The following is a 72089-nucleotide window of genomic DNA, read 5'->3' as shown; positions in this document are numbered from 1 at the left end:
ATACCAGAAGCATCTTATTGGGTATTATGAGAACCGGCTGCTGGATTAGGCAGATCTTATATGAGAAGACAGGATACCCTGGAGAAGATGCTGATGCTAGGGAGAGTGGAGGGCAAAAGGAAGAGGGGCCAACCAAGGGCAAGGTGGATGGATGATATTCTAGAGGTGACGGACTCATCCCTGGGGGAGCTGGGGGTGTTGACGACCGACAGGAAGCTCTGGCATGGGCTGGTCCATGAAGTCACGAAGAGTCGGAAGCAACTAAACAAATAAACAACAACAGCAGTAAGCAACAGAAGCAAATTATTTACTTACTATACATAGTGCAATGGAAAAAATGCCAATTTACAACAGGATGTAATGCGTTTTTAAAATGAAATTGTTATACGGAAAAAACATTAACATTAACAATGTCAGATATGCAGATGATACCACTTTGATAGCTGAAAGCGAAGAGGAACTCAGGAGCCTTATGATGAAGGTGAAAGAAGAAAGTGCAAAAGCTGGCTTGCAGCTAAACCTCAAAAAAACCAAGATTATGGCAACCAGCTTGATTGATAACTGGCAAATAGAGGGAGAAAATGTAGAAGCAGTGAAAGACTTTGTATTTCTAGGTGCAAAGATTACTGCAGATGCTGACTGCAGTCAGGAAATCAGAAGACGTTTAATCCTTGGGAGAAGAGCAATTACCAATCTCGATAAAATAGTTAAGAGCAGAGACATCAGACTGACAACAAAGGTCCACATAGTTAAAGCAATGGTATTCCCAGTAGTAACATATGGCTGTGAGAGCTGGACCATAAGGAAGGCTGAGAGAAGGAAGATCGATGCTTTTGAACCGTGGTGTTGGAGGAAAATTCTGAGAGTGCCTTGGACTGCAAGAAGATCAAACCAGTCCATCCTCCAGGAAATCAAGCCAGACTGCTCACTTGAGGGAATGATATTAAAGGCCAAACTGAAATACTTTGGCCACATAATGAGAAGACAGGACACCCTGGAGAAGTGCTGATGCTAGGGAGAGTGGAGGGCAAAAGGAAGAGGGGCCGACCAAGGGCAAGGTGGATGGATGATATTCTAGAGGTGACGGACTCGTCCCTGGGGGAGCTGGGGGTGTTGACGACTGACAGGAAGCTCTGGCGTGGGCTGGTCCATGAAGTCACGAAGAGTCGGAAGCGACTGAACAAATAAACGGCAACAAAATATTTAATCCAATGGGAATGGTTTAACATTTTGACATGCATGTGTGAAGTAACTCTAGCAAAAGATATCAGGTTTGGAGACTGAAATAGCTTTATCACATGTAAATATAGAAAGGAATACAACCAATCCTTTCTGAACATCCCCTCAAATGTCCAGAAACTCAAAAAAAGGTGCTTTGATAAATTAGTCTTGTCTTAAGATCGTAAGAGACATATTTAAAATTCCTTAAAACCTAAGCCTATTGAATTGTTAAAACTGGATACTCCAATTCCTTATTCCCTGTAAATTATCAATATTAATCTTAATAATATTCTTCAGTTGTCAATATCATTGAACTGTTGGTTTACCTCCAACCTCCCCCCCACCTTTTCCCCCCCAGTATATTCTTAACTATACGGAGTTCCAAAGCCATCAAAGCATCTGATCCAAACTGGGATACTAACAAATGTTTGAACTGAATACATTGCCATTAGTGGTTTTAGATTAGCTATATTCTTTAGAATATTTTATTTGATTTAGTATGGTAACCTTGGTAAAGGCAACTTTGGATAAAGGCCAGGATAGTTCTGACTACGTGTATATTAGAGATGAAGGTTATGGCATTTAGCACTTCCCCAGCTATACCCCTTTAAGGATAACATTGAATTTCAACACCGCTACTAACACTTCTTGGTACAGTTAACTGTGCCACAATGCTGTGGCAGACATCTAGCACAGTACTGTATGCATCTGCAGAAAACAGAAAGCAATTCATATCACAGCTACTCTGGTGTGTCCAAGAAAAAGAAAATCATTTCATTGATCATCTCTTCAGTGAGTAGCAGTCACATTTCACACATGAGCTAACCAGAGCCCTACTGTTTGTACATTTTGTACTCAAACAATGAAGAGGCTTGTACAAGCAACATGGAAAGACAGGGTTGAGAGAGAATTGTTATTTGTATCACTGGTTTTGGTTATTCTTTGCTTTGTCCAATATACTTGAAAAATGCTATTCCGTTGCATTGAAATAGCGGGCTCTGTGAAATACTGTAAGCAGTTTAAAAGATCTTTAGAAAGATTGCTCACATGGGCTGGGTGACCTGCCTAGCATTTGAGTATTTTTGTAAAGTGCTGTGTACTCCCAAACAGGGATACAAACAGTGGTGATTTTTTTCTTCCACTCACTCTTTCTCCTAAAGTGCCCCAGCAATTTTACAGCTACCTCTGAATATCGTGTGACCTTCTTCGCTGTATAATTTAGCCATACAGCATTCGTAGATGAAGCGGTGCTTAAAAAGCAAGGCGTGATTGCTCTGGCTTCCTGCCTCAGTCCCACATTTGGACACTGCTCTGATATTTATGAAGTACAGAGATTCAGGTAGCTACCTTCCTTACAGTCTCTTTCAGTCTCAGTTGTATCAATTTTCATTTTTCACTCTAACCCATACACCACAGAGACTACTAGTTTGAAGGCTTGGCTGCACCAGTGATCCCTTCCAGCTCATCCACTCCCAATGGCCCAGACAAAACCAAGGGCGAAACTGACAAGAGTTTTGTCAGTATCTCCCCTCTCTTCAGCAGGGTGTGGTGCACCAAGCAGACCTAAAGAGATGTCTGTGGCTGTCAGACAGGCAGGCAGGATAGTGGTTTTCACTTCTTGTCCTCCCTCCCTCCCTGTTGGAAGTTCTGGCAAATCTAGCATGCCTCATTTGCATGTGAATTAACATGCAAATTGAGTTGTCCCACAATGCAACTCTGAGGAAGCTGTTTGTTGCCACTCCCACTTCCTTTCCCTCTCTTCCTTCTTCTCCACCAGGAGCAAGCAGGCAGATGTGTGCCACTCTCCTCCATTCTGGGTACCATGTGGTGGGCCTGGAATTCCCCTTTCTTCCATGCAGCTCTTGGCAGCTGTAGGGCTGAGAGTTTAGGGCAAAACTAAGTATTTAGAAAGGAAAGAAGAACAAAGGAACTTCATCTTTTTCACCAAGATGGATGTAGCAGAAGCAACAGCAAAGTCAGTAAGAAATTCTTTTTCTTCTTAACCCAATATGTCTAAGTGTGTGATTCTTTATGCTTGGGAGGGCTGAGTGTGTAAGATCAATAACCTGTATTTCTCTGACATGCTCATTGAAGCTATTTTAAGATAATTCTTTTTCTGTGCCAGCTTCTCAGCTGTGTTATAAGCTCTGCTCCATTTCAGTGGTTCTAGCAGGCCACTGAATTGGCTTCCCTCCCTCCCTTCTCTTTCTTTCTCTCTCTCTCTCTCTCTCTCTTTCTCTCTCTTCCTCTCTCTCTCTCTTTCCTTCTTGCTTGCTTTCTTAGATTTATCCTCACTTCAATCCTTAACAGACTTTAGTCAGTTACAGACAAAAAAAATTAACTCAATAGTAATTTTTTGCTGTGAAGATGATCATGGATCATTCAAACTGCTTCTGGGGGGGTTGGGAATGAAAACAATGGCAGCATGGAAATGTCCCAACTGTATGTGAGGGAATCACATCCAGTCTTGTAAGTGATCCCAGGTACTTCCATATAACTATTTTGAGTTTGCATACTCAGGACTCACAACTGTGTTCTGTTCATTAGTCCACCGTCCATTTTTAAAATAGCCCACCGCTTTCTCATGTGTGAGAAATTCTCTGTCGTTTTTGATTTGCTTACCAATATATTCTGTGATTATTTTATCTATCCTTGGTATCTCTTATTTTGTAAAGATGTGATTCTCATGGTGTTCATTCTTTGGAACTAAAAACTGCAGACATTGCACAAGGATGGGTTTTCCCGTGTGCTAATGGCTGTTATTCCTGATTAATAGGGGGACAAGAACATATTCAGAAAATTTGTTCCAATATTATGTACAACTCTCTCCCTGCTTATTTTTTGTTTGCTGGTTGGTTGGGGTTTTTTGGGGGGCGGGTGGAGGGTGTGGAAGTGAAGCCTGTGTCTATCCCTCCAAATAAACAATTGAGGCTATATCTTAAGGTTCACTCCAAAAATCTTGTGAAAGCTCCATGGCTATCCATACTCATGTTGCCATACATGTATTGCACATATGTATGTGAGATTATTTTTTAAACTAAGGTTAACATAAAAGCAGACAGTCCTTATTATTTATATTTCACTATTAGAGAAGAATTATATAATCTGAAAGACATTATCAGCTTATTTCAAACATTTCTGCAAATAAAAAAAATAAAGGCAATAAATCTATCTTAAGTACTGGTAGAAAATAATTCATTTTACATTCCAAAAATGATTTTTTAATAAATGTCCAGCTTTACCCTTCCAGAGACTGTAAGATCAGCTTACTTATGTTATTGTGCATTGTACAAACATATAGTTTAGAATGGACCCTGTTTTAATTGTCCAATATAAAGTTTATATTATATTACTGTAGTTTAGCATTGTGTTCTAATACTCCTTAGAAAAGATTAACAATTACCTTGCCTCCTCTCATTCAGTTTTTCAAATTTCAAATGCTGTCCTTTGATGTTATTGTAATCTCAGCCATCTGGGGTTGTTCACCTCCCTGTTACATTGCTCAGGAATGGAAATGAATTCCAAGAGCTTTAGATTACAAATTCTTTAGTATTTACAATGGAAAACTAAATGAATGAAAATGCCATGAGCTTCAGGGTAAAGCTATGTTACTAGCAGTGATTTAAGACATGCCTTAGCTAGGATTCACAAAAGCCTTAGAGGAGGTGGGAAGAACTCTAAAGGGCAGAGCCTAGCAGCAGCAGCAGCTCTCTAGAATTAGGCTTCATTCTCCTGATACTAAGAACATTTAGTGTGGGAGAATGATTTAGAATGGAAGATGACACAGGGAGGAGATGTTAAATTGTCCCCTCTACCACCTGATGAAATTGGCTGTCCTCCAAAGAAGGACTTAATTTAAAAAAAAAAAAAAGGAAATTGCAGTTGGGTGCAGATTGGTTCTCAGATTTCCCTTGGAATGTGGCTTTAAATCCTATCAACCCCCAAAAACTAATGTGTGTACATAAAGCTAAACTATCTTAAGTAGGTTCCTTCTCAGACACCAAGGGGTATCTTTCCCCTTCCCTTTCCTCCTTGCTTGTAAATGCAAACAACAGACAAAAAAAGTAGGCATAAGACTGAAACTGAACATGGTGTCAACAGCATTACTACAAAAAAGTCTGGTTTAGTCCAGTGAAGAAATGACATCAAGAATAAATATTACTATCAGCCAATTTCTTATTTAGAAGCGAAATACATCTCTGCATTTCTTAAAAGGAAAATACTGTATTGGTGTGAGCAAAAATAGAGATATCATTATCAGGTAAAGAGGAAAAAAGGGCCTGCCAAGATAGGATTGGAAATAGTTATACCAAGCCAAGAGTAATAGGACTATCAAGAAAAGTGGTGGACGAAGGACAGTGAGGAGATAATAGTTATACCAGCACCATCATTCAATGTTTTCAGGTTCATGTTGAGAGAAACATGAGGAAATGGCAGGATTCAATTCTTCAAATGCTGTTGGGTGAGAAAACCAGACATATGGATTATCTGAGCAAAAGGATGATATAACAACAAGGAGCATACAATTCTCAGAAAAGGGAGCAAAAGGACCTAAATAAATAAATTGAGAATTGTGCTGTTTTTTTCTTTCTTTCTTAACAGCCAAGGAATAAAACTGTTCCTAGATTACCTTAGACTTTCCTGCCTTTTTTCAACATTATAGAAGAGGCCAGTCACTGCTCTCATTTCCTTTATTGCAGATAAATCATTCTTGATCTCTAAATTTCTTCAGATTTACCATTTTAGTGGAACAGAATTTTAAAAAACAGTCACGTGAAATGCTTGCTCTACAAAAAGTTTAAGGAAATTGATGTACTTCATAAAACCAATATTTGACTATACCAAAATCCAATATGGAGAGCTGACAGATAAATGCAGCACCATATTTGATAGTCAAAAATATTCAGAGCAATCAAAACACTTAACACATGGACAAAATAAATTGCAAATGTATCAGTACTGTGCTCATAAATGAAATCTGATGACCGCTCAGACAAATTCAAGGTTATATACGTCTCCACTGTTGAAGGATCAGGAGTTCAAACAGGGTTTTCTTTAGTTCCATAAGCATGTAATGTTAAAACTACACAAAAGATAAAATAATAAAACATTACCTATTTTTGTGATATAGAAATTTTATTTTTATGTATGTTGTACTATACAGTTGAAACAAGCTCCTTTTTAAAAAAAGTTTTGTCTAGTTACTGCATTTTACGTGTACATTTATCAGCAATTATATATTTATGCATTTGGAAAACAAAAAACAAAATTGTTCTGTTCCAGATATATCATTTCATTTCAAATTATTTCACATTTGCTGTTTTGATAGGATATAATTTTAAATACCGGTCAAATGAATCAATGTCCCTAAAAGATTTAAGTGAACTAATGCACTTTATAAAACCTGTGTTTCACTTGATCAAAACCCAATCTCCAGAGTTGACAGATACATGCAATACCATATTTGAAAAGTCAGGAGTACTCAGAGTGATTACAACACTTACACATGGGCAAAATAAATGATGACTTTATCAGTTCAATTATCTTGGAATAGTTCAGCGTTAATTTTACTTAGTAGATATGTCTAACGTATTTTTAATGACATTTGACATTTCAACCTTGACAAAAAAAAAAGCTAAAATTTCTGAATGGTATGCTGTGCTGTTCACATTCTTTCTAAGGGATTTCTTGGGTTTGCACAATGTCCCCAAAAAGAATAGGATGGTGCACTACATTCTAACTGCAGCTGTACAGTTAGATGCTAGCGTCCACTTGAATAACAAGACTGCACATCTTCAGAAAGTGACACAATAGCTGGCTGCAGATGGGACAGCAATAGGTATGCAATGTTGTTGATTTCCAATTTCTTTATTAATCCAAAGACATTTTCATTATCACTGTGTAATGGTTGCCTATTCTAAAACACTATCAGACTCATGAGCAGGAATTCAAAGATATCTGATTTATTAAAGAATAGTATGCAGGATCACAGAGAAAGCTGAGAATGATAAAAGCACGCCAAATACAAACTAAAAACCCTCGGTGCAAATGACATCCCTCCCCCTGTAGAATCTTCCCAAGTTCACAATCCCAGGTGCCCCTAACGGTTTCTGATGGTCTGCGGGAAAAGTCCTTGAACAGAGAACATAACCCAAACACATTCCATTGTAATGAACACAGATACAGAGCTTGGTACAAGGTTTCACAGCAGCTCCTTCCCAAACAGAAACGTGCGTCAGCACCATGGCATGTGAAACATTACGATGTATACTGTACATTGAAACAGTGAACGTGACATACCGCCCCCCCAAAAGAAGAAAACACTAAGCAGCAGGCTTCAAAGGGTAAGCAAGGTGGAAATGGCGAACTAAATCAGGAGCATTAACATGGCGGGCAGACACCCATTCAGGATGAGGAAAGTGTTTCTATCGGACCAGATACTGGAGGGTGCCTCGAAGCTTGCGAGAATCAACTACCTCCTTGACCTCAAAGTGCTGTTGGCCATCAATCATGATCGGAGCAGGAGGAGGAGGTTGAGGATGCCAGCAGGAGGAGTGGTGGACAGGCTTGAGCAAGCTGCAATGGAAAACAGGGTGCAAGCATTTCAAATTGTGAGGCAGGTCCAATTTAACAGTAACTGGATTGATAAGACCAACAATAGGGAAAGGACCAATGAATTTGGGAGCAAGTTTTTGAGAGAGTTGTGGTGACTTGATAAATTTGGTAGATAGATACACCTGATCCCCAATCTCGAATTCGTGTTGCAAGGAACGATGCTTATCAGCTTGAAACTTGTAAGCTGCCTGGGCATCAGCCAAAGCTTGTTGAATCACCGGCCAGGAATCAGACAGCTTAACAGCCCAGTCAGATGCAGAACATGTTTGGGAAGGGGGTTGTGGCAGTTCAGGGATGGGAACAAAGTCGTGACCAGAAACCACACAAAAAGAGGTTTCCCGGTACTTTGATGGACAGCACTGTTGTAAGCCACTTCAGCAAAAGGTAGTAACTCCACCCAATCGTCCTGATGGTAGTTAATGTATGCTCTAAGAAACTGTTCAAGAGTGGAGTTTAAAATCTCAGTAGATCTGTCAGTCTCAGGATGGGAAGACGTGGACAGCGCTTGTTTGGTGCCAATCAATTTTAAAAATGATTCCCAAAACTGGGAAGTAAACTGTGTCCCGCAGTCACTGACCAAACGGGAGGGGCTACCGTGGAGGTGGTAGATGTGGATGAGAAATAGGCGCGCCAGTTGCGGGGCTGATGGGATGGATGCACATGGAATGAAATGTGCTTGTTTGGAGAAAAAATATTTTACAACCCAAATGACAGTTTTCTTCTGACTGGGAGGAAGATCCACAATAAAATCCATAGAAATCTCATCCCAGGGACGGGATGTGCTGGCCACTGGCTGTAGAATCCCCTGTGGTTTCCCCCCCTTACGTTTTGACATGGCACAAACAGGACAGGAAGCAACATAGTCTTTTACATCACATCTCAAGGTAGGCCACCAGAACTGACGCTGAACCAAATGCAAGGTTTTTACAAAACCAGAGTGTCCAGCAAGTTTATCATCATGGGAACGCTGTAAAATCTCAGCTCTTAAAGTTTCAGGCACATAAAGGCGGTGTTCCACCCATGCCAGACCATTTTCAAAAGAAACAGTGTCTTTATTAGCTAGCAACCAAGTGTCAGATTTCAGTGCCTGGAGAAAGTCCTTCTGTAACTGACAAGGAACTTGCACTTTCCGCTTCCCAGACTGGGCTGGGGGCAGGGTTCCCTGCGCACAGGTCTGGCTCTGAGTGACAGCAACCAAGCCCAGTTGTGGTTCAGTGAGAACAGTCCCAACCACATCTGCCCCCTGGTCAAAATCCTGAGGTAAACATGACAAAGCATCGGCCAGAAAGTTTTTCTTTCCTGGGATAAATTTTAACTGGAAGTTAAAACGACTGAAAAACTGAGCCCAGTGAATTTGTTTAGGACTGAGACACTGGGGGGTGCGGAGGGCTTCCAAATTCCTGTGATCGGTCCAAACCTCGAAAGGGCATTTAGCACCTTCAAGGAGGTGATGCCAGGCTTCCAAAGCGGCTTTTACAGCAAACGCCTCCTTTTCCCAAACATGCCACCGGCGTTCGGTTTCAGAAAATTTCCTGGACAGATAAGCGCAGGGTTTTAAGTGATTTTCAGAATCTCTCTGTAACAAAATAGCCCCAACTGAGGAGTCAGAAGCATCAACTTGGACCACAAAGGGGCGTTCGGGATCGGGGTGTTGTAGAATAGGCTCAGCAGTGAAAAGGGATTTCGGTTTTTTGAATGCCAGGCATCCAATTCAGCACTGCTCCAGGATGCTTTACCTTGCGTGTCTCCCCCAAGCCCTTGGTACGGAGTAAATCAGTGAGGGGCAAGGCAATCTCAGCGAACCCCTGGATAAATTGGTGATAGTAATTACTGAACCCGAGAAAACTTTGCAATTGCCTCCGGGTGCGGGGACATTCCCAACTTAAAATCGCCTGAAGTTTTGCAGGGTCCATTTCAATGCCCTTGTGAGACACCCGATAGCCCAGATAGTCAAGTTGGGTCTTGTGGAATTCACATTTGGAAAGTTTGGCATAGAGTTTGGCATCTCTAAGCTTGCGCAACACCTGTTTGAGGAGGCGTTCGTGTTCCTCCTCGGTTTCAGTGTAAATGAGAACATCATCTAAATAAACCAGGACCCCTTTAAACAAATGATCGTGTAATACTTCATTAATCAATTGCATGAAGACTCCGGGCGCTCCTGCCAACCCAAAAGGGAGGACTTTGTATTGAAAAGAATCCAGTGGGCAATTAAAAGCAGCGTTCCACTCATCCCCAGCTTGTATGCGGATGTGGAAATAGACTTCGCGAAGATCGAGCTTGGAGAAAATCTTGCCCTTAGACAAATGAGCTAACATGTCCTTCATGAGCGGAAGAGGGTACTTGTTGAGAATTGAGATGGAATTTAACCCCCGATAGTCCGTACAGAGTCGAAGCGTGCCATCTTTCTTTTCCTGGAATAGCACAAGGGCCCCAACTGGGGAATTTGCAGGTTCAATAAACCCCCTTGACAGATTTTTGTCAATGAAGTCCCGTAATGCCTCAAGCTCCTTCTGAGTCATTGGATAAAATTTTGGCTTGGGCAATTGAGCATTGCCCAACTCTATTGCACAGTCAGTTTTCCGGTGGGGGGGTAGCTGATCTGCTTCCATTTCCCCAAATACGTCTGCAAAGTCTTGGTATTGATTGGGCAAGCCTTCTAAATGTGCCAAGTTAGGGCGCGGCGTGGCGATCGCAGCCCTTCCAATCCCCGCACATGCAGCTCTCTCCGCTGTAGGAGCTTGATAAAACCCATCTTTAAAAGTCATAGTTCTGTGTTCCCAGTTTATATAGGGGCTTCGATAGGTCAACCAGGGGATCCCCAGAATTACCAAGGGATTGCCAACAGGTGCTACAACGAATTTCAAAGTCTCATGGTGGCTACCCATTTGCATTGCGACAGTTCAAGTGAAATGGGTTGCCTGCCCCCCACCCCACCATTGAACCATCCAACTGTGTGAAGATCAAAGGCTGCTGGAGGGGGAAGCTAGGCAAGTCCAAAGCAGCAACACGATCAGGGTGAATTAAACACCTGGAACACCCGGAGTCAACCAAAGCCCAGACCTTGGTAGATCTTGTGCGGGAACCCAATTTCACTTTTACTGCTAAAGTGGGACAGTCTGCATTCACCATAGCATCCTCGCACCCATCCTCCTCCACCTGCCCGCAGGCGCTCTTCATGGCAGGTGGCTGGCGTTTCCCGCCGGCTCCTTAGAGTCATCTTCAGCCTCTCCCAAGAAGTAGAAGACTTCCTCAGCATCGGCTGCACCCTTGGCTGCTGTCATCCGCCGCGAGGGGGGGGGGCGATTTGGCCAGCGGCTTTCCCGCTCGATCTCCAGCCTTGGCTTTTGGGCAATCAGCTGCTCGATGCCCTTCCTTTCTGCATCAGAGACACTGACCCCTCGCATAGCGCCGATCTCTTTCCTCATCCCAAGCTCTATAGCTTGGCCGGGCAGCAGTTGTAGCACTTCAGGGTCTCCTCATGGTGGCGAGTGGTTTTTCAGATTTTCTAGTTTGCATGAAGGTATGCTGAGCATGCTCAGCCTTGCCTGCCAGACAGATCCAGTCATACAATGACTCAGGGTCGTCTCTACACAATGCCCACCGTAGGACGTCACGGTTGAGTCCCTCTTTAAACCGTTCTATTAGGGTTGACTGAGACCAGTCAGGGATTTTCCCAGCTAGAGCCTTAAACTCTAGGGCGTAATTAGCTACAGACATTTGGCCCTGGGTAAGATCCTTCAGTGCCTTCTTAGCTCTTGCCTTGGCCAGAGGATCCTCAAAATGCAACTTTAACACCCACATGAAATCCTCGAAATAATCAAATGCAGGGGAGTCAGCCTCACTTAATTGAACATACCAGTCAGCCTCTCAACCCTTCAACTTGGTGGCAATGGCAGTTATCTTAGCCTCTTCGGAAGGGAAGTATGCTCAAAACTGCCTCACGTAACTTTTAGCATTAGTTAGAAAGAAAGATCAAGAGAGCGGTCAAGAAATATGCCACAGATTGGCACTTGGTAGAGCAGCCAGGAAGGCCTTAGAAAAAATATTCAGATGCTGGAATGTGCCTACAAAGATCAGAGTTGTGCAGGCCATGGTTTCTGCACAGAGAACTCTGTAACACTAGGAAAGGAGAGAGCAAAGAGATCGGCAGCAAGTTGGATGGACTCAGTTGAAGGGGTGATGGGTATACCACTGAGAGACCTGAAGAACCAGAGTGGGGACAGCTACTCCTGGAGAAAATCTATCTGTGTGGTTGCTATGAATAGACACTGACTTCATGGCACACAATCAACATCATCGGTGTGGCCTATATTTTTCAATGGAATGTCTTTCCTGCTGGCATTACCACAATGCTCCCATCAACATGTCAAACTCAGGTTCATGACTTAAGCAGCCCATAAACCTGATTAAAAGGCTTGGTTTGTTGTTGTTTTGTTCTCTAGATAGCTTAAGTTTGTTTTTCTTTTCACCATATAGCTTTTCATTTATACAACAGGTGAGCTTTCTTTTTTAAACTGGTTCAGTTTTTATATAATAGTATTATATTGTCATTTAGTTTATAATATCATAAACTACTAAATACATAAACTACTAGTTTATATATAACATATCATTTTTAATGTTAATTATCTTTTCAAAGTTTAATAAAACAACAAAATAAATAAAAGCCTGAGTAAAAAAATAGATAAACAAGCAAAATAGCGAAACACAAAGGAAAAGCGACTAGAAGAAGGGGACATTTTGTTCATAGATTTCTTGCGCAGGGCATGTTATCCCTCTTCTTGGAGTGCGCTGATGACGCGCGCGCACGCACGCACGCACGCAAAGTTAAAGGCGGACAACGAGCTCTTCCCTTCTTGTTTAAAGATCGCGCGAAGACCCAGCCAGGAATGACGTTCCAGTCGCGTCACGTGATTCTTTTCCGGCCGACGCGCTTTTCTCTCCGTCCTTCCGATCCTTCCTCGTCCCGCCCGCCCGCCCGCCAATCAGGCGTCTTAGTTGAGCTGCGCGTGCGCCCGTGTTGAAGGCTACAGCAAGAGAGGGAGGGAGGCGTTTTCCTCTCCCTCTCCCCACCCCTCTCCGCCTTTTCTGGCATGGCAACCGCGGCGGTTGGGCGCGTGTTGGCGGGCGGCCGCAGCTGGAGCACAGCGGCGAGAACGGGGAAACCGTTGGTGGGGTCGAAGGTAAGGTCCGGGTCTCGAGGGCGGGGCTGAGCCGTCGCGTGTGTGGAACCAACAGTGATCAGCGTCCGTTTCCGAAGTAGTTGCGGCGCCTGCGCTCTGGGTCCTCCCTGAGGCTGCTTGACTTCAGTCCCCCAAATGGCTGCCCTCGGGGCGACAGAGCGAGCTGGGGCTTAACTCCCAACTGCCGCCGCTGTTTTGATACCTTCCTGGGGCAAAGCGAGGTGAAATATGGCTGTCCGCGTGCGCGCGAGGTCGTATTTCTGAAGTATACGAATCATTTGTCTCCGGATTTGTGGCTTTTAGGACCACCCTTGTAGGCATAAATATCATAGGGGATCCTAGATCTCTTCCTGCAGTAGCCATTAAGAACGATAAGTTGCAATGGGAATATTGGAAGGGATCCTAGAGGGGTTATGCTGTACTTTACAGAAGATTTGTGTTTGATGCATATGTACAAGATTTCTGTTCTATCATGTCTATGCATGGTTAAAAAAAAATCGGAGTTCGAAATCCATGGGATTGAGAGAGTTCAATTGGAGACTTTGGTTTGGAAGCAGTCAATCAGGATCTAATTTACGGCAGGTGGCTAAAACAATTGGGTGGCTTCTAAGGCACAGGCAGTTACTGGTGCCTGTTACTGGCACATATGGCACCACTGCTCCGTGAACAGCATTGGTTTCCAGCGTGCTTCTGGGTGCAATTCAAGGTGCTGGTTGTCACCTTTAAAGCTCTTCATGGTTTAGGACTGGGTTACTTACAGGACTGTCTCTCCCCAATTGTTTCTACCCATCCTACCTGATCTGGCAGGAAAGCATGCTCCCGGTCATGTCGGCTGGCAGGACCCAGAATGAGAGCCTTTTCTGCCATGGCGTCTGCCTTTGGGAACATAATTCTGCCTGAGATTAGATTAGCCCCATCCCTCTTGGCCTTTCATAAGGCCTTGAAAATGTGGCTTTGTGCCCTGGGCATAGTTTATAGCCCATCTCCTGGTAAGTATGGATAATAGGTTATTTTATGCCTGGCTGCTACGTGTTTCTATTTTTACTTGTTTTTATGTTCTGTGTTTTATGTTTTTTATTTGTTTTATTGTAAGCTGCCTAGAGTCACATAAAAGTAAGATGGGCAGCTATATAAATCAACTGAATGGACATATAGAAACAGTATACCTCAGAAGGACTGGTAAGAAAGAATGTGTTTGGCCAAAGTATGGCCAGCCTAATTAGTAGAGTTTTAAACTGAATTTGAGGAGTGAATGGGGCCAGGAATGAACTCTTTGAAGTAAGAATTTCACAAAGAATTGTAGAATTGTTGAAATCAGCCTTCTTAAACCACTCTGTGAAAAATCAGGAAAAAAAAACCAATGGCTCATAGTTATAGAGTATATATTCAACATTATACAGTAATATTCAAACCATGGCAAATAACCAAGTTGAACTTGAACTCTTAGTACACAGGGTAAATATGGTTTAATAGGTCACAGTGGAAACCTGGTTGAGATGATTCTTATGACTGGAATATAGCAATTCAAGTATATACAGTACTACAGTACTTGGTTCAAAAGGAACAGAAGCAATAGAAAGGGAGAAGTTTTGTTATATGTTACAAATAATCCATTCCTGTTTAGAAATCCAAATGGATGAATTTGCCAATGCTATAGAGACTATCAGTGAAAATAAGTGAAGGAACAAATAAAAGTAATTCTCTTGTTGGTGACTACCATTGCTGCTCCGTCAAAGAGAAGATGAGGCTGAGGCCTTCCAAAAGCAAATTGTAGATCTTTCAAAGATGCATGAAAATGTAGTGATAAAATCTATTGGGAGAAAAATCCTACCAAGCATGGTTCTTCCAAGACTTCTTCCTGACTTACTCAGCTGAAAACTTTCAGAGAGTAGAGGAAGGCACAGCAGGATCAGCTGTTCTTTACAGCAGTAATAAGTAGGGAAGATTTAGTTGAGAAAGTGGAAGTAACAGGAATATTGGAGGAAAGTGACCTTGCAGTGCTGGAGCTCTTGATACTAGGAAAGACGAAAGTTGAATATAATCAAATGTATATTGATTTTTTTTTAAAATAGATGTTAATACATTCAGAAACATAACAAGTAGGATCCAATGGTAGGAGAAGATAATGAATAAAGGAGCTCAAGATGAGTGAGAGTTTATAAAGAAGATACTGAAAACCTAATTGCAAGTAATTTCTGTAAAAGAAAAAAAATCAAGGACAGTAGAAGAAGTCAGTGTGGCTTCAGACAAATTTTCATGAAGATCTGAATACAAACAAGGATACATGCAGGAAATGAAAAGAAGCCAGCGTCACAAAGAACAGGTCCCAAACAAACAAAAAGTATTCCACCAAGATATTCTGAAGAGCAGGATGAAGGGGCATAATTTAAGCCTAAATATGATAGAAAAAAATAGTTTTACTCTTGAGGACCAATAAATTCCATCTTGAGATATGGAAGGGATTAATTGATGGTCTGGCCAAACCATTATATGTTGTCTTTGAGGTATCCTTGAGAACTAGAAACGTGCCAGATAACTGGAAGATAATAAATAGCCTTATTTTTTTTTTTTAAAGGAAAAATTGCACAAACTAATATAAGAGCCAGCTCTCACAAGGACAGAAAAAATTCTGAAATCAGGATAGTCTGTTTTCAGAAGAAGAGACAATTAGGAACTCTCTCTTTCACTCAAAAGAGGATGGCTTCAAGTCCATTAACACTGTGTGAATAGAAGAAAGAGGAATTGGAATCTTGATTTTATTATAAATATGGTTTGCATTTATGGTTTGCATGTGATACATAGCACTGGATTTTTTCATAATAGTTTATCTAGCTTTTCTATAGTAAATCTATACAGTAGAAGCTTTTGTATCGTTGAGTGTCTGTTTATCGGTTTGCAGTCTATGATTCTGTGAGAAGCCTGACAAATAGAGATCAGTCAATCAGACATTGATAACTGGAAAAAAAATAGTGGAAATCATTTTAAAAACCATCTATAAGAATCTTGGAAACAGTACAGTAATTAATAGAAGTCCCCCTGGAATTAACAAAAATAAATTTTGCCAGACTAATCCTAATCTGAATTTGGGGTGAGGGGGTTATTAGTAAATTGTGGGAAAGCTCTAACTTTTGGGTTCATCCACCTGGCCACTCTTGCTTTGCTTTCTTCCCGTTCCAGAGCTGAAAGGGCTTCTGTTGCCCTGAATCTTGCTGTTCCCCACGTGTCCTTATCACACATCCAGAACAGCTATACTACACAATGCTGTAAGTTGGTGGTTTCCCGTGGCTGAAATTCAAACTTCACTGTGATGCACCTCATTTGCTATGCCATCCTGCTGGCTATCCACTATCAGTGCACATGTCCAAAGAGATGCTTTGTGCTAGTAAGCTGATAAAGAGAAATTTGAGATTAGAAGTTTAATTCCTCATAAGAAAATGTTCTCATTAGATGAAGAATAGCTATTATTTTGGCATCAGTGGTAACGTCTTAAATTTAGAGGAAATCAGGCAAGAACAACTGGGAGAGGACTTAATGGTATGTGATGGCTGGCACCCAATATATCTACACCAGCTGTTGGTCTAAGGAAGCAATGCATGGCTGATAATTCTAAAATGGATTGGGCAGTGTTACACTGCTGAAGCTTTGTTTCCTTCTTGAGATGGTGGGAGGCATCAGAAGTAGAGGAGGGCAAAATCTGGAGAAGTGCCTCAAAGATGAAGAGGGGAAGGCGCTATGGGAGAAAGTCTACCCTTTCTGGGTGATAAGAGGATTCACCGGCCAGAGAAAGCTAGCTGCCAGCCTGACTGACAGAGGCACTTTGCTAATCAGTATCTTTAATCCCTTTCTTAATGCTAGATAATAGAGTTAGAATATTTAGAAAACTGCAGGGATACACTTATAGAAAGCTGGGAGTATGTCTTGCAAACATATACATGCTTAGAGAAGCTTTTGGCTGCACAGTTCAATAGAAGGAAAAAAAAGTACAGTGCGTTTTAGGTCTCAGGCTGAGTTGGCAATCCCTTCTCTGCTTCTTATCACTAAAAATATCCAAGAGAAGGCTGGAGAGCCCAGGATTAGCATATATAGTTATAAATAATCTTGCAAAGGAATTTGCATGAAAATGCAACTAGATGCTGTCATTTTAATAAAAGTCTGAAGAGAGGTTTTGCACTGAGTTTTCTGTCAAATTCTATGAACCCACAGGAAGCCCCAGTCACAATTGCCAGCCATAAGAAAAACAATTGCTGTCCTGAATATGTGATCAAAGCAGTCTTCTGAGCATTCTGTTCAGTCTTAAGGCCACAGGGCTGTTGGCCTTACCCCTCTGACCACTAGATGGAAGCAAAGGTTTGTTTCTCATCATGACAATGTTGTGGTCACCCTGATTTCTCTTGGTCAAGTGTAGCTGCTACTTAGGTGTACTTGGTCTTCAAGTATTTGGGAAATGAGGTTGAGCTTTGGGATGCTGTCAACTGCATCTACATAATTTTTCCGAAATGATTATTGACCAGTCCAGCACTCATCATTTCAACAGCAAAGACTTAGAATGTTTTTATCTCTTTGTTGCCATCTAGCAGTCATTTGGATTTGTGCAACTGAGTTCAGGCACTAGATACTGTAAGCGGTGTTGAAGAGCTGGAGCTTGAGAAAAAGGTTTTGCTGTAGATGTGTAGATGGATAGATCATCCTACACTTCAAAATACAGTAGATAAAGTGGCTGTGCAAGCCATGGTTCGGGTCTCCCTCACTGCCAAAGCAATGAGGCTACCTGAACTTCCCCAGCCCCCTGCCCCCTTCCATCCCCAACACATACAGAAGGCTTCTGGACCACCACCTCTACAGCATGGTTCTTATGGAACTCTTATTCTAGAGCAGAAGTGATCCACATGGAAGGTCTATCTCTCTGGTGTTTTGAGTTGCACAGTTTGTTGGTGAGGCAGTAAGCACTTTTAAAGCAATCAGTTAAGCTGTCTTTAAGGAAAAAACACACACACACATATATACAAAGAAAGTGTCTGTAGAAGCTGGGATTCCAGTCTCCCTCACAACTAAAACAGCACTGCAGAACAGGAACAGAGCTGATCAACCATATAGAAGGGGATAATCTCACAGCAGACCTTCAGAACCAATAGGTTCTGAACAGATCACTGCCCCCAACCATGTCTTCTTAAGGTGCTAGGATGTCAACATAGGAGGTCTTGTGCTCACATAACATGAAAAATAACTACTTCATGCCAGAACACTTAAAGCAGTCTTTAGACTGTCTTAGCCATGGGCTTATGATAGAATAGAGGTGACATGTTGAGGACATATCCTTTGTGAGTGATATGGGGTGTTTGTTCTGTGGAAAGGAATATATATACATGGACTTTATATTGCCTAGCAAGGAATGTAATATAATACAGGTAGTCCTCAATGATGGTAATTGGGACTGGAATTTCCATCGCTAAGTGATGCAATTGTAAAGCGCAACATCAGGTGAATGTGCTGCTTAGCAATGGCAGTTCCAGCACTTCTGGTTGCCCCCATTAATTTATTAACTTTTATCCTGCCTGTATTATTTTTATAAATAACTCAAGGCAGCTAACATACCTAATACTCCTTCCTCCTCCTAGTTTCCCTACAACAATAATCCTGTGAGGTGAGTTGGGCTGAGAGAGGGTGACTGGCCCAAGGTCACCCAGCTGGCTTTCACACCTAAGGCGGGACTAGAACTCACAGTCTCCTGGTTTCCAGCCCAGCACCTTAACCACTAGGTTATCATGTGGTTGCCATTTGCTATCTCCTGCCAGCTTCCCCACTGACTTTGCTTATAGGAAGTTGGCAAAGAAGGTGGTAAATGGCAACCATATGACTGCGGGATGCTGTGATGTTGTAATCATGAATGCAGATAGAAGCTGAATAACCATGTATGTATTAATTTGGATTCTTGCATTGAGTGGGGGGTTGAACCTGGGGACCTAAATGATCCCTTCCAACTATGACTCTATGTTTGAAGAGGAAGTGTACAAAGACACCCTGTCCCCCCAAAATAAATGAAGTAAATTAGGGTTAAGAGTCATAGAATGTTTGTAGTTTCTGAAGAAAATAATTGTCAGTGGAGAATAACTAGCAGGATTCTGAAGTATCTAGGATGGAGCAACACATGTCTGATGAATTATTGTTTGATTATTTCATATACTGTATATATAGAGGGGGGACTGGGGAAACATTTGGGAGTATTTTATAGTATCTCAAATAATGTAATTTTAGGATGAAGAATAATCCCAATCCTTTTGGAATTAAAATCTCACCAACGTAAGGAGTAACAGTGCATGTATAACAGCCACTGAATTGTCATCCAATAGCTTTTGAACTTCTTGTAGGAAGGAGGATTCTCATAGAAGAGGATGCAGGAGGAAGTGAACCTTTCCTCACAAGTAGCAATACATTACAGTATTAAGTGTGAGTGTATGCTATCTATATTGCTGTACTGCAAAAGAGCATATGGATGGCTCCACAAATGCCCATTCACTCATTGTTAGTTCATTCATTAATTTTTATATTATATACCACCTTTTATTCAGGAGTGCAAGACAGCTTTCATTGTAACTCCACAACAACAGGTAGGTTGAGCTGAGAGACAGTGACTGGCCCAAAGTTACCCAGTGAATTTCCATGGCTGAGTGTGCACCTGAACCTGGATCTCAGTTCTATCCAGCATCTTAACCAGACTGCCCTGGCTCTAAACAAGAGGAAGCGTTTGCATATGCAGGACTTAAGATATATTAATTTAGTGTTAATTGTAGGGTGTGGGCATAGTTTCCTGTTCACTACAACAGAAAAAGCCTGTCCCAAAATAAGGAGAGAGCACAAACAAAAAGCTAAAGAATGCTTGAATAGAGATTGTGAACAGATGTTTCCATCTATCAGACAACAGGTAATGGCAGCCAATAATATTATAACATTGAGGTGATAATATTTGGGAATTGGATTGGGGAAAATGTGCAGGAGGGAACAAGAAAAAATAACTGTGGCAGCCCTATTTTTGCTCCTCCTTCATCAACATAATACATGGAATTTCAGATTTGACAGACTACATCTGATACATGTAGTCATCTACTTTCTTCTGGAAGCTTAAGAATTTGTGATGGATAGAACAAATTAAGAATATGATGAAAAGTAGTGGTGTTAATGTTAAAGGCAACTGTATTAACAAACTATTAGGAATCAAAATAATTCCAGAAGCTAATTGCAAATTGATAGGGTTTTTTATTGATTAAGTAAGCATTTTTAAGTAATCAAACATTTTATTACAGTACAATTCTGTGATTACAGCATCATGGTTTTTTTTTCTGCAGCGGTTTAGGTTTGTCTTGTGTGGCTCTATTGCTGTTTTGTCAAAAGTTATTTGTTCTGATAGCTTAACAGAAGCAAGGTATTCTTTAATTCTTGTAGACCTCTTCAGGTGAGTAATGATGAGTGCTGGAATCTGAAAGGAGATGTCAAAAAGAAGAGAAGGCAAGAGGAGCTGTTTACCTATTGCCAGAACACTAAGTTTCAGGTTGAAACTGGCTTTAATTACTGGTGGGCACCAATTTGTTTTAGAAACAATATTTTGCCTTGCAAGAGGAACTACTTCTGATACTGCCCTTATACAAGCATTAACAATCATCAGCCTCCCGTATTTATTAATAAAATCCTATAGTTCTGCCTTATGAACTTCTTTTGCTAGGTAGTAGGCGAATATAATTCACATGGAGCCTGCCTGGTAATCATAATGTAGCAATTGGCTATTCCTGTCCTACAGTAGCAAGCTTCCTTTTCTTGCAAGATGAACAGGACTATTGAGCTCTGATTCTTCTTTAATTATTTCCATTTTATATAAACTAAAGCCCATATTAGACTGAATAAAACAGCCATCCCAACTTGAAGTATTATATTTAACTACAATTCTCATCATCCCAAATCATCATGAGAATTAATCATGTTGTTTGGGGTGGTAATCACTGGGTCAGAGAATGCCAAAACATAAAATGTTTCTGCCAGGCCTATAATATCAATATAGAACAGCTCTTTCATTGCAGTTATAAAGGAGTTGTATGTGCAGAGCTAGATTTGGTATTTGCTTCTGACAATGCTACTGGGAAAGGTTTTCCTTAATGTAGCTTTAAGCATGGATTGTATTCAGATTATAAGTACAACTATTCAAACATTGCCATTTAATTTAAATTTTAATTAGACAGAAGAGGAAAAATACTGCCTGGAATTAAATTATTTTACATTTAATTTAATTTAAAGGGACATAATTATACTTAGGTCCTTGCTCCATCCGTCTTTTTGTCCTGGACCTGTCTATATTTTGGGGGTTCAAACCACAGCATGCCAGCCAGACACCACATATGTTTGTGTGTTATTTATTTATTTATTTATTTATTTATTAAATTTATATAGATGCCCATCTCACATATGTGACTCTGGGAGGCGCACATAATACAAATATGTCCTAAAAAAAGATTCCACACCCTGAAGATAAAGGATTCTTTATTATCAAAAGGATTTTATTAAGTGAAAAGGATTTTCACTTTAAAAAAAAGTAAATTCAACACTTCAGATGTTCATTAGCAAAAGAAAGATATCAGCCTTCTACATTCAGCCTTCTACAGAAAACAAATTTCTTTCGTCTATTTCCCTAAAGTGATACTCACCAAATATGGCAATTTTACTTCTACAGTATATTTGCCTCATTAAAATCAACTGAAATTATATTTGAGAAGATATGTTTAAAATTCTGATGAGCAGAGAAATAAAATGGATATGTGTCCAGAACTGTCTAAAAAGTATGAGCTGAATGGGTATCTTTCTAAATCGTTTAGCTTAGTCTATTGGGTAAAGCAGCCAAATTGCAACCTCCAAGTTCTGGGGGGTTTCTTCACTTGTTTCCTTCCATGGAGACAACTTCAATAATCTGTTTATAGAATAATTAGACTGCTGAGAAGCTTTGTTAATATGAACACAGGACAAATAAAGAAGTGTATGAAGATGGCTCTTTGCCAAGCTTGAGCCATTACTGCTTTGCCAGTGATTCTTCTGTTCTTTTGGCAGAGTGCTTGATTGAAATTACAGTTGTCTTACCCACTGATTATCTTGGTAAAAGAAAAACAAATCTGTCTAGCCATATCTTGCCGTCTTCCACAAAAGCCAGAAGATAACTGCCTTTGGAACCATTGTTTTGAGCAGGAAGTGTATTTGCTATGATGCAGTAGGGTTTTAAGAGGGAAGGAATAAATTGTTCAGCCTCTGAATCAGGATTTTCAAATGGGCTGTCTTGGTCTATATGTTAGGCAGTAGAACAAGATGCTCAAAAGTCCTCATGTGAAGTGATTAGCAACTGCTGACACCAGTTCTACTGCTCATCCTTCCTTGACTTAGACCCTCCAGCTACTTTAGCTATAGTAAATGCTGGCCAAAACACTAAAAATGGTGGATTACAAGGACAACAGGTTAAGGAAAAGTGATATAAATCTTGCATCAAGTATATGTTACTAAGAGTGTATTTTATAAATTGTTTGCCTTTAAACTTTCAGAATAAATAATACCAGAATTCATGAATAAGAAATGCAGTATCAGTGCAAGAAATGTCCATTGCTTTTATAGCTACTCACTAAGGTAAATATGTGATAGATGAAGCTGTTGAGGTGACATTTGGCATCCTGAATATCTTGGATTTTAGCAGCAATAAAACCTTTTTTTTTTAATAAGAATTTTGTTCGATTTAAGACAAAGATAAAAACTACAAAAAGGCAAAAAAAACTGCAAAAAGAAAAAACGAAAGAAGAGTGAAAACACAAGAGAAAATTTTTTTTAATTATAAGAGATGACTTCCGACTTTTAACAGCAAGGTTATACAACAAAATTTCCATAATCAATCCCTTACTCTATATTAAACCAAAATCACATTATTTCTATAAATCATTCCATTGGCATATTATAAAAATCACTAAATACAGTTGCTCCCTCCCATTATATTAAAAGAAAAAGAAGATATATATATATATATACACACCTCTTAATCAACTTTCTCCCACAAAGATAACATTTAATTATTTCCTTCCTACTACTATTCTATACATCTCTGTCTGCTATAATAAAAAACTACAAAGCATATAAATTGCCTGGCATTATAATTAATAATAGAACAATTATAATAATCATATTAAGCCTAAAACCAAGCATTTATTATTATACCTTATTAATTCAAATCATTAAAAATGAAGTCAAACCAGCCGTAGAAACAATCCAGATAAATATTCTGACCCCACTTCAAAATAAACCAGAGCATTTCCATATCCCCACAGTACACAGAGCCTTTTTCATAAAGAAATCAGTGTCAGAGTGTACTGGAAAGCATTTGGCCCGAGAGATCATAAAAAACACACACCAGGCATTTCTATAAAAATAAATGTATTTACAGAAAGCACAAAAACATATTTACAAGCTTATGCATTCACACACGCTCTGAGAGGACTGAAAGGATAGATAGAAAGGAAACAAACTGTAACAAGCCCAGGCAATTTCCTTATATGGTCATTCTTTTCACATCCAAACTGAGGATACTTAAGGTTGACCTGTTCACCCTGCCAGAGTGATTTGTTACCATAGTAACATAGTGGCTTGGTCCTTGCAAAACAATCAAATGCCAACAATCAGACAGCCGAACTGCCCTCCTTAAGAACTCCAACTTCTCAACAAAAAGCCTCCCATACATAATAGCCCTTCTTTTCCATAGCATTCCATCAGCAATTCACTTCCCCTTATGGCTTGCAATTCGATCTGTCCCTTTAATTTCTTCAACTTGACTATCCAATCTTCATCCAGCATTTCAACAGAAGCCCCGATCTCGCTGTTAGAAGAAACATTTCTATTGTTGTTAAGCTCTTCAATTTCTTCCACGACATCCCCAACCAGATGACACATTTTAGACCTCAAGTTTTCCACAACGTCCTGAATGCCTTGCATAAAAACATGACAGGAATCAAAAAGGATCTGTTTAAAGTCACGATGAAAATCTGAGAAAGTCTGCTTGAAATCCTCCATGTCTCACGCAGTTGATTATGGCGCCCCCACTAGTGAAAGTGAGATAATAGAAAAATTCCAAAACATGTTTACAGAAGTGAAAATATGATAACAGTCAGTTCTCCAGGGAAAGTAGCAACAGAAAGCTGAAAGTTCAAAACAGCAGATTCAATGTGTAGGAGAATGCTAAAATCTTCAAATTTAGTACAAAAATAATAGGGAGATGATTACTTACTCTCAACCTTCCTTAATATTTGGATGGGAAGCAAAATCCAAAACTTAAAAAGAATTTTTTAAAAGAATCACAAAAATAACAATAAGCACCAAGAGAACCCACTTCTTCTTCCTGTAGAAAGCCTCTCTTAGGGTATGTGTATTTAAAAGAAATAGGGTGTTTTAGAAATGAGGTAGCCGGTCTTAGTGTCCCTTTAAGGCCACAGGGCGGCTTGGAAATGGTGACGTCCCAGCCTCCCGGTTTCTCTTACCAGTTGAACGCGAATGCTGTTTGTGATGTGGCTGCAAGCAGCATCCAGAGGACAGATGGGGTGATTCCAGGTATTCTCCTTAATGCAGAAAAATGTTCCTGGGCTTCAGGAAAAGCCTGCCTGAGCCCGAAAATTGCCGCATTGTCAGTTCTGCTCGTGGAGCCCACGAGCACAGGTATTCAGTCTGCCATGTTCCCACCGGAAGTCCAGCGGCAATAAAATCTTAAGTAAACTCCTTACCCCCACTCCCATGGGCTTCTGTGTTCTAGAAGCAGCCCACATTACCATCTTCCATCCTCCGTCCGTGCTGACCAAAGTCTCACAGGTACACTTTGCCTGATTATTAGTTAGTTCTGGTAGGATCATTTGAGTCATGCCTTAGTGTTTGAGGCAAGCAGTTTGCAAAAACAAATGGTAACTTGCTTCACTATGACATCTGTTCCAAACACAAAGTTTATTAGAATTCATTGACAAGGCAGATACCAAGTATTTTTCAAGCAATCAATCTTGCCACAGTACTTGTTTGTACTGTGCTTGCCTTAGAAGGTTGCTATTAAAAGGAGTAGTAAAATTTAATTCGTTTCCTATAATTTCAAATCCAGAAATATTTAATATTGAAGTACATATTTTCATAAGAACAACATAAATGGGATTATTTTATGTGAAGCTTTATTGAATCTTACACTCAAACCTGAGGTGCAGTTTAGGTTCAGAAAAACTTTTCAGATGAATTACTTAATAAGGATTTGCTATAGGACACACTCCATGAGTGACTGTTTAAAGCTGATAAAAAGCAAAGGAAGCACTGCTAGATTACAAGTTTTTTCAACAAAGCTTATTTTTACTTCTACATGTTACACCGCACTAATACATTTTAGGATTTTTTTTTATGCAGAACTTTATTAATTTTCAAAGTATAGTTTTTTAAAGTAACTTGTCATGCTGGCCTTCCTCAGATATTGAGGCCTTCCAGATCAATCAGCCCATTTGCTTCCCAAGCCTTTGTTTGTTTAAATGTATTGGTTGCCCAACTCCAGTGGTCTCTAGACTTTAGAACAGATGTTAAATGGATTCAAAATACCTGTCTATTGTCTTAGTCTTTATTTATTATATGGAATAAGAAAGAACATGGAGAAGACAAAAAATGTTAATAATTGTTTGTCATGGGCAAGTCCAGATTAGCCAGTGTTGGAATGTCTTTTAAACTTGCATGCTGATTTTGCCATGCCCCTACTCAATACGGATTTTTGTTAACAAAAATCTCTTCACCCAACCTTGTCCACAAAAATAAAATGACTTGCTAGCATTCTCATTGATACATTTGTGTGGGGGAAGTACAAAAAAATTCTCTTCTGAGTAGACTGCTTTATGAGGTGTGGTAGTGAGGGCAGATCAATATAAGTGATATAAACAGATTCTTTGGCAGCAGCAGCTCTATGGTCATGCTGATGTAGATGTCACCCTGTTTGTGAAGCCTGTCTGAAGTGGGGGAGGGGTGGGGGGAATGAAGAAAGATAAATTCTGAACAACATTCAGAAACCAGGATATTGGAAGGTCTAGGAATAAGTCATTAAGCCTGGGAGGGAGAAGGAAAAATATGAATTGCAGATATAATGTGCTTTCAGACAGATATAAAAGCTGACCATAAAGTAAGGAGAGAGAGAAAATGGTGAGAAATCCTTATGGAAAACAAACTACCATCATCTGTTGAAATGCTGCAAAGTTTCTTGATGGGATAACAGTATTGGTAATGTAAAAACCTCTCAAAATAAAATGCCAGAAGAGGAAGGAAATGTATCAGGTCAGATACAGAAAGATTTTTGCATTGTTAAAATGACAAATAGGTGGGATATTCTAATGTGATGCCCATAAAAAATGTCTGGAATGTCTCATTAACTCTCCCAACATATACAAGAGCCAGTTTGGTTAAGGTGCTGGCCTAGAAATGAGGAGACTCTGAGTTCTAGGCCTCCCTTAGGCACGAAAGGCAGCTGGGTGACTCTGGGCCAGTCACTCTCTCTAAGCCCAGCCCAGCCCACACGGATGTTGTAGAGAAAATAGGAGCCAGGAGTAATAGGTTTGTTTGCCACCTTGAGTTACAGTTACTTACACAGTTACAGTTATGTTTTTTAAAAGTCAGGATAAAAATCTAATAATAATACGGTCTTTTAATAGAATAATTTTATCCTAAAGTATTTTCTGATGATTGTAAACCTCTTTGGAATTGTTTTGTTTCTTATCTATCCTAGTTTTGCATAATGGATGCCATGATTAACATTTCTGAAGAACTTGTCCACAGTTACAGGAGACAAAAAGTAAGCTATCTTGTTTGGGTTGCAAAAATCCAGATGACTACTAAGTGGCAGCAAGGTGCGAAGGTTTTCTGCATCTCTTTTCGACCATGTAGTGGCTATCTGAGTTTTTGCAGTCCAGATACGGTAGCCCTAAGGTATCCGATTTTAAGTTAGAAGACAAAACATGTAGTTTAAAAAAGACATAACAAGCTTTAAAAAAATAATGACTTCAAAACTTTATCTCCCTCAACCCTCCAAAATGGTACTTGTGATCCTTGACCTCTGAAAGTTTGTCTGCCTATGGCTTAAGTGTAATGTGTGAGCTAATATGTGGACAAGTCTTCCTTATGTGTATGTGACGTGCATGGATACGTGTGTGTATGCAATATATTTTACATATATTCTGGGTTTCATCATGCAAGTCAGGATGATATATAAAGACTCAAAGATAATGTCCCATCCAGATACTAATGAAGATTTGTTTAGCTTCAGCACAATTGTTGTATCATGTAGCTTCAGATGTTAATGAATGCGTCTGTTTTTAAAAGCTGCATTGTGTTTTTCCTCCTTAGATGGTAAGGCTAATCTGTGTTACCACTCCAGCATCGCAGAAGAAAAGTAATGTTCCTTCAGGACCTGAACAATACACAGAATCTTTTTTTAAAAAAAAGATTGAAGAGTTCAACATAGGAAAGAGACATTTAGCTAACATGATGGGAGAAGATCCAGAAAGTTTTACCCAAGAGGATATTGATGTAAGTATGGTTGCACAGTTGGAGAAGTAATTTACTGCAGAGCTTCAGAATTGAAAGCTCTTTGCTTCAGCATGAGTCCCTCAGCTCTCTGTGAATTTTAATCGAACTGTCAGCATACAAGAGAATACTACTGTACATAGAAAACATTACAGCGATGGCTCTGAATAGAGATTCTACCCCTACTACTGTGCAAGGTCAGGCTTCACAGTGTAGAACTCTATATTCTACCTTGCTAAAGCACAGCAGGTTCTTTTTAAAACTACTAATGGATAATCCCCTTGATCTGAGTTCGTTAAGAACCACTATTGGGGTTTATATAGCATTTGGAAGCATTTATCTGTAATTTGACCTGCTGGGTATATTTATGCTGGGGTTTCATGTATGATACTATAACAGCTAGCAACTCAAGTGACCTTTTCCTAGGACCAGTGTTTTGGGTAGCAACTGCTGCACACTTGTTTTAGAAGTTGATCCATGGGAATTTATTTCTAAGCAAATATATCTGGGGCTGGACTTTTATTCCACTTTAATATCTTTTTCAGTAAGTATTGGGTAGTCAGCCATAAGCCTGTAAATTTATTTTTAGTATTATTTGTGCTAGATGATCTGTTTTATAACATTTCATGGAATTTTTAAATAAAATACCATATCTGACATACCTCTCTTCTAACCTAATTCTTCCTCATTCCTTTTCTGGTTATTTTTATAGTTAGGTATCACAATATGCCAGTGGTTGATTGGTTTGATGATAATATAGCTTCCGCATACCTGAACTTCTAAATACGGAGCGGTGGGACAAATAAGGGAGAAATACTACCATTGTATCCTGCCTCTTAGCATTGGAAAAATCTGATTACTACTGAACACAATACTATACTGGCATTCTTTTTTTTTTAGCAAGGCAATTCTTACATTTCTCTTTCATTTTTTTAAACTATGTCTTTTAATTCTCCTCTTGATGCACTTTCTTTCTCTTTTTTTATGACTACTGAAAGATTCATACATGTTGTTTTCTAGGAGGTAAGCTATTCTGTAATCTGGAACTGAAATCTCTTATAGGACTTGAACAAAAGAAGAAATTTTCTACTTAGGATCATTTTACAGGTTGCTTATTAGTCTGGTTCAGGTTTTGACCTTGCTGCTAAGTTCCTCAGCATGAAGCCATATTTATGTAGGATTCCATTCTTCTCAGGGTGACTGTACTGAGGCACATACATACAAGGCCATGCTAAACTGTTATGTAGCCAGTTATTTAGGCTTGAATATACACAAGCCATTTAATTTACTAGGGGTAAAAATCATTTATTTGTTGGGTATGTTTATAACGTTTCAGGAGCTATAATTTCCTCCTGAATCTCAGCAACATGTACCACAGCAGTGAGAAATACATAGTATATTAATGATTTTTTTTTAAAGCTAACAGTTAAAATACACTGTGTGCACAATTATTAGGCAAGTGAGTATTTTGACCATATCATTTTTATGCATATTTTCCACCTCCAAGCTGTATAAACCTGAATGCTTATTGAATATAAGCATATCAGGTGATGTGTATTTGTGTAATGAGGGAGGGTGTGGCCTAAGGAGATCAACACCCTATATCAAAGTGTGCATAATTAATAGGCAGCTTCTTTTCCTCAGGCAAAATGGGCCAAAAAAGAGATTTAACTGAATCTGAAAAGTCAAAAATGGTAAAAAGTCTTTCAGAGGGATGCAGCACTCTTGAAATTGCTAAGATATTGGGGCGTGACCACAGAACCATCAAACGTTTTGTTGCAAATAGTCAACAGGGTCTCAAGAAACGTGTTGAGAAAAAAAGACGCAAATTAACTGCCAAAGATTTGAGAAGGATCAAACCTGAAGCTACCAGGAACCCATTATCCTCCAGTGCTGTCATATTCCAGAACTGCAACCTACCTGGAGTGCCCAGAAGTACAAGGTGTTCAGTGCTCAAAGACATGGCCAAGGTAAGGAAGGCTGAAACCCGACCACCACTGAACAAGACACATAAGTTGAAACGGCAAGACTGGGCCAAGAAATATCTGAAGACAAAGTTTTCAAAGGTTTTATGGGCTGATGAGATGAGAGTGCCTCTTGACCGACCAGATGGATGGGCCCATGGCTGGATCAGTAACGGGCACAGAGCTCCACTTCGACTCAGACACCAGCATGGTGGAGGTGGGGTACTGGTATGGGCTGGTATTATTAAAGATGAGCTAGTTGGACCTTTTCGGGTTGAAGATGGACTCAAAATCAACTCCCAAACCTACTGCCATTTTTTAGAAGACACTTTCTTCAAGCAGTGGTACAGGAAAAAGTCTGCATCTTTCAAGAAGACCATGATGTTTATGCAGGACAATGCTCCATCGCATGCATCGAAGTGCTCCACTGCGTGGCTAGCCAGTGAAGGCCTCAAAGATGAAAGAATAATGACATGGCCCCCCTCCTCACCTGACCTAAACCCTATTGGGAAGTTGTGGGCCCCTCAAACAGGAGATTTATGGTGAAGGAAAACAGTACACCTCTCTGAACAGTGTCTGGGAGGCTGTGGTTGCTGCCACACAAAAAGTTGATCGTCAACAGATCAAGAAACTGACAGACTCCATGAATGGAAGGCTTATGACTGTTATTGCAAAGAAAGGTGGCTATATTGGTCACTGATTTTTTGTTTGAAATGTCAGAAATGTTTATTTGTAAATTTTGAGTTGTTTGTTTATTATTCTCACTTTAACAGATGAAAATAAACGAGTGACATGGAATTTTCATTTTTCATTTAGTTGCATAATTCTGCACACTAATAGTTGCCCAATAATTGTGCACACATAGATATGCTCCTGAGAATGCCAAAACCTCACTTTTACTTACTTAAATATTCAGGTTTGAGGTTTATTAACATTTTGGATTGACCGAGAGCACTGTAGTTGTTCAATAATGAAATTCATCCTCCAAAATACAACTTGCCTAATAATTGTGCATGCAGTGTATAGTTCCAAAGTTTACGCTTTCAGCTTCACAATTCTGGAGAAAGGAATATTAAGCTGGAAGATGTGATCACTCAAAAGTAGGGTAAAGCAAGCCTTGACTTGCAGTAGGCATGAACAGTTATTCTGATTTATTCCAAGGCTTGTGAGGAAGAGGGGAAAAGTAAAAAATCAAGTTTCATGCAGTATGTGTAGAAAATTCTTAGGAGTTTTATTAGCATTATCTAGTGATTGCAAGCAATGAATTGACTGCTGGGATTAGTAAAATCAAAGCAGGACTGAAATGTTATTTTACCAAGCATAAAATAAAGTTGAGAAACTGAAAATTAAAATACTTTATCTGGCTCACCTGTTTATTCCATGTTCATTGGAATTTAAGTATCCATCCTCCAGTTCTTCAGTTTTTCTTGCAGAAACTCTTCTGCTTCTATCTCACCTGAGTCCATCTCCTTAATATCTTTGCTTTTTATATAGCACTTGAATAGAGATGCTGAAAGGAAACCTGTGGCACATTGAGCATGTTTCTTAACCTATCGAGTTAAGAATACTGATTTGGCATAGAAGTTAGGGACCTGGTAAAGAGAGGGAAATTTTAAAAACAAAACAACTAGTTAATGGTTATTCATAAGGATAATGAAAATATATACCCACCTCCCAGCTTTTTCCTCCATAGTTGTAGTCTTCAATATGTTCAATGAAGAAGAATCTAGTAGAAGGGGAAGTATGGGAAAAAATGGAGTATGTTTGGTTACCCACATTTTCTTTGCAAGCAGTGCCTTCCCATACAACAGCAAAAATGAAGGAAAACTTAACAGTTTTTGAAAGACAACAGAGCCATCTTGAGTAGCAAGAATCATTTCAAATCTAGACCAAACCCAATGACTCCAAAAAGTAGGGAGACTGGAGGAGTAAAATCTAGCAGTTAAGCATAGCATAATTCGTCACAACTTTTCTAGGGTAGCAGCATTGTTTCCTCAAGAAAATGGGGTATATTCTGAAAATGTTATTTCCTCTTGTAGATGAACCAGTTTTTATTTTTTTTCTTTTAAAATGATGTCAACAAAGAGTAAGATATTAGTAAGGTTGAACTTAATAGCATCTGCTTCTAGTCCATCTCCAGACTGAAACATGTATGTTTTGTACGGAGACAGATCAAAACATGCATGTTTCAGGCAGAAGTGTTTTGTGGGGTCAGTGGGCAAAAGCTAAGCACATCAGTGGTGGCATTGGTAGCCAGAGGGATGTCGGGAAATGAAGACTCTTGGAAAATTAATGGTCAGTCTGACATCTAGAAGAGTTGCACTGCTCTCTCTGGATGATCTCCCTGGATTTTGGTTTGACCAAAACCTGAAGCAGCCCAAAAGTTAGGTTCTGCCAAATCACAGCCCTCCTGGAATTGTTTGCAAAAACTTCCAAAGCAGAGTGAGTTTCAAGTTTGCAACAAAGCACATTTTCTGTTTTTTTGCATACCACTATTACTTAGCATAGTCCGTATAATGCATGTTCAATTTGCTCTCATAATATCAGGTGTTGTAAATACGTAGCTTGTGTAACAGTGCCTGCTATACATAATTAAATTTCTGTTACAAAATATAAAAGCCTTTTAACACTGTGGGCAGAATTATCAGGGTTTACGCTTGGAACAGGAATAATTCCTTCTGATTAGTGCTTATGCATCTCCTCTTGTCTTCTGTTAATCAGTGCATGCAGTGCACTTCCAAAGTAGGCATCCTATGGTTCTTTTCTTATTGGCATTTTGGATACGTGTTTTGAAACAAGTCCTACAAAGAAATATGCTGACAGCATTGTCATTGCTTTCACAGGTTGTTTTTGCTCAGAATAGTACTTTACTGGTAGCTTTATTTTTTAGAAATAAAAAAGCTAAGCTGTAAATTACACCGCGTGTCCTGGGGGGGGGGAAGCCCAGTAAATTGATATATAACTGTACAGAAGCCTACCAATTGCTTTTTAATTGTATTATAGACCGTGCTCTGAAATCAGGATGTTTTATTCTCCTATGTGTGAATATGCAGTATGAAGTTTCTCTAATTGATTCGCTTTGCCCATTCCATCTGATGTATCATTTTTCACAATATTTCATAATTTGTGCTCATTTCTAATGAACAGAGTCGTTAGGACAGGCATGTCTAAGTACAACTGACAGCTAACATTAGGTGCCAGATGCAGTTTATAAAGCTATGCAGAAATGTAGAGAACAGTTTAAATAAATTAGCACCTGTACATTAGTCTCACTTGCTGGTAATTTATAAGCGAATCAGTAGAGATGACATTTAGGTAAGTCATTGATCAAGTTAACAGCTGCAGACCCGCTGCCCAGCTGGGATACCTAATTAATAGAGATTGCAGTCCTGACCTAGTGCTTTTCCCTGAGTTGAGAACATAATCTTTTTATTTTGTGATTTAACTTTTAACATAAGGAATAAAGAATCTGCCTTATTTTTGAACAGTCAAATCCTTTAACATTAAGCAAATAAAAAGAAAGCTGAAACAATCCTAAATTCTAATGGAAATAATGCCTGATTAAATATTGCTGAACTACATACAACTCGATAAAAGTGAGAGTTTTTACTCTTTTGAATTACTAAATCCTCCTACAAGTTGAGCTTGACTTCTGATCATATCATATCCATGTAGCTTTCTTGGCAACAAAACAGAAGTAGTTTATGGCCTTCTTTCAGGATGTTTTTTTCAATTTGGTAATCTAGCTTGTAGCTGTGGGATTTCTTGATAGATTTCTTGATCTAGCGTGTAGCTGATGGGATTTCTTAGGTATCAAAATACTAAACTTGCTTAGCTTTTCAAGACCAACCAAGCTTGGCTACATGCTGCCACCTGTTTGGATGCTGAATTACTATGTGATTGTGAAGGATGTTAATGGTAGGGGAAGACCAAAGATCTTGACTGATATAGAAGGATAGGCCATTTGTCTAGTGTTCCAGTATAAAAGAAATGTTTTAAAAACTACCTCATTCTGAAGTTCTTTTTTCAAGTAGCAGTGAAAGTGTGATTCTTCTCTATTTTTTTTTTAATGGCAAGAGAATTTTTATCACAAGGAATAAAAATCAGGAATTGTCATTTATGTTAAAAGTGTCTTTTCTTGTCCTAAAAGAGTATATACATTTTGTTACTAGTGATAAACCAGTATTTTTATTGCTTTGATTAATTTTGAGAGAGTTGGAGATACCATGTGGCCTAATTTTCATACCTAGATTTCAGAAGATTATAAAATGTTGTTCGTATATATATATTTAAAAAAAAACACTTTTCAATGTTACCTTTTAAAAATATTTATCTTCACAAGACAGTTTATGATACTAAGTAAAATAATGGATTTAATAATTTCTGGGACAAAAAAGCATAGTATTTCAAATTCTTAGATGTTCTAGTAAAATCTGAATAGTAAAGTAATTTGTTTTTGGTAGGCGAAGTTCTACATAACCATACTATGGTTGATAAAATAAAAATTAGAAACCTTATCTAAGCTATATCATCTGATAATAGAGAATAGTTTGTGTTTGAGTAGGAATTACCTATAGTTATTTTGAAATAAAGTATCTGTTTTCTTTTCATATGAAGTTATTATCTACAATTCCTGCTTATCCTAATTTTCTGTGAAGTCCTTTTGAACTCTCAAATTACAACAATTTACTTTAAAAACACTGATAAGGTCTGAGTATATGTTTCTCTTAGTAGATGGGCCAGAATGAATATTTCCTTACTGCTGTATTCAAGACAGTATTGGTTTTGAATATATGAGATCACTTTATCCTCTCCTTCCTTCTTTTCTCCCAGTAGTTCTAATCCAACTAGGCATCCATTTCTAGTTCTTATTTTGGATTTCAGATGAAGGAGCCACTTTATTTGGATTAAGGCTGTTGTGATATTAATTTTTCATAAAAATTATAAGTTTTTTCAGCATATGGGTTTGAAGGCAGCTAATGTAATAAGCTTGCTGAGATAGTGTGGGAATGGACAACACTGGAGTTACTTAGGAACCTATGATTTGGGCTCCATGGCAAGTAAAGAAAAAAATAACAGATTTTAATTAAACGTGTGCAAGAAGTAGCAAGAATCTCATTAAAAAAAACGTACAGTTCTTAGTGGCACAATGGTAACATCATAGGCTATAACAAGATTTCGTATGCTGCCATTGTACTGTAATTTCACTTATGGTCAATTGACTGTGAAAGAGTCATTTTTCTGGAAGTAGATCCTTCTATACAGCAATCTCAGGATTAGATGAAGAAGCCTTTTGCATTTGTTATGCAATATCTCCAAAGTATGATTCAAAGCCTGAGCCTGCCAACCAAATTTTCCTGTTGTGAGTCTAATAGGAAAATTTTGGAAGCTCTTAGCCCAGTGATATTTGCTTAATGGAGATCCATTTTAATCATTTGACTATAATTTGACTATAAGAACCAAGCTGATCCTTTAACATTCACTGACAAGGACATAATAGTAAAAAGTGACATGGCCTGCAAAAATCTTAATTAATGCTGTACTGATCATTGCCGTAGCCTTGTTTTCTGTGTCTTTAGCATATATGCAGACATTGGGCTATTCTGCTTTAATTATAGATACGTTGCAGTCAGGATTTTTTGCTTTCCTAGCAGAGATTATTTGAATCATTAAACAGAAGCAAGTATAGGAGAGACTACTTATGTATACACAGTTGGTCCCAGTATTCCATAATATATTCTTTTGACATGTTGCTTTATATGGTGTTTAATATCCGTTGGCTCACTATGGGTTTTTCTATTGTCATTATAATTAATCCCCATTTGTTCACAAATGGATGTTCACCTATTTTCTGTATGTACAATATCCCCATTGACTAACAAATGGGAATTCATCAAGCCACTAAGAGAATCAAAATACCCTTTATAAAATCAAGCTAATCCTTTTTGTTTGCTGCTGAGTTCTCAGAATCTCTGTTTGGAATGCCAATGAGATATTAATAAAGTAATAGGTGAGATCTTTATACACTCTACACATATTAAGTAGGTTGACAGTGGTGACAAACCAATCTGTGTCCACAGAAAATACTATTGATAAGAAATAGCCTTGAGTTAATGTAATTATAATGTAACACAATTCTTCAGAAAAGAAAATATTAACTGCTTGCCTGAGTCTATTTCTTATCACTGTGGACAATTTTTTCCCCGCATTACTATTTCTTGACACAATAGTTCAGCGTTCATCTTCATAATGAATTATACATGAATGTATATGACTGCACTATGTGGTATCCCAGCAATGCAATAAAACATTTGAAAATAATTAACAAGTGTAACAAATGGATATTCAAGCATATCATGCTTGTTGCCTCCTTGATACAAATTCCTAAAAGTACACAGCGCACCTCACAGCTCTGGTCACAAGGAGCACATAGCCATCCTAGGTCTTCATTTATTATATCCTTGGGAGCGACATTTGTGCACTGTTGAGCCTTGTCTTCGGAACATTCGATATACGATATAGTCTCATAGAAATTGATGGGCTTTGACATCCTTTAATATGTTGCACATAGAATGATACAGCTCTCTGTTACTTTTCAAAATATTGCAAACATTTGTGGAGTAAACTGGTTTGTTGAATTTGTCCTGACCAAAGGATTAGATTCCCCCCCCCTTGAATATAACTTGTTCCTCAGAACTGTTTTCTTACTTGCTTCCGTTACTTAGCACCATTGCTGATACCCATCTCTGTTGACATAATAACTTCGTCATACACTTCCTTCTCTCTTTACTAGGTAACAAGCTTACTTATCAGAATCCTCTAATAAGAGTTTCCAAAGCAACAGATTTTATTAAATGTAACAAAGTTGAAGGAAAATGAAATCAGCCTTCTTATAACTCCAGGGGAGTGAACTATTTTTTGTTTTATGAAAAACTAAGACTTTTCAACTTCTTTAAAGTCACAATCCCACTGCCCACTGAGACAGAACACTTTTTATATTCCTCTTTTAAAGCCTTTTTTGCCTATCTAAAGCAATCCTCCATTTTGCCAAGTGACTTCTTTAGACTCCCTCTAGGTGATGGCAGAAGGGTTAAATTTTCTCTGCCTACAATGGAACAAACAAGCTCCATGCAGGAGTGTAATAAAGGCTTAGAATTTGAAACACCCTGTTCAAGACAGGTTGCTTCTGTCATTTTTAAGTGTTAGGAGTTTGGAACAGCTCTGCTCGAAACACTGGATAAATGGTCAGAATGGCCTATTTCAAGTGTGAAATGGCTGTTTTAAACTCAGAACCAGGCTTTCAAATTCATGACTGCTTGAATTCCAAACTTTTGCACTCCACTAGTTCCAAGCTTGTAGCAATCCAGTTCTCTACTCATTACTCAGACTCTCCAAGGGCTTCTGTGGTTCAGAGAATCTGCATTTGAAGGCATTCTTGTCTCTTGATTTACAATACGTTGCCTGTATTCTCACACAGAATTAGTTGTAATAGTGAAAAATGACCAGAATCCAAGGAATTCCATTAATACATGTAAAGTGCTTCTGTTTTAAAGACAAATGGAGGCTATCAGTCAAAACTGCTTGAAATTATCTTGGAAGGATTCAGCTTTCCTGCTTATCTTGCATTAACATTAACTCAGTTTTTGAAATCAAGCTTTATCAATAAAGCCACTATTTTAGCAGGGGAAGAAAGTGGAGCTAGAATTTATGCCTTCCCAGAGAGTGATGATAGCAAAGATCAGCAAAGTTCATATAGCCCCAGGTATTTTAGCTGCATGGAAATTGTATGAAAATGTCCTAAAACTTCACAGAAAGCTGTTGCCTTTGTCAGTAGTAATGAGCGTTTATTTTCCCTGAAAGCACTATCAAAACGAAACAATCTAGCCTGTAAATTCCTCTGGGTATTCAGGAGGGAGTCTACTTGCTTCTCTGTCATTCCAGAGCAACCTGGGAACTCCACTATATATGTGCTCTTAGAAGAACAGCATATTAATTAATTTTAATATTTAGTATTACTAGGTAAACTAACAACCAAATTTTGTAAGAAATTGAACATAGAGTTCTGGAGTTATGATCCAATGGTAGATATCTGAATGACTAGTAGTAGATTGATTAGATTTCTTAACCTTGAATGTTGACTTTTTCCCACTCTTAAATTAAGATTAGATTTTGGAATGTGAATGAAGTGAACACAGATTATTGTACTGGATACCTGCTTTAAAGGTCTTGGTCCTTCATTCCAAAGTTGTGTCAGTATCCCTCACCCTTTATTTTTTGCATCTACCATCACTCGGTGGACCCAGACTTTCAGTTCCATTATCTACTAATTGCAATAATAATTATCTGAGATCAGAGGCTGATACTCTAATATGAGGTTATAATTATTATGTTTTAAGAAAGTCTGATTTCTCTTTGTTTACAGAAAGCAATTGCCTATTTATTTCCTTCTGGTCTATTTGAAAAAAAGGCCAGGCCTCTCATGAAGGTAAGAACATTATTCAGTGCTATAGAAATCAAAACAATTACTTCAGTACAGTAATAATTATATTATTAAACCATTTATTTCACTGTTTTAAACAGCACCCTGGTGAAGTGTTTCCAAAGAGAAATGGTAAGTGGAGATTTGCAATATAGTACCATACTTTGTACATAAGGTAGGGTCCAAAGCACTAATATATGTCCCAAAGTCTGGTCTGTCAACTTAAATCGTTTATTTTTGTTTTTCTTGTTCTCTTTTGACAAACCACATAATTAACTGCTTTGAAAATTCTCTAGTTATGTTTTATTGGGGATAAGAATATACTCTTAAGGAAAACAGTCCTAAGGCCATTCATATATATTGTATGATTGTTTAGATAAAAAAATCAATTGAGAAGATTATGCAAATAGTTACATGTTATGTCTTTCAAATAAAAAGAACACTAAACAGTGTTCTGGTCCAGGTGTAATTCTATTTAAGGAGATGGGGGATTGTATAGCCACTTAGAGTTGAATATTTACTACTGTCTTTGTTTATATTTCTTTAGTTGCCCAATGGGATGCAGATGGTCGTCCATTTAATTTTCTTTTTTATACCGGCAAGCAGTCATACTATTCTTTAATGCATGTAAGTGGTTTACTTTTTTTTCCCTGAAAATATAATGTGCAGTATTCTTTTGGGGGGGGGGGGGGAAACTGATTACCAAACGAAGGAATTAATAGTTTATTCTCCAATTAAGTTTTGGTTTGCTTCCATCAATATTAAATAGATCTGGCTATTAAAAAATTTAAGGGTATGATAGATGAAATTTTAACTCATACCTTTTATAATTTATTTACTTGGTTCATTGATATACCACACATTCCTAGCCATTAGGCCAGCCTGCAGCAGTTATAATTCTATTTAAAATGCATAGTGTTTTTCAACTAGAAGCATTGCAAAAAAAGTATTTATGAAATTTGTATTATAATAACTGAAGATTTAAAACTTAAATTCAGATACTAGTATAACAATTGAAATTTAGGCACACAGCAGATCTGCTAATTACTTCTGTGGTGGCTTGCAGACAATCTGCTTTATAAATAAAAAGTGATATGGACTCCACCATAGTTCAGGTTGCTCTGTTTAAAATAAGAAGTTTAAGCAAAGAATTACAAGGTAAAGGCTAAGAATATGTGAAATGAGTTGAAAGAAGAATTGAAGGGGTATCCAGGGAGCAGGAAGGAAGACAGCGAAAAATACAGGTAGTCCTCGATGTATGACCATTTGGTCAGCGACCATTCCAAGCTACAATGGCACTGAACAAATTGTGGTTACAACTGGTCCTCAGAGTTCTGGCTATCCCGGCACCCCTGCAGTCATGTGACTGCAGTCTGGGTGCTTGGCAACCCATTCGTACTCACGGCCAGTTGCCAAGTGCCCCACAATCACGTGATCGCCATTTGCAACCTTCCCCAGAAAGTCAACGGGGAAACCGGCAGGAAAGGTCACAAGTCACTGGGGTAAGTCTCCCCCACCTGCACACCCTCTCCCAGCCCCTCTGCATTCATGCCACGCTGGCCACTCGCGCACCCTCCCTGACCCAGGCAGCACCTCACACACCCTCCCCGACCCCCTTGATCCATGTGGCGCCTCTCGTGCACCCTCCCCAACCCGCGCGGCATCTCTTGCACACACCCTTGCACACCCTCCCTGACCCTCCCTTGCACCTTCACGCACCCTCGCCATGCCTCTTGTACACGCTCCCTGACCCACCCTCACACACCCCTCGCTCCCTCCCTCAGCTGGCAGCAGCTACTTCCCTGCCTGTGGGCCTGGGACTTACAACTTTCTGCCAGCTTTCCCACTGGCTTTGATTGTGGGAAGCCGGCAGGAAGTTGCCTCGCCTAACAACCATAGGATTCAGTTAACAACGGGAACCAGGTCTGCAGGGACCCTCACTAAGCCATGCAGTCACGCTTTACAACTGCACTGCTTAGTGATGGAAATTCTGGTCCCAATTGCCACTGTAAGTGGAAGGCTACCTGTAGATGTTCTGATGTGACAGACCAGTAAAGAAAGTGAGGAGCATGAAGTATGGCGCTCTTTACTTTTTTCTTAGAGCATTCTCAAGGAAGGTCCTGATGGCCAGGAGCTGCTTTAAAAGCAGCACTTGCAAGTAGATAAACAAAACATTTCTGTCCCAAATTTTTAAGCAATTGAAGGGCCATTCTCTTGAAAGCCTGGCTCAGAGACTGCAGATACCACTCTGCAGCAACTTTCAGTTTTCCATTCTGGCACTGCCCTTGCGGAGAAGATAATACTTGGAAACTAGTATGAGGCTTCTGCCATTTCAACCGTAATGGCTTTGCCACCAAAAATGGTGATAGAAACCTCCTAGTCCCATGATTGGTCACTGCATTAGTTTCTGTTTATTCTCCTTTGCATTTCAGTTGGTTCCTTCATCCATTTCATTTAATACGTTATCAGTTAGGATATGATCTTATTTTCCATCTGAGTTTTTGTTTGTTGGCTTGGAAAATTATAACATATTTGGATAATATTTCTGCAGCCATGCTCCTTCAATATGGAGAGAACCTGAAATTATTTCTGTACCTTTTCCTAAAAATTGTTTATCTGTAAGATGACAAGTGAAAGAACTGTCTCCTTTTCAAGAGAAAAGCAAACATTCAATTAGAATTTGCTTTCCTGTAAATTAAATTAATTGTTCTGTGTCCTGAGCTTTGGAATGAGAGAGAACCAGTCTTCACTTTTTATTCTGTGACATCATTTCAAATACTTGAAGAATGCTATTGTATCCATACTCAATCATCTTTCCTAAAGGCTAAACAAGCCCAGTTACTTCAACTGTTCTTTGGAGGACTTGAGTTCTGTTTCCCCTGATTAGACATTTGCCCTTCTCTGAACCTCCCCCAATTTCTCTGAATCCTTCTTAGTGTGGTGCACAAAACTGGATATAGTAATCAAGGTGAGATCTGACCAAGTAGAAAAAAGTGGAACAATTACTTTCCTTAACTTCTGTTGATGCACCCTAAAACAGCATTTCCCTGTTTTGCAGCTACATCAGAATGCTGGCTTATATTCAGTTTGCAATTAGCCACAATGCCAGGATCTTGTTCACAAGTGCTATTACCAAGCCATGTTCCCTTTTCCTTTACCTGTGCATTTGTTTTTGTTTCCTGAATGAAGAACTTCGTACTTTTCTTTGTTAATTTTCATTCAGTTACTCTTGGCCTCTTTTGTCTGATCTATAAAGATTGTTTTGAGTTTTATATCTCTCTCCTAGGCATTAGCTAACACAACCAATTTCAGGACATTTGGAAATGTGATGAGCTTTCCCTCCACTTCTTGATCCAATTAATTAATAGAAGTACTGAAGAATAGAGAAGGACAAGCTCCTTCTGCTGTCCTCTGTTTGGTCTTCACTGAAATTACTTGGAGCTCTGCTTTCATTACATTTTTTTTTTTTAAGCGGCATCCATCCTGGGCAACTTTTCCCACTAGCTGCTTCTTCCTTTGGAATCTTTTAACGTTGCTCTCACTTTATTAAAATCTGCATTTTAAAGTCCAATATTGCATTTGATTGCATTCAGATGCAGTTTCCTTTAAAATCTAGAAGTCCAGGATTACACAGTCTCTTCCCCCAGTGTTCTTGCTACTGAACAATTATTAGGTGAGTCTCCACTGTACTCTCTGAACTTACTTATTGCAAGGTAGAACATTTATTGTATTTGCACAATATGCATCATTTGTAAACCATAGTCCATTGACTTCTGGAAAACTGGATCAGTATTGATAGCAATGGAGAATGAAAGGCCCATTTTACTGAAAAATAAAGTAATACTTTTCAGCATGGTGCTGCTGTCAAAGATTGTTCCTCTTGTTATTAGGTGCTGTAACACTAAGGGTGCAATAGCATTTAGAGGGCTTTCTCTATGAAAAGGACTTTTCCTGTGTTTTTTAGAATTATCTTCGTTTGTACTCTCTGCACCCAAAGGACAAAATCCCCACTTGTCAGGTACATTTATTTTTTTAGAGGGAGAAGAGAGGAATTATTTTTTCTTTTGGTTGACCTTGGGCAAATGAGCTTCTTGCCCTGGCAGAAATGAAATGAATGATAAATGTAGAGGGTGTCTTTGCTGAGTAATGGAGCTGCAGCCTAGGCTTTCCAGAGAGTTTTCTCCTGCACAGCCTGAGGCAGCCTGAGGACCCCTACTGTTCATTTAAATAGGTATGTCAAATCTGCCTTGAAACGCTGCTGGTTTGATCTGTGGTAATATTTGTGAAGGTTCCATATGGACTTGAGCCCCCTGCAGTGCTAAGAAATAATGTACAACGCTTCATGGTGCAGACGCAAATTTTCTCTGAAAAGGGATGCAGCGCTGCGTTTTAGCTGTCGGAGAGGATGATGGAGCTGACGCACTATGCCTGTCAACTTGTTACACGGATGGGTTGCACGCAGAGAGGCTGTGGAAAATCTGTGCCTTTTAGCTTTTCTACTTAATCACGGTTGTAGCATTGCCTTTAGACTGTATGCTACATTAATTCTCTTCCTGCCTTCTGCCTTTCATCCCAAGTTTCACGGAAAAAAGTAAAGCATGCAGGTCTTGTAGAGGGGCCTTATCAAGCAGCTGTCATCTGACAGGCCATTTGCATTTGTTTTGGCTGAAACAGAGCAAGCCAAGGGCAAGATGTTTTGTTGCATTCCATCATAATGAAGAAATTATAGAAAAATTACAGAGAGTACAACTTCTTAACATTCGTTGCTCTTGCCTTTGAAAAAACAGTGTTGGTGATTTTTTGAATGCATAACCTTTTCAAGTAGCCCTGCTCCCCATTTGATTAAATTTTTCTTCATTTGAAATCCTTTCAACAAATGAACTGTAATTATGGTAGGATATTTATATGGTTGCTTAAGTAGTATCAGTGCATTTAGAACTATTTCAATTAAGAAACAGATAAATACTTTCATTAAACATGATTTCTCATTCAGGAAGTGTGAAGTAGGTGTATCACGTTTAAGCTAAGAGATACTAGAAAGCTACTTAAGTACAAAACCTTCACTTTAAAATATAAGATAATTTTAATTTGCTGTGGGTTGCTTATACAACCTTTTATCATTTATAGCATACTGTTTATAATTTCTAATATATGCTAAATCATTTTTCCTAAATATAGCATATGACTTTGTATTCGAATCACTGCATTCTAACTGAGGTTACTGCTTTAGCTATTTCTACAGTAAAATTTATAAAATAACAATGCTAGACTTCTTTGGAGAATCAGTAATAACCTTTATCAACCTAGTCCCCATCCTATAAGTTATTATGAATACAACTTGTAGAATTTCTTCCCAACATTTGGGAGTTTAGTCTATATAGGTCTGGAGGGCATTAGGTTGAAGAGGTTGGTCTACACCATCCACCATATACGTTTGAGCTCATAATGTCTGCATACTTTCTATTCCTATTTTCATCTTTGCTTCTGCTTATTGAACACTGGTTAGTATAGGAAAGAAATACTTGTTTGTTTAGGCAGAAGGCTTTTTATGTGATTCAGCTTTACAGAGATGCTTTAATCATTTTGCATGTACCAAACATTTATAATACACTAACTCTCAAACACTGTAGTGCCATTATCTTATTTAAAATACTAACCCAAACATAATGCAGTATCTGCTAGCTGTATGTATCAAGTTAGCAGATCTTTTCCTAACTTTGGAAGTGGCATTGTACACATGCAGAACAATTCTTTCAGTGAAGTAGACTTTTATCATTAGAGACCATGAAGAATTTGGAGCCTTTTTAATCTGGTTAAGAAAAAGCAGTTCTCCATTCCTTTCTGTTCCCTGAACTGAGATCAGCTAGTCTTCATTGGTGGGGCGGGGGGTTACCTCAACTATAATCCACTAAACTATATCCCAATTTCCCCTATCCCCATTTCCCTCTCATGATGTTGCAGTTCTTATCATCTGAAATAAAGGATATATTCCTGATATATTTATAGGGAGAGAGTGGGCTTTCTGAAGTCTTAACTTCCTTCTTCAAATTGGAACTCAGTGCCCAATCCAGGAGGAAGATAGATGGGTGGGTGGGTAGGTGGATAGATAGAACGAACACCCAACTACCATAGTATATTAATTGAAATAAAGTATGTTCTTTCCAATAAAAAGTAAAGCACTGAATCTGATGTCTAACATTCTTACATCTGATTGTGTAGAAGCTCTTTCACCTACTTTGCTTCCATCTCAGTACTCACAAGTACTGGGATGAATTTAAAATGTAATGATAATGTTTATATCCCACTCTGTCAGTTACATTTCAAATATTCAATGCTATAATTCCTGTTCTTCATTTATTTTTCAAGAACAATATAGCATTGTTTAAGCTATTCATCTTACCAAATGACAAGCTCAAGGATGCTATTCTCCTATATCATGAAAAGATACATATAAGGCACATAGGTATTTCAGTAAATGTATTACAAAATAGTTAGTTTGTAAGTGATAGAGGCATTGATTGATTGATTGATTGATTGATTGCCATCTAGTCATTTTTGACTCCTAACCCTAACCTGATCTTTCAGGTCTTCCAATGGTGCACTCATCACACTTAACTGAGTCCATCCATCTTGCTGCTGGTCATCCTCTTCTCTTTCCTTCCACCTTTCCCAGCATTAGAGCCTTCTCCAGGGAGCTGGGTCTTTGCATAATGTGTTGAAAGTAGGATAATTAGAGCCTGGTCATTTGTACCTCTAGTGAGAACTCTGGGTTGATTTGTTAAATGATCAATTTGTTTGTTTTCTTGGCTGCCTACAGTATTCTCAAAAGACTTGTCCAACACCATAGTTCAAAAGTGTTAATGCTCTTCCTATCCTGCTTCTTCAAAGTCCAGCTTTTGCTTCCATGGAGTGTCACAGGGAATACCATGGCTTGCACAATTCTAATATTTGTAGGTATAGAGATACCATGGAGTTTGGATAAGTTTTCCAAGTCCTTCATGGCTACTCTACCAAATGCATAGTCTGTAGCATATTTCTTGAGATACAGGCATATCTATTGGAAAAACTTTGCCTATCCATTTTGAAGAAGTGAAAAAATATTTTTGAACTTTTTTAGAAGTGAACGTTTCCCAAGTGTAATCTTTCTTAAATTTGTATACCTTGTTAGTCTGTGTGCCTATGAATAGTTTTTACAGGCCTTTTTTACAGCGATGTGTATTAATATATAAGAAACAGACTCTTTTTTTTTAGAAAACAGGGAAATCAGATATGAAATTACAACACAGATAAAATTTCCCATATTGAAATGTACTTTGCTAATAAAAAACTCTTCAAAATATCTGTTGCTTGTATTCACTGATTATTTAACAATAAGCTATATCATTAAGGTGATATTATAAACTCTATCCTAGATGCTAGGCATTGTTTTTTACCTTCAGTTTGTATACTGTTATTTCACATCCAAATGTATATAATATTTTATTAGAACCTGGGGAACAGTTTTCCACTGATGTTAAGAATTACATGTTTGAGTAGCTTGGTTTATTTATTTATTTTCCCAGATGTTTACAGCCCATCTCAGTGAGAAATTTTAAAGATTTGGGTATACATTTGATTCTCCATTCAGCAATAGAGCTCACTGGGTGATTGGGGGCCAGGCACTTTCTCACAGAGTTGTTGTAGGGATGAAATGGAAAAGGATCCTGATGTATGCTATCTGGAGTTCTCGATGGAAAGATTGGATATGGATGTAGTAAATAAATATGAAAATTAAAGGACAATTTGGCAAGGGTACCAATATGTTTGGAACTTACAAAAACAAGAGTTTGATTTAAATATAAGATCTATTCTGGGTGAGAGCAAAAGTCAGTCTACTTCAGCATTCTGTTCCCAAATGGCTCAACCGCTGAAATTCACTAAGAGGACATGAATTCAGTAGTATTCACCTGTTTGTGTTTTCCACCAATTTATATTCATGTAATCCTGATTAGTACACTTATACTACATGGAACTATACAGAAGTCATTGCCTGATTATATGTCTGCAAATGGGAAAAATATTATTTATTCTTGAAATTGAACTTTTAGCTTATTCTTTATCAAATTAATATTTCTGTAGAAATTTTACAACTGGAACTCATTTATATATATTTTCTGTGTATTCTAGGAGATATACAGTAAGGTACTCCACATTCGAAATTATCAAGATCAATTGTGTGCTCAAGCATTGCTTTCTGAGAATAAAGCGCCTATGTAAGTTGTCTCTTTGAGATTATAATGAATATTGAAGATAGGTCTAGATGCGTTTCCATATAAGATTTCCATCATTTTATGATGATAGGGCCAATTCGATAGTCCCACCCTAAGTGACTGATGGATCCAAAAGATATCCAGAAGGAGCTTGGGGCTTTCCCTGAGGATCTGGTATGTGGTTCAGCTGAGGTCTTGGACCATATCATCCTTATGTGGCCTCTCCCATTGCGCAGATTCAGGTATGTACCTTGGTATACCAGGGAGTTCTGGGAGATGAAATTCAAGAAATTCAAGAGGCCTAGAGCACCATTGGAGGAAGACTGGGAGAGAGCCTGATTAAACATGGGTAGGAGCCCATATTTGAAATTACCTTCTGGTGATAAGGGTGGCAAAATAGCAATATTTCTCCACCCTTACTGCATCTGCTGATAGTCGTCAATTGGCCCTGTTTAGGGTGACCCGGTCCCTGCTGGAGAAGGATGGGCCACAGGATCATCTGCGGGGCTGCTGTGAAGAATATTCTAACTATTTGGCAGGTAATCCCTCAGATCTGCTTAGAGCTGGACTCCAACAGGGCAGATTGGGCTGAAGTGCCTGGGGCTCAGTCTTGTGGTATGATCTGGGTTGAGTGTGAATTGGGGATTCTTGAAGAAGTGGGCAAGGTTCTCTGAGCTGTCAAATTGGTTACCTGTTAGTTAGATTCAGGTCCGTCCTGGGTTGTTCAGGGGGCAGGAAGATGACCTACAGTTGATTCTGTGTTGTGTTGTCTTCTTTGATAGAGGAGGCTTTCAGCCTTGGAGGAGGAAGTAGTGCATCCCCTCCTCAAGAGGTCATGATTGTATCCTGGACAATTATTGTCCTGTCCTCAACCTTCCCTTTTCAAAGAAGGTGGTTAGACTGCAGTTGCAAAGTGTCCTGAGGAAGTGGATCTGTTTCAGTCAGGTTTCAGGCTAAGATTCAGTGCGGAGACAGCATTGTTGCGTTGATAACTATTGGCTGGGGGATGTGGTTGATGCATCCATCCTTGTCTCCTTGATCTCTCAGTGGCTTTTGATACTATCTATCATGGTATGCTTGTGGACAAGCTGCAGGGATTTGGAATTGGGAGCATCATTTTAAGGTGATTTTCTTCCTTCATGGCTGCTTCCAGTCAGTGGGGGGAAAAGTTGCCCCCTCAGACCTTCCTTTGTGGGGTACCACAACGTTCAATACTCTTTCCTCCTCATGTAATATCCACATGAAACTGTTGGGCAAGGTCATCTGGCAATTCAGGTTTAATATCATCAAAATGCTGATGAAATCCAATTATATATTTCAACAAGTGATGCTGTTGAGGTCCAGTCCCAGTGTCTGGAGGCTGTGTGAGTCTGGATGGGGAGACACCAAACTTATCCTACCAACTTATCCTACCAAGACTGAGTGGCTGTGGATATTAGGGGGCCCAGATCATGGGATTTTCCATCTTTTATCTTGGGTGGGGCTGCACTTCCCCATTTAAGAATGGTGTGTGATCTGGGGGTCTTCTTGGACTCACAGCTCCTGATCAAAGAGCATATGGTAGCTGTGGCCAAGAAGGCTTTTGTACAGCTTCAGCTTTTGCACCAGTTGTGCTCCTCCGTGGGCTGAAAGGCCCTTCAGGCAGTCACTCATGCCCTAGTCATCTTGTGGCTTGACTATTGCAATGTGCTCTACATGGTTAATACACTCTTCAAGGGCCCTTGAAGACTACTCAGAAGCTTCAATTGATCCAGAATGCAGGGTGCAGGCATTGATGGGCATGCCTTGGTATGCCCATGTGACACCTGCTTTGCAAGCTGCACTGGTTGCCATTATACTTCTGGGTACAATTTGGGAGGAGATGGGTGGTGATAAATTTGATAAACAAACAAATAATATTCAAGGTGCTGGTTATCACCTATAAAGCCCTACATGCCATAGAGCCAAATTATTTAAGGGACCACCTATCTCCCATGGTTTTTGCTTAGCCAGATGGATGGGACCCCTTTGTTGGTTGTGTATTTGTACATGTTATGTATTGAGTGGTCAGATGCTGTTCGTTTATATTGTACTGTGTTTCTGATTTGTTATTTGTTTGATATTATGAGTCACCTACAGTCACTTTAGAGCTGGGAGGTGCCTAAATGTAATTAATTAATACTTGAATTACATCTTGTAACAGGGCTCCAATTTTAACTGAGGGAGATTATATTAGTTTTAGATAGGCACATATGTCTGTAATGCTTTATCAAACCTTTAGGAATTTATTGATTTATTAACATTTATACATTGGCTAGACTTTGGACAGCTTACATAATGGTTATGAAAAGTGATATATGAAAGAAAAAACAATTTTAGGAGAGGGTCAGAGGTAAAAGCAACACAGATAGTGAGCAATAGATTCAGTGGGAAAGATTATAATTGCTTGGAAAGGAGAGAATCTAATGGACGAATCAGAAGCAAACACTGAGCTGGCAGAATAGTTGCTCCGTAACCTCTTTTCCTTTTTTAAGTACACGAAGAGAGTGCATATTGCACTTATCACAGAGATAACTAGTGAAAGTGTTGTCTTCATGGGATAATATCCACAGATGCTCTTTAATTTTAACAAAAGTGTTTCTCTCAGAGAGGATAGCTGTGATATCTTTGTTTGCAGTGTCTTTACAAAGATGTGGGTGTTTTAGAGCAGATAAATTCCAGGTACATGGAATTAGAATTGGGCGTTTTCAGGAGGATTAATAGTCTGTCTGGCTTCAGTGTTAGGCCTGTTGTTGAAGGAGAAATGTAAGTAATATTAGTTGAGGAAAGAAGTTACTATTAAATGATCAGCCAGATGAGTGATTGACAACGGATTACAAAGAAAGAAAGATATTGAAATCTAATGAGCCCAATTGTAATCAGGGTCACAGTGACTAAAGTTAAAACTTCAAACACAATGTTTTAGGGCCAGATTAGAATATAAATAATTAACTCAAAGAGGTAGTTTATAATATATGTGAATCCAGAGGAAGGAAAGAAAGGATTAACCCTGAAGATGGAGGGATTTTTTGGACGTCAGGGAAAGTATAAAGGCAAGCTGAACAAAATAGAGACAGAGCTAATGAAGGAGAGAAAACACAAGAAGCAGCAGCTCAAAATGCATTCCAGTATTTTGGGAACAGAGGACATATTTGCAATTTTGGGATCATATTTGATGGGCATATTTTCTGCCACAAAATGTCATTTACTGACAAACTGATTCTACCTCCCCTGCCCCCTAATTATAATTTGTTTAGTTTATATATTTGTGTTTATGAGTAAATTGATATTCAAATTCAAATTATTCAAATTTCTATTACTGCCCATCTCCCCCCAAAGAGGGGATATATTTCCAAGAAAATAAAAACATATACACACTGATTCACAGTGCCCCATTTGTATTATCTAAGAATGCCTGTGGGATCTATAGGCTGGGTGTTGGCACTCTGTATCATTCCAGCCTCATATTCATTCTTTTTTTAAATTAAAAGAAATGTGTCAAGGCTAATCTTACACTATACCCAATATATCTTCCTTTTGTCATATTTGTTGAACTAAGATACAGACAGGTGTGTCTTGCATCAGATTGGAACTAGAAATGGTATTGAAACCTCTTAAAAACTTTCACATCCTTCCTTTGGGTAGGGTAATATGTAATATGAGTGTTTATGTGTGTGTGTTAAAATCCTGCAGAAAATGATGTCTGGATTTTTAATTATTAGCTGTTTTAAAAAATAACCTCACTATTTACTTTTTAGAATATGTAAGTTTATAACTCTAACTTGCATTTCTTCAAGCAAAAGAAAAGTGTATTTCCAAATTAAGTGTACGGTCTAGCTGCAATCTATCTCTAATTGCATGATTAGTTAAAAGAGAATATATGTGATATTTTAAACAGGAACCTGATTGGCAGCAGATGGCTGATTAAAGAGGAATTGGAAGAAATGTTAGTGGAAAAACTGTCAGATCAAGATGTGAGTAATTAATCTCCTTTATTTAATGAACCTTGTATCCTAATGGAACAGTTAGTGGTTGTGTGTAAGGATTCTGGGAAAAAGTTGTTCTTGGACATGGGAATTATTCATGTTCTTGGTCTGGTCTCACAAATACACCAATCACATCCCTAGATAGATCTGAATCTGAATATAGATATAGATACAGATATGGGTATGAGATGGAGCAGTTTTATATATGTTATTTCAGGAATAGCTAGACATGTTCACAAAAATTATGGGGTAACTTATGTATTTAGCAGAATTGTTCCGCTTCAGGCTGTGCAGGAGGGTGGTTCTGCTTGAATGGATATTAACATGCCCATTCAAACACACCAAAAAACCCTCAAATGCCCACAATATCTCAGGAGACAAGATAACTAACTGAACCCTTTTCTCTGACCTTTCTCTTTGCAATGTCCAGCGAGGCATTTATCCTAAGGGGGAACATTCAAACATATAATTTGCCACTCCATTTTAACAAGTCTTTGAAAGCTGAATGTAGTTGTTATTGTTGTTATATAATTTGTCACTCCCATACAAAACCAGTTAAATACTTAGTTACATCAGCAGATCAGTTTAAGACTGTGTCCACTTCTGTTTGGCATTCCTTTCAGCAGTGTCTGACGGGGACTCAAAAAGTCAAGGTGGTGGCCATTACAATGTGATCAAAGCCCCACCCCTTTTTACTTGTGATGTGATACACATAAAAGAGGCGGACCTTTGATTCTGTGGTTGTAGCCATCATCTTGACCTCCCTGTGGATATTCCAGATTTCTTTATTGTGACCAGTGACAGCCATGTGTTGGAAACTGTCTCCTGTTCTTAGCCAAAGTGGAAGGAAAGCCTGTGTGTGTTAGCAGACTTTTGTGTTGGAAGTTACCCCATGTAAGGGAGCTGGTGGGAGAAGAGGTACAGTATTAAAAGTAGCAGCTTTGGCTAGTCACACAATCCGTTCACTCAAGGCAAGTGATTATGTTGAACAGATCTTGATATTCTGCCACTGGGTTACTTGTACCAAAAAGGCAGTTTCATTATCTCATCCCTATTGCATCCATTTCATTTTTTTTTCCTTTTTAACTTCTACCTTTGCTTTTTTGTAAGCAAAGAATAAGCATACAGAAAGTTGGCACTTTTTGGGCCATTCAGAAAGTGTTCCTTTATTTCGCTCCTTTTCCTAGCCCAAGCTGTATAAAACGTTATACCTGAATCTGCTTATTTTCTTATGGTCGGAAGGCCATGTATTACTAGTGGGGTGCTTTACTTTAATCATGTGCTCAGATGAACAGAGAAAAACATATAGTAGCAAAGGATAATTATTTCAAGAGGTTGCCCTTTGAGTCAAGTATCTCTTGAATTTTTAAAAACCTTGATTGTTTGTTTTTAAAATCAACACTAAAGTAAATCCTGTTTGAACCACCAATGGCCTATGTGCACATTTCCTGTACATATTAGGAAATAAAATAAGCTCAATCAAATATTTATTACAGTCATAGACCAGCATAAAAATAATTTAACAAGTAGAGTTTAGAAACTAGTTTCCTTAAATGAATGGGGACTTTTGCCTTTTACCACTTTTCCATCAAAGATTTCATTCTCCTTTGGGACCCACTAAATATCTTTTTGAAAATTATGATTGATGTTAATTAAGTATGACAACTTTAGTCTGACAAAGAGTTTGCTTATACTTTTGAATAGTGGATTTGTTTCTTTGGGGGCAGGGAAGGAGTTGGGTATCTTTATTCACATAGGAAATGATACATCTGCATGTTGTTTTGAAAGCAGCATGCAAATGCAGAAGTGTCATCCTGTCAAAAGTTATCAGTAAGAACAGAACTAAAATGATCAAGCAGGTAAAAATAGAAGTTGTTGACAAATGCAATTACACTTGCACCACCATCCCTTAATGAATTTTTATTGTCTATAGTATTCACAGTGTATTCAGCTGCTGGAAAGATTAGTAACACTGCCATACTGTGATATCGAAGAAGATTATCTGCTTAAATTTCGCAGGCAATTACCTATACAATCCAAAAAGCAAACATTTGAACCCCTGAAATATGATGAGCGAGGAGTGGCCTTTAGCACTGCAGAAGGTATTTTTTTTTCTTAAATTTCAAACAGGGAAGTCCTTGGTAACTTGATAATCCAAATATCCCTCAATATAGGCTGCATGTCTCTTACCTGAAGAAAAAAATAGATGCTGCCCAGGACCTCTACTGATAGTGCACTGTGTTCTGTGTGGTCATACTTGTTTAATGAAATTAAAAACAAGTGGTTAGAGAGATATCTCTTTGTTTCTGACTGATTTTACAAATGTATTTAAAATGGTATATATTAGGAATTAGGAAAGGACTATAATCCCATTACAATCAGAAATTTGAGTAAATAAAATCTTAAGGTTTGGAAGTAACTCAGTTTTCTCTCAAATTAATGTTGAAAATATATGTTTAGAAATAGATTTTTGTTTGTTTGAATTGCTTTTTATGCAGATTTTTAAATCTAGCAACAGGCCCCTTAAGATATTTCACTGGCTTACTTTGTTCAGTGTACAATGAATTCAGGCTTCTTTGACAAACAGTATGATGTATGTAGTACAGTCTCAGCCCTGGAGACCAGGCAGTGGCAAGCCACTTCTGAAAAACTTGCCAAGAAAACTGCAAGGACTAATCCAAGCAGTTGCCAGGAGTCAAAAACTGACTTGAAAGTGTGCATGTGCACGCGCACACACACACATGTGCAATTTGTAGCACAGATCAAAAATAATTTCCTTTGCATTTATGTTTAAAGAGAGTCTCCTTACCAATCTATCTAATTTGTAATGCTTGCACCCCACCTTTCTGTTGCATTTGCAATATTCAAGCAGTTCAAGGTAGAGTGAAACTTAATTTTTCCATATGTCAATACCACAGACTTTGCGTAAAACAGACCAAATTTCTACTGCAATTTATATCAATTTTTGTCATTCATTTGCATCAATTTATGTCATTTGTGAGATGGCATCATCATGTAAATGAAGTAAATTTACTCAGATAACGTAATGTGGATGCGTGTGTTGACATTAGCACCACAAATGATAAAAAGTGCTGCGGTGCCCTACTTGCCAATCAGCAGACTTTCATCAATAAAAGATAGCCCTCTCCCCAATTAGTCTATTATTTCATTAGATCCTAACGAGAAAAGGTATACATACATAAAATACCTAGTTTTTAAGATCACAGTTTGTGGAGAATTGTTTGGTAGTTGTATGCTCTAAATCAAACAGAAACTGTATCTCACGATAATTATTTCTTTTAGATGCTGGCTGCCATTTTGAATTATCAGGGTATGCCTCCCTCTGCTGGGAGAAAAAGGATACCTAGCAGTGGCAGTTTTGTAAAAAAAAATGTGTCATCCATTGTATCCATGGTATACAACATGGGATGAGTCCTTTTTTTTTACTGAGGCCTTCTTGATAATGAATATTGCCAGTTACTGCTTTCAAAGATACGTGTAAGATATTGCATTTTAGAAAGATGCTAATACCTCCCGTTTGCTACAAAATACTGCCAAGTTGACCATGTCTCCATACCAGAGTCTGTAGGCAACACTTAAGAAACTTGGATAAGCCTGGAGTATAAGAACCCACTCAGTAGTCAGTACATAGGAGTTACATTGGGAGAAAAAATCTTTCTTTTTTCCCGAGCTGAAAAACTGAGGAGTGTTAAGCATAGAGAAGCAGAACACTGGCCTCTTGAGTGCTCTCCAGCCTGTCACAGGTTTAGAATCTAGACTAATTTTGGATACCTTAGGCCACTCTTCCACCCCCAAAATAGAAATTTAGACCTAGTTCTTCTTATGCTGCACCTGGTCAGGAAAGGATGTTACATGACATCTTTGGAATTCATCTTTAAAAGAAGGTCTATTTTATTTCACTTTTGCTAGAGCTTCCCTTTCAAGAGTTAGTTGCATCTCTGTTTAGCATTTTGAAATGCTAAACATGTTGATGCTAAAAATGCTAAACATTTTGAAATGCTAAACATGAAATAAATGTACAGAGGGTTTTTTTTTTCTTTTCAAGGTAGCAGAAAGTCATCAAAAGCAAGTGCTACCATTTATGGAAACGGAAGTGGAAAATTCACTATAAATGGAGATGATTATTTACTTTACTTCCCAGTGTTGCAGGACAGGTGAGTGTTAAAAAAAAAATAGAGAGCCTTTGTTGCTAAAACCAAATTTTTAATAGCATTTTTCTACAAAATGTTTTCATGTATTTTTAAGCGAAGAGGGTATCTTCAAGGTATCGTACTTTCCTGTTTTATAACTAGATTTGAACATTTGAATATACACATGAAAATGTTAGTAAAATAACTATTTCAAATACTTCTGAATGTTGGCATCTCAAGATGTGTTGGACTGTAATTCCCATTGCCTTCAGCCAGTGTATGAATAAAATCTGCAGATCGTCAGAGTTGTAATCGACATGTCTGGAAACCTCCTATTGAAAAATATTAGATTCTTCTATAGAAATGTGAACTTCACAGGATGGGGGGCAGGGAGGGAGAAGAATGAACTTGGAAATCTGCATAAAAAGGCCTGCCACTAGTCTGTGCCCTCCTTTGCTATCTTGAAACTTCTGTATGAATTACTCCATGAACCAACTGTAAAAACCTCCATGTACTGTGAGAATGGTTTATAGAAATCTGTTTATAGAGTTTAATCTGTATATAATAGAGATATAATAGATCCTAATCTAATTAAGTTTGAGCACAGATTTATGGTGAGAATAGACTTCTCAAAGGTGCTGTTTACATAAAAGATGTACTAAATTGGATCAAAGATACCCATTTGCAGCTTCCTCTGAAGGAACAGAGTGACAGATTTATTGTATGTTAGGTCAGGCGTCTTTGCACAAATGCATTGTCTTTTGCAGGTCTAGATACCTTGTATCATTCTATGTCACATCAGCCCATCAGCTTATTAAATGCCTATGATTGTTGCCTGTGAAATTGTAAACAAAGAAAAAAGGGTATTTTTACACCTTGTAAACCATGATGCGGTGGCGCTGCAGGTTAAACCGCTGAGCTGTCGATCGGAAGGTCAGCAGTTCAAAACCACGCGGCAGGGTGAGCTCCTGTTGCTAGTCCCAGCTCCTGCTCACCTAGCAGTTCGAAAACATGCAAATGTGAGTAGATCAATAGGTACCGCTTCGGTGGGAAGGTAACGGCGTTCTGAGTCGTCATGCTGGCCACATGACCCGGAAGTGTCTATGACAACGCCGGCTCCAAGGCTTAGAAACGGAGATGAGCACCGCCCCCTAGAGTCGGACTCGACTGGACTTTACGTCAAGGGAAACCTTTACCTTTACTAAACCATGATTTGAGACTAGTAAAGTCCATTTGGCTTGGGAAAAAGGGTAACGAATGCCAGTCTGGCTTAGGGAGTCTGTCCATTTTTTAGTTGTGTTGTGCTCATTGTTTCTCTTGCAAATGAGTTTGGCATAGGTATTATTTTAGGAGCCTTCATTTGACTTTAAATATTGACAACATAATTCCCCTTGTTACTGCATTGTTCTTGCTATCACTGTTCTGATAACAGTAGGCATTTTTTGGTGTGGATATATTTAAATAAGGAAAAATGTTGGAGGGAATGAGCAGTAGGGACACAGAAATTATTTCGAATTCAAAATCTTCTATCTTGAAGTTGAAACAGTTGATTTATGTTCCAAGTGGGCTGTTTTCTTCATTCTAAAAGTTTTGCAGAACTCAAATTCAGAGCATTTTAAAGTTGAGACATTATGTGCACCATCTCTGAGCAGCACTTGAGTATGTGATTTATTCCAATTAAATATTTCCATGGAAAAATCACTAGAAAAAATGGTTCATAGTTTACTAGACCATCTTACCTGATTTTAAGTGCTTTGCACTGTTTTTTGTATTTTCAGAGAACAGCTGATGTTTCCATTCCAGTTTCTTGATCAATTGGAGAAGTATGACGTGATCTGCTCTGTATCTGGAGGAGGAAGAAGCGGACAGGCTGGAGCAATTCGCTTAGCTGTAGCAAGAGCTTTATGTAGTTTTATCACTGAAGAAGAAGTGGAGTTCATGAGGCAAGGTGATAAGAAGTATAAAGAGAAAAATGTATTGACTTTTCCTAAATTATAAAATGCAGTTGTTCCTGATCACCTATCTCTAAAAACTAGCTTCTGCTATTCAACATTCCAAGAAACTGCTTAAAATGAAGCAAATGCTTGGGACTTTCTAATGGTATAAACCAAAGTTCAAATACTAGATAAATGCTAATCTCCCTTTGGTTTCTTAGTTCTTAGTTATTATGGCTAAGCCCCCCCCCCACTTCTCTGTAGCAAATTGATTAAACTGTGTAAATTTCTTCCTCACCTCCCTGCAGCTGGTCTCCTCACTCTTGATCCACGTGTGAGAGAACGGAAGAAGCCTGGCCAAGAGGGAGCCCGCAGAAGGTTTACCTGGAAGAAGCGCTAAATCTGAAAATGAACCTGTGTATGAAAATATTACATTTTATAGGAATCTTTGTAATTAAACTGTATTTTCCCTTCCCTTCCATCCATGTCTTTTCTTATTAATTATGTAAGAAGCATTAAACCCTTAACTTGTGCAACCACTAGATATCAAAAATGTCTACTAATCAGTTGGAAACAATAGACTACCTGAGTAGTAAGTTGCCATTTTAACAAATCACCCAATGAGAATTTACACCATAAACTTTGAAAGTGAACGATGGGGCTATTTGTTCAGGCAGGCCCTCTAGAGTTGTGGAGGGCAAATGAAAGGTGCTTTGTGTTGCTCTTCAAGAACTTGAAGAAGCTGCTGCTGCCAAAGCTCTAAACTGTTTATGTGCTATCAGATTGGTGTCAACTCTTAGCAACAAATTGTTGATTTTGTCCAAGATGATCTGTCCCCACCCTGGCCCTTCCGGTCTTCCAACATGCACCCATCAGTGCTGTAATGAGTCCATCCATCTTGCTGCCGGTTGTTTTCTTCTCCTTCTTTTCACTTTTCCCAGCATTATTGATTTCTCCAGAGACTAGGTTTTTTTACAATGTGTCCAAAGATAATAAGTTCAAAAATGTCAATTCTCATTCTGACCTGTTTCATTTCCATAGAGTATCATAGGGAAAACCATTGCCTGCACAATTCTGATTTTTGTAGGTACAGACACATCCCAGCACCTGAGTATCTTTTCCAAGGTCTTCATTTCTACTCTACCAAGTACTAGTCTGTGGTGTATTTCTTGTCTTTGCTGTTGGTAGTCTATCGTACAAGGCAGAAGCTGTCCACCAGTATCTTCATTGTCAATTTAAGACTGCTTACTGTACTGTTGTCACTAGTTTAGTCTTTATATTTTTATTTTATTTATTAATCCAATTTATATGGCCACCCATCTATCTAAGAAACTCTGGGCAGCAAACAAAATGAACACAATTTCATTAAGACAAAAACAATTCAGGCCACATTGAAGCTCAATAAAAACATGAAACTGATCGACATGTACTTCCATGCCAACATGAGTTGGGTGGCAAAAATTTAATTCATCATCAACCATCATCATCCTGCCTTCAATGCCAGGGAGAAAAGCCAGGTCTTCATAGCTTTGCAAAAGACCAACAGAATAGGAGCTATCCATATTTCAGGGGGGAGGCGATTCCATAATTTTATCTTATTCCGTATTTTCAGTGTGCTTAACTTTAATTAGTAGAGGTTGCAGATCCCTGAATTTTCAGCTAAGAGTAGTGTTATCAACACAGTGCAGGTTGTTGATTTTTCTTCCTATTTAAAACCACTCTTCTTACAAACCAGCTACCCTGAATATATTTTCAGCATATAAAAGCTCTATATTACTTAATATAAATGTGGAAGAGGACAAACGTTCCTCGAAATATAACCCATTGTTAGATAAAACAACTGTACAAAATGTTTCTAAACAACGAAATTAATATCACAAGGAAGTACTAGATCTATATAAACTGATATTCTTCTGTCATTACGTAAAGTTTTAAGTGAACATGGAGATCATGGCAATATTGTCATATGTGAAATACGTAATGGCATATTTTTCTGATTTTAATCCATAAAAAATACTTTAGAAGTCATAATTGTAGAGTATTATTGCTGATTGATTGCTAGTACATGTTTTTGCCACAAGATGGAGCTGTTTACAGCAATCAATAAAATAAGCTTTCCCAAACTAAAAACTTAAAAAGGTAAGGAAAACTTGTAAAATTGTAATGAACTGTATCTGCATCTATTTAAATGCTAGGCTTGGTTATTATTAAAACCCAAGCAGTTATCCTGATTTATTTACTTAGTCCTTCATTCATCTTGGCATTGAAATCCATAGATTTTTATAGCTTTTTTTGAGTCATGGATATAGTTAATTCAGTAGAAGTACTCCTTTGTAACATTTTGATAATTACAAAGGTGCCCCTATTTACTGGGCAGCAGATTTACTACAACTAGTTACAAAAGCAGCAGGCAGCATCTTAGATAATGCACACAAGAGTAGAGGCAAGAATTATCTGAAACCAGAGAGTGATTTTTATTCTTTCCAACCCTACAGATTGATGATGATAAATGATGTAAGGGGCCTAGATCAAATTTGGTATGAAAGGAGATACTTGCAAACAAAAGCTTGAATTTTAAAATGGGCTGGATCCAACCAGGGGTTTGGGGGGGGGGGCTTAATTTTAAGGGGAGGGTACTCCACAAAGCCAGAGCAGCCACTGAGCAACAATGCCTCCTGGTCTCCATTCCCCTTATTTCGTAAAAGTGGAATATGGCCAAAACTTTCATAATTCTGTTACCATTCAACTCATATGTGATGATGGGAGTTGGAAGATAGTGTCAGAATGAAGCTCTAGGCCTTTACTCATGTGGATCTTTCAGCAATCACGGTGACTGGTTTAAATAACACTAACTTCAGTTAAACAAGACTAGAGAAAGTAACAGAAGGATAATTAGGAGTGGTTAAGTTACTAGCAGCCAAGTAGCTAGTTCGACAAGAAAAGGAATCTAAAAAAAAAATTCGTATTCCTAAACAAATACAAAACAGGTAGTTCTGGGGAGGAAAAATCTGTACCCCCAGGCTGAAACACTTCCATCAACAGCAAGCTTGTTACTGTACTATATTCAATTTAGAGAAACACAGTCTTCACTTGACCATGTTAGGTTCCACGTCAATATATTTTTGTGTGTTTCCAAACATTACATCTTTATCTATAGCTTCCCCAAGTTCCACTAAATCAAGTAACTAAAAAAAACCTAAGTTCCCAATAAAAAAAAAAAAAGATGCAGCAGCAGCAACTATATCAGGAGGGATCTTCTGTAACATGCTAGAGTAACATATTTCCCATTATGTCTTCCATATGCCCAAGCAATCTATTAATACCTGACATGATGATTATCTTTAGATTAGCAAATAGTAAAAGGAAAAGATTCTTCTGGGTGCCAGAAAGACAAGCCTCTGACAGTGGGGTGAAACATCTTTAAAGGACCTCTCCTGACGATCTGAAACTTTGATTGGACATGGGAGAGGCAGCACACCTGACAAGCAGTTTGGCTATCAATGCAGCTCTTCCAATACAGGTATCTTATGGTCCCTGTGCCTTGGACTGGTTAGCAACCTACCTGCCACATTTCACTGCAATTTCTGACCTTTTTCAAGAGTAGCTCCATGCAGAGAGAATTGCACTATCAATATGCAAGGGTGGATAATCAATGCCGAATCTGATTGGCGAAGGAAGGGATGCAGCTGGCTCACTCAATGTAAATGCAAAATTGTTCCTTGTCCCAGCCATCATCCGCCAACCCAGTGAGTCATATTCATTGCTGGCATGAGTGGCTACCAGCAGTTTAGAGCTAAATAAATTTTTAAAAGGCATGGTTTGGATTGGGAAACAGTTAAAACCTTCCCTGATATAAGAATGACTCAGCACTGATGCAGCCTTTTAAAATCAACATTTTATTTCTTTCCAGTCCTCCTTGGTATTGTTTCTCCACTTCAGTGGCAGCTTCATAAAGGTTTGTTAGTTTCTCCACTGGATTGCTAGTTACTTAGGAGTGAATAAATATTAAATCAGACTATATTAATCAAAATGCACATACTGTAGGGCAATCAGTTCTGGCCTGCAAAAGATCCAGGTGACCACAAGATGGCAGGAAAGAGAATAGAAATCTCTAACTCTGCTGTCATCCTGTGGTTGACCAGACTTGACAGTTCTACTTAAACAGACATCTCCTGATTCATATCCATTTATCCTTCCTTTCTAACCTTGTATGTGGACTCTGTCAGGATTACATTTTGTCCCCCTGCTTTTTAACATAATCATAATTGTGAAAGATCATAGAACAGAGCTGCTTGTTTTGGATGGCTTCTCATTCTCCAGGAAGAGTAGGTGTACTGCCTTGGGAGTGACTGGACTGGCAATTTCTCCCTGGTTCCTCAGATGGAATCAGTGGCCCGAAGTGTAAGGTTCAGCAGCTTTGACAGACTGAGCAGCTCTATCCAGTCCTGCACAATAACCTAAAAACAGCCATACATCTACAGGTAACCTCCAGGCTTGATTTCTGTGTCACGCTCTCGAATGGGGCTGCTTTGTGTGACTGGGAAGCACCAGTCAGTTCAAAGTGCAGCCAGATTGGTTTCTGTTTGTTCTGGAGAGACTGTTGCACCAATTCTGAAATCTCTACCTTAGTTACTGGTTTGTTTCTGGCTACAATATAAGTAGTAGTAGTAGTTGTTGTTGTTGTTATTATTATTATAGCAGCCCGGAATGGCTTGGGTTCAGGATTCTGAAGAGAATTTACTTACTTACTTACTTAATTATTTATTTTTTAGCCTGCCTTGGGGTGATTTGCCTGCAAGATTTGTACTCCTTCCTTAGATAATCTGGGGGCTTGCTCCAAAGACAGCCAGTTCATTTAAATGACAATTTCTCCTCCCCTACCCCAAACTCCCCCCACTTCACTTTTAAATTAAATTCTGTAATGCAGCATTTTAAATCTTGCTTGCTGGATTTAACAGCATTGGATCCTGTTTCAGCAGTGATCAACCAGACTTGACAGCCAGCCATTCAGAGAGAGATCATGAAAATAGAAATGGCTCGTTTTGCAGAATATATGTCTTCTGTTTTTTTTTTCTTTTGCTTGCTTTTACTTCCTTTTCATGTGACCTGGTGCTTTTCAGTCACTGTAAACTCCCATCTGATCATTTAGCTGCTTCAGGATAAGTAACTGTTCTAAAGGATTACCTCAAAGCTCACGTTTTCGGTGCAGGCATGGCAAAAGATCCGATTAGACTGTTCTTTTATGCTGATGTTTTGTAAGACATTACACTAAAAAGATTTCATACTGCTCCTGAATGCGCTTTTGCAGAGGTGAGGGATTAAGCTCGTGGCTCCGACCCCTTCAGCTTGTGCATACCCGAAAGTGAGGGCGAGGGCGGATTCAGTGACACGTTGCTTTTCACACTCGCCTGGAAGTGTGAAAAGCAACGTGCCCAGCGAACTCCTCCTTTTACCTTGAGTAGAGTCAGATGCATCGCCACATGCCTTTTAGATCACGAAACCTAGGTTCCACGTTTTACATCTGGAATACGATCCCCTCGAATTTTGACAGAGCTTTTACCTGGAAACCCTCCTCCCCTCCTATCTTCCCCTCCCACCGAGGCCTGCAGGGGGCGCGCTCCTCCGACTCCAAGGATCGTGCGCTTTACTGCAGGGGCCTCCTGGAAAGGAGCGGAGCGACGTCGGCGTTGCAGCCTCTTGCACGTAGCCGTGCGCAGCTCTTCGCAGAAGCTGGTAAGTGTTTGGGGAAGGCGCGTGCGCGCTGCCCGGACGGGCCCGGACTTCGCTGAGATTTGGGGCGGGGGGAGAAGCGGAGGGAGGCAGCTGCTGCCGCGACCCCGGTCTCGCTGGCCTCCACTCCCCTCTGAGCTGAGTGGCGGAACAGTCCGTCTCTCCCCCCGTCCGGGCTCCAAAATCTCGGCGCTGCAAAAAATGTAAGCTCTGCAGCTTGTTTAGGTGAATGGCGTGCCGGGCGGCGGCAGGCTGAGGCGTGGGTGCTACTTGATGTGACTGGAGCCGTCCTTCCGCCATCCAGACCTCCTGTGGGCACTTGGAGTGAGCCACCCCTGGTGGGCACGCTCGGGGGTGAGCTGGGCGGGTGGGCTAAATCGGTGTGTGCGAGTTTCCTTGAATTGCACCGAATTCTGTGAGATGCGGACCCAAAACTGCAGTAACGGAGGAACCGGAAAGGAAGCCGGCTCTTTATTATATAATCATTGCTCCGTGGTCGTTAATTCCCTTTTGTCGTTACTTCATGAACTGCAAGTTGCATGCTAGCATATGATGCGGTATGGTTATCCAAACCAAAGATTAATGCTGGGGTGTTGTGGTCTTGTATTTGTTTTCTTCCCAAGGGGAGGATGTCTGATAGTCATCTTAATAAGGAACTTTCCTATAATTATGACTTCCTCTCTTGACCACTTGTTATTTTTTCATCTGCCACTAGTGCAAAAATCTCATGTCCAAAAGTTTTGGACACACATAGACACACACATACACCATGGGTATAATTAATTGGTGCAAAATCCTTGCTGTGATTAGGGCATAGGTACATAATTCAACCACTGATCAATAACCCTAACTTATTTGGTTGTGGGGGGGGAGCATGAGAGAGCTGTAACCGACTGGCAGGCAAAAAATTTTGGTGGGCCTAAACAGAACAAGCTTCAGCAAAGGATCGTTACCTTGTCGTGGTGCTGGAGCTTGAGCACCTCGATGATGCCATGAGCTAAACCGTGAATGGCCACCCAAGACGGGAAGGTCATGACAGAGAGGTCAGACTAAATGCGATCCCTGGGGAAGGTAATGGCAACCCACCCCAGTATTCTTGCCGTGAAAACTAAATGGATCAGTACAACCAAAGATATGTCGGTATACCATCGGAAGATGAGACCCCCAGGTCGGAAGATAGTCAAAATGCTACTGGGGAGGAACAGAGGATGAGTTCAACTAGCCCCAGACGCGATGATGCAGCTAGCTCAAAGCCGAAAGGACGGCTAGCGGCCAACGGTGCTGGTGGTGAACGGCGAATCCGATGTTCTAAGGATCAACACACCATTGGAACCTGGAATGTAAGATCTATGAGCCAGGGCAAATTGGATGTGGTTATTGGTGAAATGTCAAGATTAAAGATAGACATTTTGGGCGTCAGTGAACTGAAATGGACTGGAATGGGTCAAATGACCACCAGATCTACTACTGTGGACAAGAGGACCACAGAAGAAATGGAGTAGCCTTCATAATTAATAGTAAAGTGGCTAAAGCAGTGCTTGGATACAACCCAAAAAACGACAGAATGATCTCAATTCGAATTCAGGGCAAGCCATCTAACATCACAGTGATCCAAATATACGCCCCAACCACAGATGCTGAAGAAGCTGAAGTAGAGCAGTTCTATGAGGATCTGCAGCACCTACTGGACAACACGCCTAAAAGAGATGTTATTTTCATCACGGGAGACTGGAATGCTAAGGTGGGCAGTCAAATGACACCTGGAATTACAGGTAAGTATGGCCTGGGAGAACAAAATGAAGCAGGACATAGGCTGATAGAATTTTGCTAGGACAACTCACTCTGCATAACAAACACTCTCTTCCAACAACCTAAGAGACGGCTTTATACATGAACTTCACCAGATGGACAACACCGAAATCAGATTGACTATATCCTTTGCAGCCAAAGGTGGCGGACAACTGTACAGTCGGTATAAACAAGACCTGGAGCTGACTGTAGTTCCGATCACGAACTTCTTCTTGCACAATTTAGGATCAGACTAAAGAGATTAGGGAAGACCCACAGATCAGCTAGATATGAGCTCACTAATATTCCTAAGGAATATGCAGTGGAGGTGAAGAATAGATTTAAGGGACTGGACTTAGTAGATAGGGTCCTGGAAGAACTCTGGACAGAGGTTCGCAGCATTGTTCAGGAGGCGGCAACAAAATACATCTCAATGAAAGAGAAAACCAAGAAGGCAAAATGGCTGTCTGCTGAGACACTAAAAGTAGCCCAAGAAAGAAGGAAAGCAAAAGGCAACAGTGATAGGGGGATATATGCCCAATTAAATGCAAAATTCCAGAGGTTAGCCAGAAGAGATAAGGAATTATTTTTAAACAAGCAATGCATGGAACTGGAAGAAGACAATAGAATAGGAAGGACAAGAGACCTCTTCCAGAAAATTAGAAACATTGGAGGTAAATTCCAGGCAAAAATGGGTATGATAAAAAAAAAGATGGCAAGGACCTAACAGAAGAAGAAGAGATCAAGAAAAGGTGGCAAGAATATACAGAAGACTTGTATAGGAAGGATAACAATATCGGGGATAGCTTTGACGGTGTGGTCAGTGAGCTAGAGCCAGAAATCCTGAAGAGTGAGGTTGAGTAGGCCTTAAGAAGCATTGCTAATAAGGCAGCAGGAAACGACGGCATCCCAGCTGAACTGTTCAAAATCTTGCAAGATGATGCTGTCAAGGTAATGCATGCTATATGCCAGCAAATTTGGAAAACACAAGAATGGCCATCAGACTGGAAAAAATCAACTTATATCCCCATACCAAAAAAGGGAAACACTAAAGAATGTTCCAACTATCGAAGAGTGGCACTCATTTCACATGCCAGTAAGGTAATGCTCAAGATCCTGCAAGGTAGACTTCAGCAGTTCATGGAGCGAGAATTGCCAGATGTACAAGCTGGGTTTAGAAAAGGCAGAGGAACTCGGGACCAAATTGCCAATATCCGCTGGATAGTGGAAAAAGCCAGGGAGTTTCAGAAAAACATCTATTTCTGTTTTATTGACTATTCTAAAGCCTTTGACTGTGTGGATCATAACAAATTGTGGCAAGTTCTTAGTGGTATGGGGATACCAAGTCATCTTGTCTGCCTCCTGAAGAATATGTATAACGACCAAGTAGCAACAGTAAGAACAGCCCATGGAACAACGGACTGGTTTAAGATTGGGAAAGGAGTACGGCAGGGCTGTATACTCTCACCCTACCTATTCAACTTGTACGCAGAACACATCATGCGACAAGCTGGGCTTGAGGAATCCAAGGCTGGAGTTAAAATTGCTGGAGGAAACATTAACAATCTCAGATATGCAGATGATACCACTTTGATGGCTGAAAGCGAAGAGGAACTGAGGAGCCTTATGATGAAGGTGAAAGAAGAAAGTGCAAAAGCTGGCTTGCAGCTAAACCTCAAAAAAACCAAGATTATGGCAACCAGCTTGATTGATAACTGGCAAATAGAGGGAGAAAATGTAGAAGCAGTGAAAGACTTTGTATTTCTAGGTGCAAAGATTACTGCAGATGCTGACTGCAGTCAGGAAATCAGAAGACGCTTAATCCTTGGGAGAAGAGCAATGACAAATCTCGATAAAATAGTTAAGAGCAGAGACATCACACTGACAACAAAGGCCCGCATAGTTAAAGCAATGGTATTCCCCATAGTGACATATGGCTGCGAGAGCTGGACCATAAGGAAGGCTCAGAGAAGGAAGATAGATGCTTTTGAACTGTGGTGTTGGAGGAAAATTCTGAGAGTGCCTTGGACTGCAAGAAGATCAAACCAGTCCATACTCCAGGAAATCAAGCCAGACTGCTCACTTGAGGGAATGATATTAAAGGCAAAACTGAAATACTTTGGCCACATAATGAGAAGACAGGACACTCTGGAGAAGATGTTGATGCTAGGGAGAGTGGAAGGCAAGAGGAAGAGGGGCCGATCAAGGTCAAGATGGATGGATGATATTCTAGAGGTGACGGACTCGTCCCTGCGGGAGCTGGGGGTGTTGACGACCGACAGGAAGCTCTGGCGTGGGCTGGTCCATGAAGTCACGAAGAGTTGGAAGCGACTAAACGAATAAACAACAACAAACAGAACAAGAGCCCTCCACTGAAAAATGAATGGTGGTCTGTGGAAAATCCCACTATGCATTGTGGTCATAACTTTACTTGGTTTCAAAAGATAAGTCAAAAGGGACAAATTTGGCCCTTCCATAATGCCAAAAAGCCTTGCTCATTCAGTGACCTACTGTCAGTTTAACGATATCACCAATCTCCTTCAAACAATTTCCTAAGTATGGATTTAGAATATCCCTCAGCAATTTCTGAGGAATGGATCAGGATAAGGCCCTTTTGTACCTTATTGTACAGCAGTGGGACAGTCTCCTTACGCGGTTTGTGGGTTCTCCACCTCTGGAGGTTTTCAAGAAGAGGCTGGACAGCCACCTCTCAAAGATGGTTTAACTGATTTTCCTGCAGATTGCAAAGGATAGACCTCATGGTCCTTTCCAGTTCAGTTATTCTATGTCTGTTTATGTAATTGCAATGCTTCATTGTTCAGAGAAAACTTACTTATAATTTTAATATAGTAGGAACAACAAAACTACTTGTTAGGGTGAAGAAATTTACAGGTGGAGTGACGCTTGTGCATCATGTGCAGGGCCACAACTGGGGGGGGGGGCGCAAGCAGGGCATGTGCCCAGGGCACCACACTGAGGGGGCACCAAAATGGGCACAGAATCCATGTTTGCCCCAGGTGACACAGACCCTAGTTACGGCCCTGATCATGTGCCGCTATTAAGGAGCAGTTGTTACAAGGCCAACTTAATATTGTAAGTAGGCCCTTGTTTCAATGTTTCTTCACACTTTTCCTTCTGTGTAAAAATTTGGTTACTATGGAGGAGGTTCAGCTGAAACACTTCTCCTTGATGTTCAGCTTCCTCTGTACAAGACGTTTCTTGTATGATTATTGCATGCCAATTCATGTTTCTTATTTGTGGAGGTTTATTTACTGCTTTATTGACTCAGGCTTCTAGGCTGCTTCCTTATACTAAAAGGATTAAAACAATAAACAATTCAAGATCCATTCCAGAAGAAAGAAAAACCTTACTGTAGGAGAGGTGTAGTCACAGGGCCAAAAGTAAGGGGTCCCGTGGTCTATAAACTACAGTGAACACCTTATAAAATAACTGGTATTCTAAAAACTTTTATTTTTTCTTTGTGTCTGGGTAGGCAAGTTTTATTTGGAAAGTTGTTATTTTCCTACTTTAAACCTGAAAAAAAGTTAATGGGATTTATTTTGGGCCCAGAAACATTCTTGGAATAAATACGATGCTTTGTGTCATCCCATATCAACTGTTCACTTTTTAAAGAAATTAAAAATTATTTATAGATGTAGAAAGTTTGGCAGGTGCCAAAGGTACGTAGGGGCACCATGTTGGGAATTCCAAGAGTTGATTATCTTCAGGGTTTTTTCTTTTTAAAATATGACCTCTAGTGGTGACAACTCTTTATTAGCTAGATTTCCAGATTGTTGAAAACTGTCCATTAGGAGTTATTATAAAGATTTATTTTCCCTCCCAAATTCCTTCACTGTTATTAAAGACAAAAATACTGGAGTCTTTTTTTGGGCAACCTAAACAGATGAAGTACTTTTTTCTTTTTTGATATGGATCTTTATGCAATATTTTCCAGCCCTGAGTCATTCCTTAAAAAAAGTAATTAGTCCTACCACACTGGACAGGTTGAATGGTTGTGTGCTTTTATAAGCAGATGATATTCTGTTGTATGAAAACCTGAATCACTTTCACTAAGTTTAGCTTTTGTGATAGAAGAGAAAGTAAAGATTTGAAAATTAATCTATTAAAGATCAAGGTAGTTGTGTTTGACTCGATGAAGTAAACAATTGCACATTACATATAAATGCAAAAAAATTAAACCTATTAGATGAAGTTGTATACCGTGGCAGAATGCTTACTAAAGATGGAAGAATGGATGGAAAAATTTAAAGACGTGCAAATGCCCTAGGAGCTGCTTAAGACTTCCCTAGAGTGAGTGTATGGGTCTCCCCTTCAAGTCAGTTCTTGACTCCTTGTGACTGCCTGGACTAATCCCTGCAATTTTCTTGGCAAGCTTTTTTGGAAGTGGTTTGCCATTGCCTCTTTCCTAGGGTTGAGAGTAACTGGCACAAGGTCACCCAGCTGGCTTTGTGCCTAAGGCAGGACTAAAACTCATGGTCTTCTGGTTTCTAGTCTAATGCCTTAACCACTACACCAAACTGGTTCCCTAGGTTTATCTCACTGAAATCTGGATCAACCTAAAGAGCTGGGTTTTGCTTCAGTTGGATTATGTCTCACCTTGAATGGTCTAGTCAAATGCTGAGCTGTGGAGAAAACACATTTTCTTCTTTGTCAACACCCCTTGAGTGACCAGTATAAAGGAAGTATAATTAGATGGTTGGCTCATGTGAAGAGAATGAATGAAGATTGACTCACAAAATACACATGAAAGAAAAGTGAATGAGTAGAGGGAAAAAGAAGGACTGGGAAAATTGTGTAGATGGAGTTGATGAAATCCTCAAAAGGAACAAGGTGAGAAGTTTGAAGAACAATAGGCAATATATGGACATAGTGAAAGCTTGTATGGTAACAGAGAAGTATGGAGATGTATGGTGGATGGTGTTGATGGAAACCTGATTTACTTTCACCCAATTTCTTATTATTATTACTCTTTTTCTGCATTTTGCATACTGTTGCATAACCTGGAAGGGAACCGCATGATAGGTATGTTTATGTGTATTTCATGGTCCTACAAATTAGTTTTCTTGAACATTATGGTTCATCTTCCCCTCTTAAGCTGACCTCTCAGTTCCTAGGTCAACTTTCTGGTTTTAGTAAGTTGACTTTTATTTTGCTTTCTCCTTTCTTTACTTCCTGTCATCTATATAGTGGCATCGGCAGAGAAGGTCAAAATTATTGGTAGTCACAGTGGTGCAGTTGAAGCACTGCCTCTTGGTATGTCTATGATGTTAATGCATATTCGAAAAGGGAAGGACTTGGATTGCATGATCATGACTGCCATCCTGCCTCTTTTGACTCCCTTTCCCCACAAAGACCCCTGCATCTACCCATATCATCTTCCTATGTTACTTTGGGAATTATAAACTGGTATCAGTGTCATACATTTTGTCGAAAATCTTCTGGTTGCTAGTTCTCAGCATTGCTAATTCTCAAAATATCTAGAGGTCCCAGGATTCTGTCATCTGTAGCCATGATAAGCTGTAATGTATATAAAAGAATCTAAAGCTTGGCCAAATGGATCCATAGTAGTCGAAGAATCAGAGCTCTGTCCCTTTAGATGCATCAGCTGTATTAAAAATCACATTTTAAGAAAACCTGACTTTTCATCTAAGGAGGCTGATGGTCATCAAATACACAACATAAGTTGTGCCCCACTTCTGATGCAACCCTCACCACTGTTTGAACAATTATACACATCAGCTGAAGTGTTATACATTCGATGCTGAAGTGTTACGCATTCGATAGTTGAAATCACTTTAGCTTGGGATGATTTGCTAAATTAAAATAGCCTCATGCACAGAATAATCAACATACTTATCAACAGCTTCCATACTCTTCAGTTGCCTCTGTGTGTGTGAGCTACACAAAATTCCTTTAAAATGAGAGTAGCAGCATTTGATAGATTTTGCCTGATTTTCAACAACTCTTCTTTTGTGCCTAAGGCAGGACTAAAACTTTGGTGAATTTAAGGATTATGCTTGGAGCAAACACTCAAATCAAGTATTTACAGTTCAATTTTATGCAAGGTAACCATGGAGCATCTGCGCTAACATTCACAAATTGCTTTGACTTTTGAATGCAAAGGTAATTTGTCAGCACTACTAAAGGTCTACCTGGATTTAAAAAAGCAAAAGAAAACATTCCAAGCCAAGTTTGCATGTACATGTTAATTACTTCACTGCTCATTCATACATACAAGTCATTACAGAGATACCACAGAGGGAACATTTGTATTACCTTATATTAAGAATGTGTGGGACTGTCATTGTGACATGCAGAGGCACGTAAATGCTATTCCTTGCCTGAGGATTTCTGAGTGAGCTTGCAAATGAAGCCTAGCTAAGGCTTGTTGTGAACCAGGGTGGCTTGCCTGCAGAATTGTCTTCCTTGCAGAGCGTTGCCTTGCTGAGATGGTCCATTGATCAGAGATGCTCGTTACCTCAAGGTGTATATGGAAAACATTCCTTTTTGTCCAATATTTAACAAAGCACATTTATTTAAAGATGGATGTTTCAGTTCAACAGGAAAGTTTAGAACTGCCAGGTGAAGTGGCTCATTTAAATACTGCCCATGCATCTTTGTCATAGCCCTTTTTTTTAAAGGTGTAGTTTTTAATTGTTCTGAGGAAGCCTAAAGCCAGGGGTGGGGTTCTGTGGCAGCCTTTCGGTGGCTTCTTTTTCAGATTTTTGCTTCAGAAAAATATTAGGAAAGCATTTTATGAGCAGCCCATGACTTAATTTCTTTAGATATGTATGCATCTGTTTTTAGGCGGAAGCACTTCCTAAATCATTTTTTTTTTTAAATTACTGCTAAAAAGTAGAACTATACAATCGTATATGAAAACACCACTCTCAAAACGTTTCAGATGAAAGCAAATTAGCGCAGCCAAATCAAATTCAGCAATCAGGAAACTGTCTCCTCTTGCAGGGATGGATGGATGGATGAATGGATGGATCCACTATTGAAAAGATTCTCTCTCTGGAAAATGCCAGATAGTACATGTGATGGATACTTGAGATGGTGTGGGACTTGGGCATGTTTGTATTGATGCCAATGGCCCTTCACTTAACTGGGTCTTATTTAGGGTTTGAAAGGCAACCACCAGCACCCTCAACCATGCAAAAAAATCAGTGCGGGAAAAACTTCACTTGAAAGAGGTCATTCTGTGTAATTTTGTCCACCTGATTTAAATAATGGGTGAAGATACAAGAGCAAATATTTTCTGTGGTTAAGACCTTGACGTGGCAACTGGAGTTTTTTACTTTACGTCTTAGCTTAGTCCTAAGTTCATTGATGATGCCTCAAAATACCCTCCAGTATTCTTGCACTAATTCACTCTATGCAGATAAACAATATATAATTTTATAGTTCAAAAAAATCTCAGCAAGTGGCAATACTTGGCCATCCTTCTCTACACTTGGAAGCCAAGAAGGGCAAAGTTGGTTTGTAGTTGTATAGGAAACCAGCACGGAATTTCAGGGCTGTAGGCTAGCTTGGATGTTGGAAAACGTCCTAGAAGATGGCGAATTCCTTCCGTGATCAAAAAAATTCCAATAGGACTCAAGTTTGGCTCCAGGGATTCTTTACCTTGATTAGAATAAACCTAATCAATATTGCTGTGCAATTAAAACTCTGTGAAGTTCCCCACTCCTTTTCATAAATGTGTGATACGTGACGCACAGAGAATTTAGGCCAAGCTTTACAGCTTATGATTTACCTAGGTTCTTATTTGCAGCTTCCCTGTCCCCAATACCTTACCTCAATCTGCTTCCCTCTAGATATATTGGAATTTGGGATTATAACACCCAGAATTCTGGGTGTTATAATCCCAATTGGCAGAGCCAAGATATTGAAAGTTCTGGGAATTGCAGCCACAAACCCAGTTCACCTTGATTTAAAACACTTTTTAAAACTTTTTTTCTCAGTTATCCTGGAGTGGATAGCAATTCTATGAATGTATATTTTGTTCACTTATTTAAATAAAATTACTTGGCATTCAATCTGATCTGGCCAATTTGTCTCCTTCCCTCCCTTTCTCAACATCCTTCAAATCTTCATAGCTGGGGTGCCTTATCCATACCTTACCTGTCAATTCACGGAGTTTGAAGCAGAGCACCAGGGGTAG

General features: G+C 39.2%; 1 protein-coding gene across 1 annotated transcript; it reads left to right on the top strand.

The window, feature by feature from the left end:
- Positions 1–12886: 12886 nt before the first annotated feature.
- Positions 12887–56867, top strand: MRPS9 (mitochondrial ribosomal protein S9). The gene is made up of 11 exons (XM_063304934.1): positions 12887–13019; positions 27426–27608; positions 37992–38054; positions 38150–38180; positions 38596–38675; positions 46215–46300; positions 50214–50289; positions 52235–52403; positions 54368–54476; positions 56231–56400; positions 56695–56867. The coding sequence occupies exons 1-11, from the start codon at positions 12930–12932 to the stop codon at positions 56784–56786; spliced, it is 1149 nt and encodes a 382-aa protein (XP_063161004.1). The 5' UTR covers positions 12887–12929; the 3' UTR covers positions 56787–56867.
- Positions 56868–72089: the final 15222 nt, after the last annotated feature.

Source organism: Candoia aspera, chromosome 5 (genome assembly GCF_035149785.1).
Source record: "Candoia aspera isolate rCanAsp1 chromosome 5, rCanAsp1.hap2, whole genome shotgun sequence".
Classification (NCBI taxonomy): domain Eukaryota; kingdom Metazoa; phylum Chordata; class Lepidosauria; order Squamata; family Boidae; genus Candoia; species Candoia aspera.
This window is presented reverse-complemented; position numbering and strand designations above follow the sequence as displayed.

Coding starts and splice junctions, on each gene's coding strand:
- MRPS9 (XM_063304934.1), top strand. CDS start 12,930: ATGGCAACCGCGGCGGTTGGGCGCGTGTTGGCGGGCGGCCGCAGCTGG. Junction 38,676..46,214: donor CATACTATTCTTTAATGCAT/GTAAGTGGTTTA, acceptor TGTGTATTCTAG/GAGATATACAGTAAGGTACT. Junction 56,401..56,694: donor AGTGGAGTTCATGAGGCAAG/GTGATAAGAAGT, acceptor ACCTCCCTGCAG/CTGGTCTCCTCACTCTTGAT.